At 54.1% G+C, this 70,620-nt stretch overlaps 1 protein-coding gene across 1 annotated transcript; it reads left to right on the plus strand.

Moving 5' to 3' along the window:
- The first annotated feature begins 9,053 nt into the window (after nucleotides 1-9,053).
- EFNA2 (ephrin A2) lies at nucleotides 9,054-58,363 on the plus strand. The gene is made up of 4 exons (XM_038740339.1): nucleotides 9,054-9,198; nucleotides 51,479-51,771; nucleotides 56,010-56,075; nucleotides 57,534-58,363. Exons 1-4 carry the CDS (start codon nucleotides 9,077-9,079, stop codon nucleotides 57,656-57,658), a joined length of 606 nt encoding a protein of 201 aa, XP_038596267.1. The 5' UTR covers nucleotides 9,054-9,076; the 3' UTR covers nucleotides 57,659-58,363.
- Nucleotides 58,364-70,620: the final 12,257 nt, after the last annotated feature.

Genomic DNA, 70,620 nt, shown 5'->3' on the forward strand with positions numbered 1-70,620 from the left:
GAACACTGTACTTGGTGCTGTGTGTGGAGCTCAGGACTGGGCAGTCGGGGAATATACCGGAATAAAAGATATGATTCCTGCCCTCACAGAGTTGATCATTTAATGGGGGAGACGGTAGACATTAATGGGTGACATTATTCATTCATTCATTCAATCGTATTTATTGAGCACTTACTGTGCGCAGAGCACTGTACTAAGCGCTTGGAAAGTACAAATCGGCAACATATAGAGACGGTCCCTACCCAACAACGGGCTCACAGTCTAGAAGGAGAAAGACAACAAAAGGAAACAAGTAGACAGGTGTCAATACCATCAGAATAGATAAGGAGAATTATAGCTATGTACACATCATTAATAGAATAATAAATATGTACAAATATATACAAGTGCTGTGGGGAGGGGAAGGGGATAGGGCAGAGGGAGTGGGGGCGATGGGGAGGGGAGGAGGAGCAGAGGAAAAGGGGGGGCTCAGTCTGGGAAGGCCTCCTGGAGGAGGTGAGCTATTATAAGATTGATATACAAATGAATAGATGAATCAATAACAAACAGATATACACAGGAGTACTGAGGTGGCTGATTAGACGGTGTGATTGGGAAGGTGGGAGATCAGGCGGGGAAGAGCTACTGAAGGGAATGGCTTTGAGGGTGGAGACAGACTTGGTTTGGCAAAGCCGAGGTGGGGAGGGCAGGGGGAGAGGTGGAAATGGGAGAGAGGGTGAGGGAAGCTGAGGAGATTTGCTTGGGCTGGGGAGATAAGAGTGAGGGGTGGGATGGAGTGGGAGAAGAAAGGGGATAGGAATAGGAGAGAGGTAGACAGCGGGTGGGAAGCTGCGGGTCTGGAGTTTCTATTTGAAGCAAGAGGCAATGAAGAGAGCCCCTGGAGGTGTTTGAGGAGGGGAATGAAGGGTTCTAGAGAAATGATACCGGCAGCCAGAGATTCCTGCCTCTCCTTGTTTTCCTCTCTAATTCTGCCTGTGTTTGTTCTGCTTCAGCTATCACTCCCACTCCACCTCCAGAGCAAACAAAAACCCCATCCTTCCTCCCTCTCCTGTTTTTCTCCATCTAGGCCTCTATGTGGTTTGGTTAGGTCCCTATTCTATTTCTTTCCCTTTCTTTTCTCTATTTGTTTTCTGTCCTTTTGTCTCTTTCTCTCTCTTTCTGTGTCTCTTTCTCTGTGCTTCTCTCTGTCTCTCCCTGATTCCCCGTTTCCTTTTCTCTCTGTCTCGCTGTCTCTCTGGGTCTCTTTTGTTTCTCTCGGGCTCAACCTCTTTCTGTGTCTCTCAACCTCTTGGGATCTGGCTGCTATACAGTCAGTGAACCTTTTCTATCATCAAGGCCACCAGAGTCCCATTAGGACATGAATTTGTGTGTATGTGTGGTACGTGTGTGTGAGAGTGATACCCTCAAGCTGGCTCCTGAAATCTAATGGAAGGTCCAGAGGGAGCATCACCTTCCCTCGAGGTGAAGGTTCCCGCTGTATTTAGACCTGGTAACCAGGGACTCCCACCTTCCTTGCCCCTCAGACTATAAGGACTCTGGGATGTGATGTCAGTCTGTCTGAGAAGACGCAATGAAGACATGCCCTCCCCCGCTTCCAAGTGGCACCCAGGCCAGTAGATTTTTGTGGACAATGCTGGAGCTTGGAGATCACCCTCAGAGTCCCTGCTCATTCCTTTCACAGAGAGTCAAGTCCCAGCCAGGGGACAGATGGCCTCAAGCCCTGTGGGCACAGGTGCCAGCTACTCATTGCCGGGGGGGTGTGGATGGGCAGAAAGGAGGTGGGACTCTTAGAGAGAGCAGCAAGCAGGAAGGGCGGGCAGACTACACACAGCTAATTTATTATAATTTATGTTGTTAAGTGCTTACCATGTGTCAAGTACTGTCCTAAGCTCTGGGGATAGATCCGAGTCAATCAGGCCAGACAGAGTCCCTGTCTCCCTTTTACAGTTGAGGAAACTGAGGCACAAAGAAGTGAGTAATTTACCCAAGGTCACACAGCAGGCAACTAACCGGCAGAGCCGACATTAGAACCCAGGTCCTCGGACTCCCAGGCCCGGGCTCTTTCCATTAGGCAACACTGCTTCTCGATTTAGGATCTTTCCAGCCCTTAGTTCTTGTCGGATCTCTGGGGTGAGTGAGGCTGGGACTCCAGTCCAGACAGCCACCAATTCATCCACAACTGAGGAACGCCTTACTGTAGGGGTTCCTCAAGGGTCAGTTCTTGGTCCCCTTCTGTTGTCCATCTATACTCACTTCCTTGGTGAATTCATTCGCTCTCAAGGCTTCAACTGTCATCTCTACACTGGTGACACCCACATCTACATCTCCACCCCTGTTCTCTCTCCCCACCTCCAGGCTCCTATCTCCTCCTGCCTTCAGGACATCTCCATCTGAATGTCTGCCCACCAGAGAAGCAGCGTGGCTCAGTGGAAAGAGCATGGGCTTGGGAGTCAGAAGACGTGGGCTCTAATCCCAGCTCCCCCACGTCTGCTGTGTGACCTTGGGCAAGTCACTTAACTTCTCTGAGCCTCAGTTACCTCATCTGTCAAATGGGGATAAAGACTGTGAGCCCCACGTGGGACAACGTGATCACCTGGTACCCCCCAGTGCTTAGAACAGTGCTTTGCACATAGTAAGCGCTTAACAAATGCCATTTGTTATTATCTGAAATTCAACATGTCCAAGACTGAGCTCCTTATCTTCCCTTCCAAACCCTGTCCTCTCCCTGACTTTCCCATCACTGTGGATGGCACTACCATCCTTCCCGTCTCACAAGCCTGCAAACTTGGTGTCATCCTTGACTCCGCTCTCTCATTCACCCCACACATCCAATCTGTCACCAAAACCTGCCGGTTTTACCTCTGCAACATCACCAAGATCTGCCCTTTCCTTTCCATCCAAACCGCTACCTTGCTGGTTCAAACTCTCATCCTATCCCGACTGGATTACTGCATCAGCCTCCTTTCTGATCTCCCATCCTCCTGTCTCTCCCCACTTCAGTCTATACTTCACTCTGCTGCTCGGATTATCTTTGTACAGAAACGCTCTGGGCATGTCATTCCCCTCCTCAAAAATCTCCAGTGGTTGCCTATCAACCTTCAAATCAAGCAAAAACTCCTCACTCTCGGCTTCAAAGCCCTCCATCACCTCGCCCCCTCCTACCTCACCTCCCTTCTCTCTTTCTACAGCCCAGCCCGCACACTCTGCTCCTCTGCAGCTAACCTCACTGTGCCTCATTCTCGCCTGTCCCGCCGTTGATCCCCAGCCCACATCCTACCTCTGGCCTGGAATGCCCTCCTTCCACACATCCGCCAAACTAGCTCTCTTCCTCCCTTCAAAGCCCTACTGAGAGCTCACCTCCTTCCAGGAGGCCTTTCCAGACTGAGCCCCCCCATTTCCTCTCCTCCTCCTCCCCCCCCCATCGCCCCCCCCCCACCCCCTTCCTCTGCCCACAGCACTTGTGTATAGTTGTACATATTTATTACTATAATTTCATTAATGATGTGTATATAGCTATAATTCTATTTATTCTGATGGTATTGACACCAGTCTACTTGTTTTGTTTTGTTGTCTGTCTCCCCCTTCTAGATTGTGAGCCCGTTGTTGGGTAGGGACCATCTCTATATGTTGCCGATTTGTACTTCCCAAGCGCTTAGTACAGTGCTCTGCACACAGTAAGTGCTCAATAAATACGACTGAATGAGTGAATGAATGAACTGGAAACTGGGAGCATGGGTTGGGAAGACCTGGCCTCACGGCTGTCACGGAGCCTGTGCTCTCTTTAGGAACAGCCCGTGCGTGGGCACTAGCAACTTTCCAACGATTCCCCATCCCCATCTCTGGGCTTCAGTTTCTCTGACCTGTCCCTAGCCTGGGAATGAGAGGGTCATGGGTTCTGATCCCAGCTCTGCCACTTGTCTGCTGTGTGACCTTGGGCAAGTCAGTTAACTTCTCTGTGCCTCAGTTCCCTCATCCGTAAAATGGGGATTAAGACTGTGAGCCTTATGTGGGACAGGGACTGTGTCCAACCCGATTATCTTGTATCTACCCCAGCGCTTAGAACAGTGAGTGATTGATTGATCGATGAGCGGAGGAGACCTCTTTCTGGGGCAGAGGAGAGGCCGTCCCAGGCGACACCGAACGTGACCCCTGTTGGCCACAAGGGGGCGATGTTGTCACATCTATCACTGGGCCCTGCCGCTCTCCGCCCCACAGTGTTTTTTTCCCAGCCTTGGGAGCAACCTCCTGGGCTCATCAGGCCTGCGAGGCAGGCGAAGGGTATCAATCAATCAATCAGTCGTATTTATTGAGCGCTTACTATGTGCAGAGCACTGTACTAAGCGCTTGGGAAGTACAAATTGGCAACACATAGAGACAGTCCCTACCCAACAGTGGGCTCACAGTCTAAAACGGGGAGACAGAGAACAGAACCAAACATACCAACAAAATAAAATAAATAGGATAGAAATGTACAAGTAAAATAAATAAATAAATAAATAGAGTAGGGCCCGTCTCTATATATTGTCAATTTGTACTTCCCAAGCGCCGATGGGGGTCCTGTGCAGGGGTCCCGGTGAAGGGCACGAGCCAGGCCGTCCCCTGGGGGAGTCTGAGGGAGGAAGAAGCTCCTTCTTAACTTTCGTTGAGCCCTTAGCCAGGAGACTCTCTTCGGGTGTGGGAGATGGGGACTGTCTAAACCATGACCCGGAGGGTAGGTCGGGGGTCGCTGCAATTTCGGTGTCTTGGTTCCTGCCTCCTCCTCTGCAGTGCTGGACTGCTTTGGGCAAGTGACTGCCCCCTCGCTGGATCAGAGTTCCTTCCCCGGCTCCCCTTAGTTCATTCTTGGGCATCGCCCCGAGTCTGTAGTCGGGAAAGGAATTTCTCAGGGCTGAGTCGGAATTGGGAGGGAAGAAGTTCCTGGGGTTGGTTTCTGGGGGTGGGATGGGGGACCTGCAGGGAAGAAGTAGACAGACGGACAAGATGAGAGCTGCTTGGCTTCCTAAGGCCCCGGTTCCGAAAGGGTCAAGTCTATGCGGATTAATATATTTTTTTTTTTTGGGGGGGGGGGAGTAGATGGGAGACTCAGTGGATGACCATTAGTACCTTGGGGTGAGAAGGGGAATGAGGCCGAGATGAGGCCCTCGGGATTGTCCATTACTCTCCGTTTCCCGACTTTTCTCAGTCCCTGAGTGGGTTTATCTTTCCCGGCTTTCTGTATCATTTTCCCGTGGCCCCACCCGGGGGTCTGCCCATCCAGGAGTTGTAAATTAGCCCTTAATGTCCCACATGTGTCTTCACTTAACGAGCAAAGTCCTCGCTTTGATTCCTGCCTGCGTGGGGGGTGAGAGGCAGAGCGTGGGGGTTGAGTGGTTGGGGAATTGATGGGGGGGGGGGCGGTCTGTGAGCTCGGGAAATGAGTGTCTAATCGGATTGTCTCGGAGCTTGGGATTCTACTGCCTCTGGTTTGGTTACTGTGCCCGAGCCAAGTTGTGGCAGGGCCATGCATGCTCAGATGGACTGGGGAACACCCTTCCTCTACTTTCCTGCTGGATTTGGGGTTCACCAATTGAGGGAGGTTTGTGTCCCTTCCCTCGCCCCCCCCCCCCCCCGACGTCTTTCCTTAGATCCCCTGGGGAGATCTGTGCCTAGCCTTTACTCTAGCTCTGGGTGTTGGGAACTTCTTCCTGATGCCCACCCCTAAAATGGGAAGGACTGGGAGGAGTTGGAGTGGGGGTGGATGGCATCAGAGCAGGGTCCCAGATCCTGGAGTTGGGCAGAACCTAAAGAGGTATTGGGTCCAGCCCCCTGCCTTCACATCAGTAGCCCCTAAACCATCCAGAACACTCACTATAGGCAGGGAATGAGTCTGTTTATTGTTATACTGTACTCCCCCAAGTGCTGAGTAGAGTGGTCTGCACACAGTAAGTGCTCAAAAAATACAATTGAGTGAATGAATGAAGAACAGTGGGGCTGGGGGGGGCGGAGGGTGTGTTTTCCTAGGGTTAACAATCTCCAGGATAGGCGAAGCCACCCCATCTCTGGGCACCTGCTCCAATATCGGATGCTCCTGGAACATCAGTAAGTTCTTAAGTCTGACCTAACTCTCCTGTTGCAATTTAAGCCAAATTTCTCCTGGCTTGGGGGCTCCTGGAGCTGGCCAGTTTGTGCATGTCGGTATATGCTCACATGTATGTGCAGGTATCTGTGCATGTGTGTGTGTATGCATGTGTATCTTTGCATATGAGAACACTTGTTCAGATGTGTGTGTATGAGAGGCTCTGTGTGTGCTTGGGTGTCAGTCTTCAGATCAATGGGCTTGGCCTGAGCCCAGAGTGAGTCTTGAGTGGAGTGGCCCCAGGCTGTGGTTTTGGGAAGGGGATGAAATGGGGGTGGAGGTTGTTTTGGGAGCTGAGCTCCCTCTCCTCCCCAGGTCAAGCCTAAGTTCTTTAACCTTTTCAAGGCTAGGGAAATCATTTGCCTCAGGGTGGAGGGAGGGGGAGTTTGGGCTAGGGAAGGCTGGGCTGAACTAATGGGTTAGAGAGACCCAATTTGGGCTTTTCCAGCCCTGCTTCGAAGCTCTGGGGTCTCCGGGGGGCTGGGGGAGCTCCTGGGGGAGCGAGGCTGGGGGTCTGGTCCAGAAGGCCAGGAGGGTGGGAATAGTGGCTTCACCCCCAACTGAGAACTACTGGGGGAGGGTGCTGGCCCCCATTGTCCCCTCAAAACTAGCACCCACGGATGGACTGACCCCAAGACCCAGAACTGGGTGGACGCCCCCTCCTAGTCCCCTACAGCTTCGACCTTTAGGTGTGGCGGTGTGTGGGAGCAGGAAACGAATCAAGGGGCCAATGGGACGGGCTTCCTGATTGCTTCTTTCCCTAAGGCAGGGAGCTCACTTGTCTCAGGTTTAAGGGAACAACGTCTGGGTGGGGAGAAGCCAGGTATTAGTAGTAACAGTATTTCTTTAGCTTTTTCTGTGTGCAGAGCACTGTACTACTAAGCGCTGGGAGAGAAAACAGGTGGAAACACGGTCCCTGTCCCTTGTGGGGGTACTCATTCTAAACAGGGAAGCAGGCTGTGGGGAAAGGAGTGGAAGGGAACGGAGGGAGCAGTAGAAGGCAGGTTTATTGGGGCTCTGGGTTGTCTCCCCCCCCGCCCCTCACTTTCCTGCCCAACCCCACAACCCTCATCTGCTCTCCTCTGCTCAAGGTGACTCACCTCCCGACTACCCAGTCGATTCTCTCCCCGTTACTACCCCCCCCCCCCCCGCAACACGCGGGGCAGTTTTCTCCTCTTTGTCCTCGATGGTCCTCAGTGAGGAATCAAGCAATCAACGGATGGTATTTGAGGGCTTCCTGTGTGCAGAGCACTAGGCCAAGCGTTTGGGAAAGCACAATACAACGGAGGTGGTAGATACAGCCTCTGCCTCCAAGGAGTTTGCCATCTGCAGTCGGCGGAGAGGGACCCCTGGCTTCACTACCCCTTCCACTCCTGGTGTTAACAAGGCTTCTCGCACACCAATTTGACCTTCCAGAATTTGGTGGGGTTTTTTGTTTCCCCAAAAGAAACCGATAGGGACACAGAGATAAGGGAGAGATGGAAAGACAGGGAAGCAGAGAGACATAGGGCGAGACAGCGATAGAGCAGCCGCAGGAAGCTGGGGTTGGGGGAGGGAAACACGGCACGTGGATGGGGGGGCGTGGTGAAAGGTGCCGGGGGTTTGGGGTACCAGACAACCCAGCCTTGCTCTGGGCCCCGCCCCTGCCGGCTCAGCCGTCCGCAACCCAGACCCGGCGGGTCTCGGGGTAGGCGGGGGGCGGGAAACCCCTCAGTTTTCCTGCAACTTTGCGGATCGCCCCCCCTCCCCATCCCCAGGGGTAAGGGCCGGGGGGGGGCTTTCTCCGGTTGGAGGGGGGGAACAAGGGGATTGCGGCTGCTCCAATCAGAAGTGAAAACAGGAGATTGGGGGAAGGGGCGGAGCGAGGGGGAGGGGGTGTCCTGCCTCTCCCCCTGCCCCCCCTTCCCCAAGCGCAGGGAGCTAACCTGTTGGGGGAGTGGGGCTATCGGATCTGTGCTCACCGCATCCCCCTCGGAGCGAGCCGGCCCCGGACCTGGCCCAGCACTGGACCAGCACGCGGAACTGGAGCCGCTGGAGGAGCCAGTGGCGGGGGGAGCGGCTGCCGAAGGGCCTGGGGAAGGGGAGGCGGGGGGCGGAGAGCAGTGGCGGCGGCGGCGGCGGCAGGAGGAGCGGCAGTAGGAGGAGCAGCGGCGGCGGCGGCGGCGGCGGCAGGAGGGGACCAGAGGCGCGGCGCGCCGGCTCATGGGGTCGATAGGGGCGACGGGGGCGAGTCCCCCAGCGGGGACGTAGATGTGACATTTCTGGGGGTGACAGACTCTTTCCCCTAGGCTTGGATTTCTCAATCCCGCCTACCCCCGCCCCACCTTCCGGCCAGTCCGCAAGACCATGGGAAACGGGAGAAGCCGAGACCCCCTAAACTTTGCAGCTGTCTGACCCAGCCCCTCCCCTCGGGGCCCTCGGGCCCTCTGCTGTCTGGCGCCGCCCGGGCGCTCATCGCCCGGGTCCCCTCGGCCCCAGTAGTGATCGGGGACAAAGTTGCGTGTCTCCCCCCCCCCCCCCCGGCCTACACACACACTTTCCCCTCCCTCTCGGACTTTCACCCTGACCCGGGCGGGCGAAAACGCGGTAGGCCCCTAGCCCCGGCTCCAGCCCCCCAGCCCTGCCCCAATCCCAGCCCCTCCTCCCTAAATCACCGCCCCCTCCCCACCTCACTCAGCCCCGGATCTCCAAGCGCCCGACAACCTCATTCAGGCGGAGAGGGGGAGGAGGAAGAAGAGGAGGAGGCGACGACCTTCTTCCCGGGGAAAAACCGGCTGCGCGCCCGGGCGGAGACCTCCCCCTCTCCCCCCTCACCCCCTTCTCCCCTCCCCCACCCCCACCCGGCAGGCAGCGACCGGCGAGGCGAACCCGGAGCGGGGAGGGGGCGGGGGGGGGGGGGGGGGGGGGGGGGGGGCAGAGCCGGAGGAGGAGGAGGAGGAGAAGCGGCCGCAGCGCTGGACCATGGTGCAGGCGGAGCTGCCGGGGCTCCTTCTCGCCCTGGTTTGGGTTTCCGTCTGGACCGACGACGCAAGCAAAGTTATCTCGGATCGCTACGCCGTGTACTGGAACAAGAGCAACCCCAGGTGAGAGCCGCCGCGACCCCGCCCCCTACTCCCTGGGCCCCCACCTCTCCCCCGGGCACCCCCCTCATCCGGCCCCCAAGCAGCCTCACCCCTTCCTCCTATATCCTCCCCTCGGCACCCCCTTCTCCTGTGCACCCCTGCCCCGTTCCCCCCGTACGACTCCCCGGGCACTCCCTCCCTGCATCTTCTCTTCCTCTTCCTCCTCCTTCTCCTCTCCGCGCACCCCACCCACTCCTTCCCTCGTGCACCCCTCCTCCTGGCGCGCGCTCCCCCACCTTCTCCCCTTCTGCACCTCCACCTCTGCAGCCCTGAGTTTCCCCCTCCCTCAATCCGTTGCACCGGGGACTGTAGAGCAGGGGTGGCGGGCGATGGGGTACAGGAGACCCCCCCCCCACACACACACACCTTGTCCTCTCTCCCCTCCCCCCCAGGGAGTAGGAGCTGCATGCACAGTCAGGGGAGGAGGCGAAGTTGCAGAGTTTGCTGCCGCTGCAACTTTCCCCCTTGCGCAGCCCTGGAACCCTCGCTCCCCACCCCAGCCTCCAACCGCGTGGGACTGTGCCCTGGACTCCTGGGGCGGGAATGAGGGGCTCCGACTGTTCAGAGAGGGGTCTGTTCCGTCTGCAAACCGGGAAAGCCCTTAGATAAACAGTCGTTTACGCTCCCCCTCTCCGCCCCCCATAGGGTTTTCTCTGCCCTTGTCTGGTGTGGTTTCAGGGGTATATTTGTATACGGGGGTAGGGGGGTGGACAGGGGAGAAAGAGGACCCTTGGACAATGTCCCACTGCGGCAGCCCGGTGGGTCCTGGGGGAGGGATCCCCTTGAAACGGAAAAGTTAGAGGCAGTCGGGGCAAGGGCGTTGTCCTGGGGATATTTGGCCTCCCAAGGACCTGCTCGGGTGGGTGGGGGTGAGAGGGAAGCATGACACGCACCCTTTCCCCGAGTAGCCACTTTGCACACACCACATGCATGCCTCCCTGGGGTTGGTCTCTCCCCAAAGGGTGTGTGAGCTTTCCCACCCTCAGGTGGGTGGGTCCTAGGTGATGGACGGTGGGGTATTACAGGTGAAAAGTACATGCATGTACACTCGTACATATACATATACATGAATGTATACAAGCGTTTGCATACAGGCATGCACTCACTTGCACAAAGCCATGCACTTAGCCGTACACACAGGCCCCTCCACACATGCACATGGATACACATATTTGTGTGCACACATGCACTGTCTGAGCCAGAGATGTCCACTCTCTTCCTACAAGGGTGGGGAAGACAGGGTAGGCATTAGGAAGGCCAGTTCGGGTCCAAGCCAGGCCCTTCTTCTCCTTGAATAAACTTTGGGTGGTGGAATTAATCGCTCTCCCCCCCCCCCCCCCCCATTGTCAGTCACTTTCTGCATTGGGTATCCGCCGAGTCTGGCGCTCTTGGGTACAAGGGAAGCTGTTCACTTCATACCAACTAGCACTGGGCATTTTGCAGGTGCCCAGTTAGTGCCACACAATGACTTCATATGGGCTCCTTTGGTGGAAAATGCAGGATTTGGGTCTAGAGACCTCTTAACCCGGCCCACCCCTCTCTCACCCATCCTGGATTTAAAGCCAGAAGGCTCCCCTGCAGGCCTGAGGCAGATTTGGTATGAAATGACCCCCACCCTTTTCCTCCAAGTTGCCCCCGCCCTTTTTTTAGCTTGCTCCCCTGCAGTTTTCTCTGGGTATCTCTCTCTCTCTCCCAGGCCTCCCCCTACTCCTCTTGTCCTTTCTCCAGCACCCGAATCTTCCCAAAACACATCTGGGCTCGAATCGGATTCATCTCTTTGGTTTTTAAAAGAAAGTTAATTTTTTCTTTTAAAGACAAAATTTGCAATCCGTTGGATGTGGGCACTGGGAATGTGCCAGGCGGGTATTGAGGAAGTCTGTGGGCCAATAGGGTGGGGGAGTATCAAGGAGAAGGAGGCCCCACTGGATATTTAGTTTGGTAACTGGACCCCCTCCTCCTCTCCTCTTCTGCCACCCCCACCCCTGAAATTTCTTACACCTTTGTCTGCTCACCAAAAAGAAATGTTTCTCCCAAAGGTTTCCGGTGTGTATGTTAGAAACGGTCCCCCGGTGGCTTCAAGGTTTCACCTGAAGTGTGTGTTGACTGCCCACGCCCCTATCCCCCCCCCCCCGCCCCCCTGCTCTACCCTTCACCTCACCACCCAACTGTGGCTTGTCCCATCGCTGCTTCCTTTGGAGAGATGGAAAGGAGTTTCCTGGAGCTGATGGCTCTGGAAAAACTAGCCCACATGGTGGGGGTGGGGGGGCGGGAGATATTCAGTGTCTTCCTTTGACTTGTGGATGCCCCTGCCCTCGCCTCTTCCTGGGGAAGGGGGGAGGAGGCGAGAGCTCGGAGGCAGGGGCAAGGGTTAGGAAGGGGTGGGGGCGCCTGACAGAGAAGTTTCTATTTTCCAGTCGGCTTCCTGCGAACGTGAATACCCCCTTCATTCTGGAGTTCATTTCCAGTCGGAAAGTTTCATAAGTGGGTTTTGAGGAGGGATTTCTGGGCAGCAGACCAGGGTAGGGTTGTGTTGCAACGCTGGTCACCCCCACATGTGACCTTGTGCATAATTGTAGACATGGGGTGCCAGCCCTGTGGGGGACGATGGGGGCCAGTGCTATTCGTTCCCCCACCCCCACCCCTATTAGTTTCTTGCCGGGGATGAAGCCGCCGTGGCCGTCTGGGCTGGACTCCCAGCCTCGTTCCTTCCAGGGCTCCGACGAGACCCCAGAGTTTCTGATCGGGACTGGACCGAGAGACCCCAGATCGGGGCTCTCCCACCCTTTCCCTCTGTGCAGCACCCCTCCCCCCCAATCCCCCTGATTCCCCGACCCCTTTCTGCCTCCACCCTCACAGTGAAAAGCTGGCACCTACGACCGGGGAGCGTGAGGCCCAAACAGAGGAGGACGGAAGAAACACATCGTATTTCTCCATCACCTCTTGGCTCTGTCTTCCTTCCCGTCTGGAGGCCTGGCGGTGGGGGGCTGGGGGTGGGAGATCTGTCCGAGTTGAATGCTCTCTCCTTCAGGAGCAGATTATGTTCCATATGGATTTTATTATCTCTCGTCCTTTTTAGTGGTGGGGGGGAGGGAATTTAAAATTCTCTCTCTCTCCGCCTCTCTCTCTCTGTATGTCTCTTCCTAAGTTTTTGGTTACTGCTTCGATCCCTTCCCAGCTTGTGGCGGGGCTGGTCCTTTTGTTCTGCTAAATACCAAACATATGCTCAGGCTCTTGAAGAGGGAATGAGGACCCAGCTGGGGTGAGGGCCTGCCGGCCCTGGGGTCTTTCGGATCTTGGGATGGGGTCGTTTTGTGTGTCGGGGGTGGTGGGGGAGGACTTCCCAGTCCTTCCCAGCCCTCTGTGAAAGCAACAGCTCCTGAAATGGCTTCTCCTGCCCGTCCCGGCCTCTCTGGCTCCTTCCTCTGAGGGGTCTGCTCTCTGGCGCACTCTCCATTTCCCAGGTGGCCTGCGGGGTCGGTCCCCTCCATCTGGGTGACAGCAGATAGAGCAGGAGAAATTGAGTGCATAGGGTGGGGTCTCCCCGGATCGCCCCCTTGTAGCCAAAGGTGCCCAGACCCTCCTGTGGGCATCTCCCTGGGAGCAATTAGGTGTGAGACCTGGCAGGGTCAGATTTCCAGAGAGAAAAAGTTTCTGTACTTTTCTCTACCCCCATTGTTTCAAACTCCCCTTCCCTCAGCCTCTGCCCCTGTCCCTAACCTAGTCTCACAGCCACGGCACCACAAAAGCTGTCATATTTCGACCGGAGGGAGGGGCAGCTGGTCTGTCCCCACTCTAGCTCTGTTTTAAGGGAAAAAGACTCCTCTTTTGGAGTCTGTCCTTCTCTATTGCCTCCCATGGGTTTGCCAGCTGTAATAAATTAGGAATAAAAAGATATAATCCCGAAAACATGTGTGCTTGGCTGGCGGCAGAAAAGCCAAGATGAAATTGTTCGGGTAAGCAATATGCCTTACCAGGGATCCTGGAATCCACCCCAACGAAAAGTCAATCGGCGAAGGGAGGACGTCTTTCTGTCCGTCTGTCCGCCCGAGGTGTTGGGTGGATTTGAGACTTGTCAGGATATCTGATGCTGCTCCTCAGCCCCCACCCTCTCCGCCGCCTTTCTGAGCTGGGAATGCCTCCCTCCCCCACCCCCGGGCCCCTTGGACCGGCAAAGGCCGAGGAAAGGGCAAAGCCGTCACGGGGAGCAGGGGCAGTGGAGCTGGGGCAGCAGGCTGGCTTGGCTTCGTCCAGGGTCCTTCATCCCTTGGACCTAAGGCCAAACTAGCCTGTCCCGAAAGAACTTTGCATTTTGGTGCTGGGGAATCCATCTCTGGGTGGACAAGCTATGACCCCTCCGAGTCCACTGCTTGGATCGGCTCTTCTGGGAGGCCCTGAATGGGGCCACAAAGATGGGTGTGTTGGGGAGAGGGGAGGGACTGGTTACCTCGTGTCCAGGGACTGGTGTGGACTGGGGCCCTGGCACAACACAGGCAGGGAAGTGGGTAAGTGGCAGAGCAGGCTAGGTGGGGAAAAGTGTAGGGGGAAGACAGTATAGGCGGCTGGAGCCTTGTCTTGTGGAGTGCTGCAGATGGATATCTCCCTCCTCTGCCCCCCAGGGCCCGTCTCTGCTTGAGAGGCTCCAGATTGGGGCGGGGGCACCCTGTGGATCTGAGGGAGCTCAGTTTTGCCTTTTTGGGGACTCTTTTAACACCCCACCCCTTCCTCACTCAGAATCTCCCCCCAGGTTGGGTCTGCATTGCTGTGCACATACACGCATACATGCTCACCCAGACTTAGGATAGACCCACATAGATGCAGACACACAGAGCTATTTACACAACACACATGCTCATACATCCACAGAAAAACACAGATACATTTACATGCACGCAGACATGCACCCACATATGCAACCAGACACATTGATAGATGCACGCACGTGCATACAGATACACACACACACACACACACTTCGAGACACACACACATATACATATGCACTCAGCCCCCCCCCCCCCCCCCCCCGGTGTGCATGCTACCCCTATATTATACCATGTGTAATTGTGTGTGCAGAAAGCTGCTGCTTCGCTGTAGCAGAGAATACACGACCTGCCACCTCCCTACTTCGCTGAGATGTGGGCAGAATTAATGATCCGTCTCCCGCGGGCCTGGCACTGGGGGTTCCCACGCATGCAGTGGAGCCCGGGGGCTGTTCCTTCTGCCAATCCGGCCCTGCTCCCCCCAAACCTGGGAGAAAGTTTGCCAATAGTATCAGCTGGGGCAGAGCGGGAAGGAGTCTGGGAGGAGAAATGCAGGGCGACCCATTTAAAACCAGCCCTATTTCTCACCGAATGCCTTTCCCCGCCTCACTGCCTCCCCAGGACAGCATTTGAGGGCCAGGCAGAACAGTGGCTGGAACCCCCAATCCCTGCTGAGGTTGGGAATTGGTGTTGGGGAAGAGTCAGGCGGGAAAAGTTCCCTATGACCGATCCCTGTGGGACGGTTCTTCCCCCTTTGCCCCTGACCCCTTTAGTGAAGGAGGCGCGACAGTGCAGACTGCCACAGATTTCTTGTTGGATCGAAAGGGGGTTTAGAGGTGATGGCAGGCAGAAGAGAGGAAATCTCATTTTCTCTTTCCCCTGGGGTGGGATATAAGGGCAGGTTTAAGGGCCTGCTCTCTTTTTGCTCCCTCCTGCTCCTTTCTCTTCCTCTTTTTCCTTGTCTTCTTGCTTTCCAATTTTGGGGAGAGCAGGGAAGCGGGATGTTTGCGGGCTGTTTGCATTTCCACACCAGGAGTCACCTGGCATTCTGCTGACTTTTAAGAAACGCCCGTCTGGCAGGAGCTGGGAGGATTCTTGAGATGAAACGGAAGACCGATTTTGCATCTCTCGAACAGGTCAGAGAGCCCCAATTTGGGGCTTTTCCCGGCCCTGCCTGGAAGCTCTGGGGGGCTGGTGTCTGCTCCCTGTTCCCAGCCAGGGGAGAACGCGCTGGCCCTGCCCCTGCGGCTGTCTGGGCCGGACTCCCAGCTTCACTTCCCGCCCCACCTCTCCGAACCCTGGGGCTACGATGAGACCCAAACTGCTCTGTGCAGCTTGCCCACCCCACCCTTCCTCCCAGCAGCCCCGTCCTGCTGACAGCTGAAAAGCTGGAACCCCTGGAGTTAGTCTCTAAACCTATTGTGTGTTGCACTACCACCCCCCCTCCACCGCCCCCATGCCCTTAGGCTACCTGATGGTGACCTCCATCCCACTTCCACATTCCAAGCCTTCCGAAGTTGTCCCGACACCACCCGCCTCCTCTGTAGAACCCAGCCCAGTGGCGGTACACCTGGAATGGGTTTTTGTCTTGGGCTTTCTCCGCCACTAGAGATCGAGCAGGCGCAGTTCGCTGGGTGGAGGGACGGAGAGTGGTTTTACTTGGGTGGGGTGACTCCTGGTGGGGAGGGGCTGCGGGTCTAGCAGGCTAGCGTGGGTCAGGAGTGCCGACTCCGTTGGGGCAGGACACACTGGCGGTGGGAACTGGCGGCATAAGCACACAAAAGTCAGGCCAGACCCGACAGATGTAAGACATTGCGAGTGGGGCTTGGCCAGACGTGTCAGGAGCTGCTCGCTGACCTCGTGGGACACTCCAGGGTGGGTTGGCCCTGGACGCGCCTGGATTTGCCTGGCTTTGCCTCTGGCTGATGGCCCATCAGGGTGGATGTGCACTTAGAGCCCAATGCCTGCCTGCGGGGTGACCCCCGAGCCACACATGCCCCCTTTGACCACTGGACATCCTGGAAGGATGGGTGGTCCTGGGTGGGGATGCGGGGGGCAAGGGGAGTGCCCGTTGCACTACCGGCATGGCGGAGGGAGGTTGACCTAAGGGTGGGGAGGGCTGGGCAAGGTGAGGCAGGGCGGATGTCTGTCTGTCTCTGCAGTGTTGGGAGGGCGTGGATGTGTGATTCCTCAAGCTGGCTCCTCATCCCTGGTTTTGTGCCGCAGCCTCCCTTCCAATTACCCCGGCTGCTTTCCTCAGCCTCCTGCGATCTTTCATTCGTTTGTTCATTCATTCATTCATTCGTATTTATTGAACGCTTACTGTGTGTAGAGCACTGTACGAAGCACTTGGAAAGTACAACACAGCAATAGAGACAGTCGCTGCCCACATCTTTCCTGCCTCACCTAGGATCTCCCCCCCCCCTTCTCCCAGTAACACCATCAGCCTCCGCTGGCCAAATGGGTTCCTTCCCTGCAGCTCTGCTCCCTCCTGTACCCACCACCTTGTTCCATCCTCCACTCAGGCTCATGCGCATCGAACTCCCTCCCCGTGGCCGATGGAGTTGGGGAGCAATTAATCCACAGTAGGCTCGAGGGGCGGTCCTGGCTTCTCTCTTAGGTGGTCTGGGGCAAGAGAAGGGATGGTTTCGCTTCTTGGTATTTCCATTTCTGTGCCTCATTCAATCCATCGGAGGCATTTATTGAGCGCTTACTGCGTACAGAGAGAACACTACTAAATCAGCGTGGCTCAGTGGAAAGAGCCCGGACTTTGGAGTCAGAGGTCGTGGGTTCAAATCCCAGCTCCGCCAATTGTCAGCTGTGTGACTTTGGGCAAGTCACTTCACTTCTCTGTGCCTCAGTTACCTCATCTGTAAAATGGGGTTGAAGACTGTGAGCCCCCCATGGGACAACCTGATCACCTTGTAATCTCCCCAGTGCTTAGAACAGTGCTTTGCACATAGTAAGCGCTTAATAAATGCCATTATTATTATTATTATTATTATTTATTATTAAATGTTTGGGAGAGAACAGTAGAGTTGGTAGACACAACCCCTGCCCTCAATTCTTCCCTGTCGGCTTCTTGTTCTTTAGTCCTTGTGCTGCTTTTCTGTTCAAACTAGGGTGCTGGGGACAGGGGCTGAAACCTTGGAGCTAATCGAGAAGGAGGATTCGTTTCTATTTCTTGGGCGAACCTGCGCTTGACCCACTCTAACCCTCTGGCTGTTCATTGAACATGTTGCAGTCCAACCTGGCTGAGGCAGACTGAAGGAAAAATGGTCCAGCATTTGTAGGTTAGGTCTCCTGCCCCAGCTCCCTCACAGAGTGGGCCTCCGACTGACACTGCCTCCTTCCCTAGCCCCCCAGAGGATTGCTGCCTTTACCCTTTCTCTCTCTCCAACCACACAGACCCCTGTGAAGCCCTAGGGGTTTCGTTAGCTACCGGACTGGACCGGCAGTCTCAATGAACTCCTCCGGGGAACTTGAACTCGTCCTTTTGGTCTATCCTATCAAGTCTTGAGCTGTTACCCAGTGCAGGCCCTGCAGAGGGTGGGTGATGACTAGTCTTTTTGCCCCCCCCTCCTGTATCCCAGTCCCCTGGCCTGCTCCTGAGGTGGGGTGTTTCCGCATCAGTCTACAGAGCCTACGTTTCAGTGTCTGAACTCTTAGTGGAGGCTCCGTCTCTACCGCTGTCCAAGCCTAGTTTCTTTATCTTCCGTCCCTGCTGAGTGGTTGCCCCCAACCTGTTGGTATTTCGGTTCCCCAACGTAGAGCCTTTCTCCAAAGTGGTTTCTTTTAAAGTTATTTCCTTTTTTTTGTCCAGAGAAAGAAAGAAAAAGCCCAAATTCGACCAGGATTTTTTCGGCACTAAAAGCAACATGATTTTGATTTCTCTCTTGGGGCGGTTGGAGGGGAGAGGAGGTGTGGTGGTGGGGGGCAGCTCCAGAACTTTCCCATCCTGATTTCCAGGCAAAGTTGAACTTTTCATTGCAGATAAATGGCCCCAGAGAGAGAACACTCAGAGAGTGAAACCAGGGTTTTTTTTTTTAAAAAAATATATATTTTAACCTCAGTAGGAATGGAGACTTCTGAACTCAGCTAGATCATGCCACCTGGGGGCGGGGGTGGCTGTGGGGGCGGGTGGGCTGAGGGTGTCAGGGGCGGTGGGGGGGAGGGAGGGAAGGAAGATGGGAAGGGGAACTGACCGAATGCCTGGGTTCAGTTCCCAAAGTCAAGATGGAGGAGTCGGGGGTTCTTGATGGCCTTTCCCCATAACCTGCAAAGCCCAAGCAATCGCCACCCTGTCCTCCCACCACTTTCTATTGCTGTCTGACTCAGAATGAGGAATTTTAGTCTCTCTCCCACTCTGGATCTCATGCCCCTGAACTCTGTGATTTTGGGGAGGAGGGGAGAAGGGGCACACCCATCAGGCCAGGCAGGTTGGCATCAGGGCCAGCAGAGATGGGGGGGGCGGCAAAGCTGAAGGTTGCTCCACTGGGAGTTGAGGCAACAGCATCCACCCCACCCCCACTGCTGGGCGTGTGCCACCCTCTTCCTCTGTCTCATCTTCCTCACCCACACCCACAAAGATCTCTTTCCCTTGGAGGGAAGGTCCTGCAGCCCTCCTCCCAATGCCCATGGTGAGTCTTGGGAAAGCGCAAGGGGAAGAGGAGCGGGTGATGGGGAACCTTAAACTTCCTGAGCTGGGGAGGAGGGGACCACTACGATTCAGGCTCACCCTGAAAACCGGAAACAGGGTGTAGCTCATGGTGGTGGTGAAGAAAGGGTGGGATGGAGGCGGGGAAGTTGCTTAGGGCTGTGCCAAGGGTGCCTTCCTCATAAGCAAGGGGGGGGTGGCAGTCATGCTCATAGAAACCAGTTGTTCTTTGTAAAGGTGGGGAGAGGAGGGAGGGGGTGTAAAAAAGGAGGTGCTTTGAGGGAGGCAGGCAGGCTGCAAAGAGCAAGTTGAGACAGAGAAAACCCCATCTGGGGTCTCTCTCTGGCCTAACCCAGAAGCCCTGGGGTCTCGTTGGAGCCCCAGGGGGAGCGAGACTGGGAGTCCTGGTCCAGCCGTGGGGGTGGGAACGGGTGGCTTCACCCTCGGCTGGGAACTGGGTTTGGGAGGGGCGGGGGATCGGCTGCTATTGCCCTACAGAGCTGGTGTCACTAGGTCATGGCTCTGATGCCGGTCATGGCAGTTTTCTGCTTCTGATTATACTTTGGCTTCCCCCACAAGGGTGGGTTTACATGGAGGCGGGGGTAGAGGTCTGTTCAGGCTCCTATGATTCTGATTGCCTAGGGCACAGGCAGGGCAGGGCATTTACCCAAATCTTGTAAGCCCACAACCAAGAAACCTTGGTCTCCTCCCACAGCACCTCCCCAGCCCCCCAGGTCTTTGGCTGGGGGTAAAATATTGCCTTCTAGGAATCAAGTATTTGCCCCAACTGAGCACCTGGCTCCCACTGGGCAGGCTGGCAGAGAGGTGGAACGTGATTCGGGGCGGGCTGAGAGTGACTTCAATTCTCCCTGTCCGAGGAGGTATAAATAACCCCATGTAAAATTAACTCAGTTCCCAATGAGGTAACTGAGGCACAGAGAAGTTAAGTGACTTGCCCAAAGTCACACAGCTGACAAGTGGTGGAGCTGGGATTTGAACCCATGACCTCTGACTCCAAAGCCCGGGCTCTTCCCACTGAGCCACGCTGCTTCTCTGTTTTGTTGTCTGTCTCCCCCTTCTAGACTGTGAGCCCACTGTTGGGTAGGGACCGTCTCTATATGTTGCCAACTTGTACTTCCCAAGCGCTTAGTACAGTGCGCTGCACATAGTAAGCGCTCAATAAATACGATTGAATGAATGAATGAATCCCTCTCAAAGTCACTGCGGAAAGCTAGCTTCTTTTCATGCATTGCTTCTCTCCCAGGGAGGTCGTGGGGGACAAAGGGACTGGAGCGGGGTTTGGGGGGGCATGGAGGGCCTGGCCCCAGGAGCCGAGAGACAAGTGGCAGGTAGACAGTGGGGCTGAAGTCCTCATCCTGCAGAGGTGTCAACTGAGTGAAGGCAATAGGGAACGGTATCTTCCAACTCCCTGGTTTCTATCTGGAGGTGAAGCCGCCATTCCTACCCCCCTGCGGCCATCTGGGCCAGACCCCTGGCCTTGCTCCCTTCCGGGGCTCCAACCAAATCCCAGAGCTTCAGAGCGGGGGCCAGAAGGATCCCAGACTGGGTTTCTCTGACCTGTTGTATTGGCACAGTCCTGTCCCATTCCCTGCCACCCCACCCCACCCCCCAACCCCTCCGTCGAGATTCTGATGCCAGAGATTCATTCAATCGTATTTATTGAGCACTTATTGTGTGCAGAGCACTGTACTAAGCACTTGGGAAGTACAAGTTGGCAACATATAGAGACGGTCCCTACCCAGCAACGGGCTCACAGTCTAGAAGGGGGAAATGCTGCCAGGGATATGTTTCCTTCTAGCAGAGTATGAGCTACTTTATGATTTCATGCCCATTCAAAGGGAAACTGGGAGCACTAAAGATCCCATTTTCCAGGACTGGGAATTGTGATGGAATCTAGCTGAGATTGGAGTTTAGCTTCTCTGACTGGACTCTCCTGCTTATTTTGAAATGTTAATGGGAACCTCCTCAAACACCTCCAGGGGCTCCTCACTGCCTCCCTCACCAATGGCTTCACCATCTGGTTCCCTCTCACCTACTGGGGCTCTTGTCTCCCATTCCACCCCGGATCAAACTTGCTCATTGTTCCTCAGGCCTTTCCTTCCAGCTGGAACTCTCTCCCCCATCAGCTTGGCCAAACCAAGTCCCTCCCCTCCTTCAAAGCCTCCTACAAAGCCACCTCCCCTGGGAGGTCTTCCCTAATTAATTCCCCCTGCACCTCCCCCCCCACTTCCCGGCCAGGCCATCCACCACCCCACCACCCGTGACCTCAGCACTCCTGAGTTGATCTATGTATTTATTGGTTATTGAGGTACTCGTTTCCTTGTGTTTATTATTCATTTCTGTACTATGGCTCAACTTCGCCTACTTGACAGTTTAGATCTTCGGTCTCCCCTGTTAGGCGGTCAGCTTCAGAAGGGCAGGAATTGTGTCTTTGACTTCTTCTGTGTCCTCCAAGTTCCCGGTTCAGTGCTCTGCCCACAGTAGGTGCCCCGATCCAGTCAGTTGCTACTGCCCCGACTTCTGCCACTCCTTAGAGCAGCTGATCAAGGCCAACTGATCCAGGCCCCCCCCCCCCCCCCCCCCAACCCCGGGAGGGGTAAAAGGCATTTCTCACCAGTGCTCATCCCATCTGTGGAAGTACAGAGTGGCCCGGGCCGCCCCCTCTTCCACCCTTAGCTGGGCTTGCTCCCCTTTCCGCTCCTCCCTTTCTGCCCTCACTTCTATCCTCCGATTCCCTCTGTGTAGGCCTCTGCAGGGATCTCTTTCCCCTGGAGGGGAAGACAGGGTAGGGGGTGAGCAGCAGGTTCCCAGGGATCCAGTTTGGATCTTGCCCTCCACCCCCATCCCTCGTAACTGTGTCCGGTAGGGTCTCAGTGCAGGATGGGGTCCTAGAAGGAGGGAGTGTCTTGGGAGCAGAGCTGCAGGGCTGCTTGTCGTCTGACCCCTGCCAGGGGCTGGGGGAAGCTGGTGGCTATGAAGCTGTCTTCTGGGGGTGGGGTGGGGGGGCGGACAGGCTGCTAGGAGCTAGCTAACAGGTCAGATTTGGGGACTTAGCAGTCCCGTCGGAGCCCTCCCGTCGGAGCCCTGGGAGGGTGGACCAAGCCTGGCAGTCCAGCTTCACCACCCCTCACCCCCCAATCCCCCGACAGCTGGGAACTGTGCTCACACACACCAGCACAGACGGCCTGTCCGTATGGCACTGGGTTCCTAGAGGTGGGGGTCGGGGGCTGGATAGGAACTCCCCAGTTCCCTTTTGTGTCCCCCACAGCTGGCTGGCTCCTTGACCGTCTTCCCAGCCAGCCTGGACGGGCTGGGCCTGTATGGGGCCAGGGAGGGGACAAAGCTCAGCTGTGGGCAGGAGAACAAAGCGATTCAGACTTCCAGACAGGCAGGCCGCCCCTTCCCTGCCCCCAACTCCCAGAGGCTGGGCCAGGTAGGTGGATGCTCTCCTCCTCTTCCTCTCCCTCCCCAGCTTCCTCTCTCCCCACCATCAGCTCAGTTCTATGTGTCTGGGACTCCTAGAACCAGGACCCGGCTCTTTCCCTTCCCCCCGGTCCTGGATGGCCCAGGGCAGGAGAGTGTGGGGCTGAGCAGAAAGGGTGGCACAGGGGAGAGGGAGGAGATCCTACTCCTGCTCAGAGATAAGCAGCAAGACCAGGAGCCTGGTTTCGGATTTGGGTGGATCTGTGTTGCGGGGAGGGGCAGAGAGAGTGAGGAGTAGGAGGAAGGGAAGCAGTGTGGGCTAGTGGATAGAACACGGGCCTGGGAGTCAGAAGGATCTGGGTTCTAATCCTACCTCTGCCATAAGTCTGCTGTGTCACCTTGAGCAAGTTACTCCACTTCTTTGTGCCTCAGTTACCTCATTCGTAAAATGGAGCTTAAAACTGTGAGCCCCACATGTGGGACATGGACTGGGTCCAACCCGATTAACTTGTATCTACTGCAGAGCTAAGTACAGTGCCTGGCACATAGTAAATGTTTAACAAATACTGTAAAAAAAAAAAGGCAATCTGAAGATTTGGGGAGGTTCTAACCAGGGGAGCGGAATCCTTTCCTGACTCATTTCCTTCCACCCAACCCCAGATATATCCAAAGGAAGGCCTTGACCCTGGGGTGCAGTGGGAGGGGAAAAGGAGGAGGAAGCAGGACTCCATTCTTGGGGCAAAGAGGGAGGACACTGCCCAGGTCCTCGGGTAGATGGGTAGGCTAAACTGGGGTGAGGTCTAGGGAAGACCCGATTCCTCCTTGCCCCCCCCCCCCCCCCCCCCCGGCCTCCCACCCCAGGGGGGCAGGAGTGGGTGGATCCATCCTGCAATGATCCAGGGACCCAGACTTTGAGATGGGACTCCCCTCCTGTTTCTTATTGGACCTGCTGGCAAAGCCAGGTTTCATCTGAATCTGGGTTGGTGGGGGTGGGGGGGCGGTGAGGGGAAGGGAAGTGGGGAGAGCTGTCTCTGTAAGTTTCTTTGAGGGTTTGTGTCCCGCTCCACTGGGGACCCCCATTTTAATTCTCAGAGTTGTCCCCCCACCCAGCCAACCATCCTCACCCCATTAAAGATGCCTCCCCCCCAGCCCCCACAGTCTGCTTTCCATCTGGCTCTCATTGCAGACAGGGTCTGGTTCCAATCAGGGACAGCAAGGGGCTGTGTGGGGGAGGGGGAAGGGGGACACAGACTGAATGCTGTTAACATGCTTGGGGCTCTGGAGCAGGGGAGAGGAGAGAGGGGGGAGGGGAAGGCCGTTTCCGGAACAGGGAGGAAGGCATGTGGGGGGCGAGGGCGTTCCTCTGGCATCTCTACTGCCTGTTCTTTCCTTCTGACAGCTCAGGGCCTCAGTTTCCCCTTTGGTGTCGGGGGGGGGGGAATGGGATTGGGATTGGATCGGCAGTTGTCAGCCACAGAGAAGGGCCCCAGGAGCTGTAGTGTGTGAGGGGTGGAGCGGCGGGGAGGCAGTGGAGGCAGGGATTGGGGGGCAAAGAGAGATTTGGGAGCAAAGACAGGAGTTGCTCGAGTTTTCCGTTTTAAGTTTCTGACCCCTTGGGTCCTGAGAGGCTGAGAGCCTTGTGTGGCCCCAGATTCTCCCCATTTGCCTCCCTCCAGCTCCCCCAGAGGTGATGACAGTGAACCCCGGACCTGGTGGCATGCTCCCCCCCCCCCCCCCCCCCGCCAACCCCCCTCAAAATTTTGGGCTCGATTTTTCCCTGAGAGCAGGGATGGGGAGCCGGGTTCCTCACCTTGTGCTTGGAGCCAATTAAGCGGGGTCTTTCCACAGAGACCAAAGTGTGGCGCGCTGGGCGCCGTAGAAGAAAGCCACCCACCCCGGCCACCTTTGATGAGGGAGAAAAGGTCTCTCCGGCGAGGCCTCTGCTGCCTTTCAAAAGCCCGTTTTATTTTTATTTTTAAATGGCCAAATGAAAGGGAACGCACTGCTCAACTTCTCTTCCCCTTCCCTCCCACCACGTTCCCATTCTCGGGGGTCTCGGTGGGAGACGGAAAGGGAATTGGGGTCTCTAAGGAACTGGGGACTTCCCTGGGCCCTCAGGTCCTCAGTCCGTTGCCTCAGGTGGGGACCGAACACCCTGGAGTAGAGAGGTCTTCAGGTGGGCCATTGGGTGGGAACAGTCTGGAATCTGGGGGATGCCCTTTGTGGGGTCATTGAGGGATTTCGCCACACCACACTCTTTTGAGAAAAGGCTGATGTTACAGTGCAGCTTTCCACCTCAGATCAATGTCTGGATGTCCTCCGGGGTTGTCCGACCCTTTCCTGGGTCAGCTGGAGGACTAGCTGTCAGGTCAAAGACCCAGGCTCAGGACAGACATGGCTTTTTGACTCTGGGCTCTCCTCACCTTGTCGTCCATCCCCCTCTCCACATCTGCCTAAGAGAAGAGCTAGGATTTCAAGATGGGGGGAGGGGCGTGGGGCTTGAACCCCAGAATGGAGGAGAGGAGCGGGAGCAGTGCAAAGTTAACCGTCCCCCCTACAAGTGCTGGGGAGATCTTAAGGTGATTCTCAGCATTAAGAAAGGAAAGATGCCAGGCTGGGGGGTGTTGGGGGGATGTGTGTGTGTGTTTGTGTTTTGCCGGACGGAATTGGAGGGAACAGGCTCCTGCTCTCCCCCCTCCCCACCCCTCAGTCCTGTCCCCTGAGCCCCTTGAACTCAACTACCCAAACGGATGACTGGGTTTTATCAAAGCGGCCCCAGAGGCAGGCCCCTGGCTCCCACCTCTCTAAGACCCCAGTGAAAGGTGCCAGGAAGCGGGGAGGTCAGGGGGTAAGGATGGGACAGCCACAAAGCACAGGGTCTTCCATGCCCCCCTTTCTAGCCCCAGATTCCGGACTTTACTCCCAATGCTCCCCCGTTTTTTTTTTTATAGTTTCCCCGATTTATTTTTCCACAGTATAATTTTGAAAGACAGCAGCACATGAATTATTCATCAGTGCCCCGGCTGCCTTTGCATATACTTTCAGCCTGGGGAGCAGGCCCGTGTCTAATGCATTTGTGAACCCGGTTGAAGGCCAATTGAATTTCAATCAATTTTTTAAAAGTTGGTTTTTTTTTAATATTAAGCGGGGACCCCCGGGGGAGGGGGCTGATTCGTTTGGGAATTGATGGTGGAGGGACAGTGTGCTGGGTCTCCTATTTCCCCACAATTCCCCTGCCCCTTTACCCCACCCTCTCTTCTCCTTTGAGGACTGACCGGTTTTGGGTCGATTTTTCGTTTTTTTTCCCCCCCTCCATTAGTCACTCAACCTGGAGTCAGGATCCGAGGAGGAAATTCGTGGTCATCAGGTCATCATCGTTGTCTCGGGCGGCCCTAATTAGCTCTTAGCTCTTTGGGATGGAGCAACTGGGCAATTAGTGCTTATTATAACCTAATTAAACGTCGGGAAGCCGGGGCCTCACAAGGCAGCCGTGGGGAAACTGAGTCTCGAAGAGAGCCAGCAGGTAACCCCCCCCCCCCCCAGCACCCCCGGCCCTGCCTCCAGTTGGGAATGGGAACCCAGGACTCCTGGCTTCCCAGTCCAGTGGCTTCCCCCCTTCCGTTGCCCCTGGACTTTCTGGATGGACACAGATCCCAGACACGGCTCGGCTTGGCGTGGAGTCTCTGGCAGCTTCTCTTGAGCGGGAAAGCGGAATTCTTCGGTCCGAGGGTCTTTTTGTTCTGTGATCCTTCTGCCCCTGCTGGCCACCACGGGAAATGTCGCCTCCTGTGGAGGGAGTGGGTAGCCTCTAGGGGGCAGCACCCGGGGGGAGGGACATGGTGGGGGGGCTGTCAGTGGCCCGGAGGGGCCGGGGATCTGCTCCTCTGAGTTTCCGAGTCTCTCATTGCACATCGCTCTCCGTATCTCCTCTGTTATTTCTTCCCCACCTCGATGTCTTTCTGTGTATTTGTTTCCTCCCCGAGCCTCTGTCTCTGCTGCATCTCTGTCTCTCCATCTGTTTTCCCTGCGTCTCTCTGTCTCTGTCTCTCTCTCTCTCTCTCCATCACTGCCTTTGGGTCTTTTGGCATCTCGTCATTCCTCCTGTTCCTCCTGTTTTTATTCTTCCTCCCGTTCTATTTGTCTTCCTCCTGTCTAGTGTGTTCGTATCTCTGCAGCTGTGCCCCTCTGCCGTCTCTCTGCACCTTTGTCGTCTCTGCCTCTGTCCCTGGGTCTCTCCCTCGCGCTGCGTCGGTTTGAATCACCATTTTGGGCCCTTTCGCTAGGCTGACCGCTCTGCCCGGGTGGGTGAGCAGTGTGCGGCCAGGCCCAGGATGGGATGGGATGGGACGGGACAGGACTGGATGGATAGATGGATGGACAGAAGGAAAGAAGGACACCCCCAATGAGATTATGTGGCTACTTCCTCTCCAGCCCTGCCTCTTCCCTTCCCTGCTGCTCAGACCCCTCCTTCCTTAGGGAAGGGGGAGGTCAGAAAGGGGGATTTGTGGGTAATAGCAGGGGGCAATGGGCATCGTGAACTAAGGGAACTGGCTGAGAGAAGAAGGGAAAGAAGCGGGACCCTTCCGAGGAGCATCATCTGTTTGGCCGTCGAGGGAAAGGGGAGGGGGAAAAGTCACCACATTGCTCTCTCTGAGTGACCATTTTGGCTCTATCAGTGCCCAGTTCTCGAAGCCCATTCGGGTTGCTCACCAAGCCTGGTGGGGGAGAGGGAAGAGGACAGTAAAAGGTCCAGGTTTCACTGATGACATGGCCCTGGTGAAGTGTCTTGTATAACATGGTCTCTGGGTGTCAAAGAGCTTTGTCTGGTGGGTACAGAACAAGCACTCAGCTTTTAGTCCAAGATGGCAATTACTATTAGTATTTTGCATTATAGTACTGCATTCCATATTTATTTCTGCTCCTGGCTCCCTCTGAACCATCAAACCATCCCTTCCCCGGCCCCCAACCCTCCCCCAAAAATCTCTTCCAGGGGGGGCTTCCCTGATTACCCCCACTCCCAACTTCTTGGTCACGTCCCCTCCTCAGTCAGCTCAACGCTTATGGATGGATTTGTGTGCTTATGTATTTAGTGTCGAATTATTTGTTCACTTGTGCTTATTATTACTATCTATTCTCTTATTCTTAACTTGTGTGTATTCAGCAATTCGGACCTACTATCTCTCCCTTTAAACTATAAGATCCTTAGGGGTAGGGATCACTCCTATTTCTTCTGACCGTCCCCTCCAAGTGCCAGGCTCAGGAAAGGGCTCTACTCACAAAAGTTAAAGATGAAGCGTGATGTGTGTACCGTGTTCTGTACACACCTTGTATGTATACAGTGTTCTATACTCACCTCGCACGCCATTTTTAACGCTATCCAGCAGCACAAATCCCAGGTGGGCTCAAGTGGTTGGTGGTGGAGGGGGGTGTCTCACAATACCAACTCCTCCCAGGAGCTGTAGTCAAGGGAAGAGGCCCCCGCCCAACCATCCTTTTCCCTGGAGAGTCCGACTTTGGCTGCTTCCTGTTCCCGCTGTGTTGAAACCTCAGCCTGTTTGCCACCTTTGGGCTTCTCTCGTTTTCTATTTGTATCGATTCGTCCTTGATCAATGAGTCTTTCTCATTGCTGTGGGGTGGGTGGAGTGGGGTGGGGGCAGTGGGTGGGTGGGTGGTGAACAAGGGGTGTGGGGGAAGGGGAGGGAGTGAAAATGGCTTTTCCGAAAGCCTTGAAATAGTTCCAGCATCGATTTCCTGGGAAGGGGTGGGAGGTGGGGGGAGTGAAGGGGGAAGGAGGGAGGATCAATTAGACCGGTCATTAGCAAGCTTCAGATGGAGCAAATGAAGTCTTGTTTGTGTTTTGCGAGGGGAAGAGACCAGAGGCCAGGCAGATGGTGAGAGACAGAGACAGAGAGAAAGAGAGCCGGAGAGCCCTCGGGGCTAGCATCTCAGTCCCCCTCTCCCAGGGAACTTCTCCTCTCTCCGCAGATGTTTGAGGGGGGTGGGAGAATGAAGGGGGCGGGGTCAGTAGTGCATCCCACGTGGGACAACTTCCACTTGATGGGTGCTGTTTTAGGATGGGGGTGGGGTGAGAAGGGGATATATACTTTCCTGCTTAAAATTCAGAGACGCTAAAATCTTCTGCTCCCTGTCCATCTCTCCTCCCTCAGTTCACGTTCCATGAAGCCCGAGCACCCAGGTGCCTTAAGAGGGGGCAGGGGTGCAGGGGTCCTGGTCGTCACCCCTTCCTCTGAGTCCTCTCCCCGTCCCTCCAGACAGTGTCCAGATTCTCCCCCGGTGACCCTCGGTAGCCCCGGGTGATTATTATAGGGCCAGACAAGTATACAATACAGATGTTGATCAGATTAAAAAGATCCCACACTCTCCCCTCATCCCTTCCCCTTTCACAGAGGCATCTGATTGAAGGGAGATGCTGCTGGAGGCAGAATTGGAGTCAGTGAGCTAGGGCAAGTTGCCTTGTGGTGGGGGTTGGGGGATGGGAGAAGCAGGGACAGAGCTGCTCATTAAACCTGTTGACTGTCCCTTGCTCATGACTCTCCTGGTTGTGATCCAAAGTGCACCCCCTTCCTCTTGCCTTGAACATCCTCTCCTCAGCTTCCCCAAATTACACAATAAATGTTAAGCACTTATTACGTGCCAAGCGCCGGGGTAGGTACAAGATCGTCGAGTCAGCCCCAGTCCCTGTCCCACATGGGGCTCATGGTCTAAGAGGGAGGGAGAACAAAGATTTCATTCCCATTTTACAGATGAGGAAACTGAAGCACAGAGAAGTGAGATGACTTGCCCAAGATCACACGGTGGGCAGGTGGCCGAGCCAGGATTAGAATGCCAGACCTCTGCCCCCCAGACCCGTGCTTTTTCCACCAGTCCACACTGCTTCTCGGTCAAAGCCTCCGAAAAAGTCTCCTCCTCCAGGAGATCTTCCCTGGTTAATCTCCCCACCTTCCTGCTCAAACACGCCCTCTCACTCACACATCTATCTGCCTGCCTATCTATTTATTTTTGTTTATATGTCTTTCTGACTCTTTCTTACTATTTGGCAATTTTTGTCCTCTGATCTCTCCCCCCATTAGATTGTAAGCTCCTCTAGGGTAGGGACTGTGTCTTTGACCTTGTTTTTGTGATGCCCTCCTAACCTAATAGGTGCCCAAGAAAGTGCTCTTCACCCCATAGGCGCCCAGTAAATGCTCTTGATGATGATGCCTTTTCTCTCCTTCCCGCCTGGCCCCCTCCTGCTCCACCTGCCCCCAAGGGGATTTCAACCCAATGGTATTTTGGGCTAAACAACTTCCTGTGGCAATAAATTCCATCTCCCCACCTCAACAGTGGGAGAGGATGTGCTCCTTTTTTTTTCTTTTTTTAGGTTTGTTGGAAACCCATCACCCTCCAGCTCCAACAGATGCCCCCTTGTCCTGGTGTAGTAGGATTTGGGGAGACAGTTTCTTGTTTTTCACTCTGTCTGCCCCACCTCTGTAACTCTGAGAAGCAGCGTGGCCTCGTGGAAAAAGTGCGGGCCTGGGAGTTAAAAGGACTTGAGTTCTAATCCCAGCTCTGCCACTTGCCTGCTGAGTGACCTTCGGCAGATGATTTCATTTTTCTGTGCCTCAGTGTTCTCATCTGTGAAAATGGGGATTTAATACCAATTCTCCCTCCCTCTGAGCCCCATGTGGAACTATATCTGATCACCTTTTCTTGTATCTACCTCAGCTCTTAGTACAGTGTGTGTGCGGAGTAAGCAATTAAAAATGCCATTATCCTCCTCATCATCATCGTCACTTTTATTATTCTGTAAACCTTAATTCTGTCCCCCACCTGCCAGCCTGTAACTCTCCAGATTGAAGAATCTTAACCCCGAGAAGCAGCATGGCCTAGTGGAAGGAACATGGGTCCAGGCATCAGAGGACCTGAGTTCTAATCCTGACTCTGCCACTTGCTTGCTGTGTGACCTTGGGCAATTCACTTCACTTCTTTGTGCTTCAGTTCCCTCATTTGTCAAATGGGGATGAAGACTGTGAGCCCCAAATGGAATAGGAACTGTGTCCAGCCTGCTTAGCTTGTATCTACCCCAGCTAATAGTACAGTGCCCAGCACAGAGTGAACGCTTAACAAATACCATAAGAAACCCCAACAAGACCCTTTCAGCCCATACTTGTACAGCAACTGCTCCATCCCCCTGACTGTTCTAGTTGCTCTTCTTTGTTCCATTTCTAGCCTCTTTAGGTGTGAAATTTTTGACCCAAGCTGGGAGAGGTCCATGGGAGGCACAGACAGGCCGGAAGTGGTGCTTGCTGTTAGTGATTGGGTTTCAGGAGGGAAACAAAGAGTTCAGTGTCAAAGCCAGTGTCTGAGGCCATGGTTGGGGCCAGATTTCTGGACGGGGACTGGAGAGAGGGGGCGGGGAGGGTGTCGGGGCTGGGGGTCCCGTCCCTGGAGTGTCATGGGCGGCCCCTGTGCAGCTCTTTGCCCACTGCAGGGACAGCCCAACCACCTCTCTCACGCTGCTCATACCCAGGGATGCTCAGGGGCCCTGGCTGTCCACACTCACACTCCCCACAGCACTTATAATAATAATGAATAATAATTGGGGTATTCGTTAAGAGCTTACTACGTGCCAGGTACTGTACTAAGTGCCAGAGTGGATACAAGCAAATCGGGCTGGACACAGCCCCTGTCTCACATAGGGCTCACAGTCTTAATTCCCATTTTATGGATGAAGGAACTGAGGCCCAGAGAAGTGAAGTGACTTGCCCGAGGCCACACAGCAGACAAGTGGCTGAGCCTATATTAGAATCCATGACTTTCTGATTCCCAGGCCTGTGCTCTATAATAATGATGGCATTTATTAAGCGCTTACTATGTGCAAAGCACTGTTCTAAGCGCTGGACCTATCCACTATGCCATGCTGCTTCATATCTGTAATTTATTTATTGATATTAATGTCTGTCTCCCCTTCTAGACTGTAAGCTAGCTGTGAGCAGGGAATGTTTGTTATATTGTTGTGTTGTAGTCTCCCAGGTGTACTCTGCACACAGTAAGTGCTCAATAAATACAGTTGACTGACTGACCCAAACCTACATATCAAGGTTTATACTCACACAGCAGCTATTTCAAATGAAAGTTGGGTTTGTTGCTCTCAAAATGAATGTCGTCAACAACAGAAACCAGTACAAACCCCCCCCCCACACTCACGCTCTTTCTCTCTCAAGAAGACACCAATGACTAGACACCTTCCCCATTTGGAGCGAACAGTTTCCTCAGTTATTCAGGGCACTGCTGGCTCTTCAGCAACTCAGGGATCGGTATCCTGGACCGCCTACTCATCTGCCTTTTTTGAGAGTGAGGTATGAGGTTGGACATGCGGTTGAGTTGGATTTGGGTAGTGGCGATGGTTTGTACACTACTAAGAGCCTGGGGACAGACAGAAGGAATAATAATAATTTAAGTACTTACTATGTGCCAGGCACTGTGCTAAACATTGGGATAGATTAGATACAAGCTAATCGGGTCAGGCACAGTCCCTGTCCCACATAGGGCTGACAGTCTTAATCCCCATTTTACAGATGAGGTAACTGAGGCCCAGAGAAGTGACTTGCCCAAGGCCACACAGCAGACATGTGGCGGAGCCAGGATTAGAACCTAGGTCCTTCTGACTCCCAGGCCTGTGATCTAGGCATTAAATGGTCCAGTGATTCATTCATTCAATCGTATTTATTGAGCGCTTACTGTGTGCAGAGCACTGTACTAAGCGCTTGGGAAGTACAAGTTGGCAACATATAAAGATGGTGATATCCCTTGAGCACCTGCTAAGTGCAAAGCACTGTGCTAAATGCCATGATATTTGCCCTCGGAGAGCTTACGGCTGCAGGAGGAGGCAGGAGACATAGATGGACGGATAGACCACGATCAAGGGGAAGCCGAGAGCTACGGATACCACGTCCAGACGTGTGGATTGAGGGCCTTCCATGGGAAATCACTGAGCCAGAAGTGTATTTTGGAGCTGGAATCTATTTGCCGAGGAAATGCCGTTCAGTCCATGTCTCCCCACTCCTCAAAACCTCCAGTGGTTGCCCATCCACCTCCACCTCAGTTTTCTCATTTGTAAAAATGGAGATTTAACACTTGTTCTCCCTCCCTCTGAGCTCCATATGGGACAGGGACTACATCTGATCAGCTTATCTTGTATCTACTCCAGCGCTTAGTACAATGTGTGCACAGAGTAAGCAATTAACAAATGCTATTATTATTATTATCACCATTATTTTTATTATTCTGTAAACCTTAATTCTCTTCCCATGTGTCAGTGCTCAGCCTGCATCTCTCCAGGTTGAAGAATTTTAACGCTGAGAAGCAGCGTGGCCTAGTGGAAAGAGCCTGGGCCTGGGAGTCAGAGACCCTGCATTCTAATCCTGGCTCTGCCACTTGTCTGCTGTGTGACCTTGGGCAAGTCACTTCACTTCTCCATGCTTCAGTTCCCTCATCTGCAAAATGGGGATTCAGTACCTGCTCTTCCTCCTACTTGGACTGTGAACCTCTTGTGGAACCTGATTATCTTGCATCTACCCCAGCTTGGCACAGAGTAAGTGCTTAACAAATACCATGATTATTATTATTATTATTATTATTGATCTTCACCCCACTCTCAGCCCCACAGCACTGCTGCCACAGTGCTGCTAAAATTGGAGAGGCAGCATGGTATAGTGGATAGACCCCAGGCCTGGGAGTCAGAAGGTCATGGGTTCTAATCTTGGCTCCGTCACTTGTCTGCTGTGTGACCTTGAAGCAAGTCACTTCACTTCTCTGGGCCTCAGTTACTTCATCTGGAAAATCGGGATTGAAACTGTGAGCCCCACGTGGGACAGGGACTGTGTCCAACCCAATTTGCTTGTATCCACCCCAGCGCTTAGTACAGTGCCTGGCACACAGTAAGCACTTAACAAATACCACAATTATTATATCTGTCGTTTATTTTCCTGTCTTCCTCTCTAGACTGCGTAAGCCCCTTGTGGGTGGGAAATGTCTACCAATTCCGTCGTATTCTCTCAAGTACTTAGTCGAGTGCTCTGTGCATAGTGAGTTTTCAACAGATGCAACTGATCGAGGAACATCTGACCCAAGATGTACACAGATGCACCCCAACCTTCCCAGTCCCATCTCCCCACTTGCTGGGGGGCTGTGAAGGGACGGAGAGGGAGAAACAGAGGTTGCTGGGAGCTGAGGGGGGAGGGAAGGGGAGGAGCTGGAAGTTCAGGGACTCAGTTGTCTTCCAGCCACCCCTTTCCTCCTTCCCAGCCTCAGTTTCCGTCTCCCTGTGATGGGTTGAATGATGGTGTCTGGCAGGGGAGAGAGCGGGGTTGAAGGGAGGGAGGATCAGCGCGTTAGTGTGTTTGGGGCTTTGAGATCCCCAGAAGCACTCACCCATCCAGCTTGTTCTTCGAGAGATACATATACACACTCAGAGATGAAGAGGGAAGGAGGAAGAGAGAGAGAGAGGGAGACCCAGATTTGATTTCTACCTTCTGTGCCCGCTGCTGTAGGAAGACAGTTTTCTGGCTGGGCTTGGGGAATCTGCTGACGGAAACTATGCATTCATATTTGCATATGGTTTCGTGGACGTTCCCATGTGTGTCCCCCCGCCCCCGGCCCAGTGCGGGTGTCCCGGCTTAGTCGTGACTGGGCTTGCGGGTTCCTCAGCTATCCCTCCCTCCCTCCTCCCCTGCCTTTTGATGGGGCTGGCATGTGAGCCAGGTGGGCCTGCTGCCAACGTGGGCGACCACCCACTGACGGCCCAGCCGGTACCCAGCTTCCTCCCTCCTCAGAGTCCCCAGATCATCTGACGCGGGCAGGTGTCCCTGAACCCTGCTGGGCACAGCTGGCTCCCAACTCGGCTTTGACTGCCCGTGTCATCCTCCCGCCACCCGCCCCCCCACCCAATGCCCATTCCTCCCAACCCCGGTCCCCGCCTCAGCCACCTGTGTATGTATGGTTCCAGCTGAGTGACCGCACCTGAGCAGTGGCTGATGACAGGCCCCCAAGTGGGCACTGGGCCTCCCCCCACCTTTCTCATCCCTCACCTCTATTATCCTTCAGCGGTGGGACACCGGAGAGGGCTGCGGGAAGGGACTTTCCCATTGCTGCCACCAGATGAACTGGGCCGATTGGTGTGCCTGGCAAGAGACCCTTCACGTGCCTTGCGAAAGAACCAAGGCTGCCAGCCCTGGGTGTGGCAAGATGTAGCCATGGGGTCCTGCCACGTTTGCCTGCATATCCATCCTAGAATCTGCCTCAGGCCAGGCATTGGGGGAAGGTGAGAGCAGCAGAAATGGAAATGGGAGATGGGTCTTCTGTGTTCATCGCCCCATGGGTTGTATGGTGGTTGGGCGGAGCTTTGGTGTGGGGAACTGGGGGAAGGGAAAGGGGTGGGGTTGGGGTAGGGGTTGTCTGGCCAAAGCTGGTCACCGGATCAGGAAGGGAGCCAGAGTGCCCGAGTTTGACTCCCATCCTGACCTTCCTAGGTCTTGGTTTTGCTGCCAGGAAAGAGGGTGCACTTAGGGATTTTGGCCACCCGTCACCCCTGAGCAGGGTGGGGAAGGGATAGGAATGAGTGAACATGCTTTGAGATCGCCTCCCACAAAGAGGTTGGATGGAAGTGCAGTGTGTGTGTGTGTGTGTGTGTGTGTGTGTGTTGGGGAGGAGGGCTTCTGAGAATGGGAGTGTGTGTGTCTGTGCATGGTAATGGTATATAGATGTGCAGGGACAGGAAAGAAAACTAGCATCATCGGGAGAGGAGGGGTCCTGGTAAGAAGGTGGCTGGTGAATTTGAAGGGTGGGGGAAGCCTTGGACTCCCCCCCCCCACAAAACACACACACACACACACACACAGACACAGACACACACACACACACACACACATATATATATCTTGGAGCCTCCGCTGATAGGCTTTTCCTGCTGAAAGATGGAGGTGAGAAGCGGGTGGGGGCTCTTAGAGTCCGGGTTGATATGGGGCCAGTTTTTCATCTGGCGGATCTGGGGTTGAAGAAGGAGGCAGGGGCCTCAAGGAGAGCTGGGGAAGGTGGGAGGGGCCCGTTCTGGGGCGGGTGGGGGTCTCTCCAACCTCGCTCGGGAGGTCTGGGGTCAAGTTGGAGGCCCGGGGAGTGGAGCGAGGCAGGGGTGGGAACCGTGGCCTCACCCGCTCCCCATGACTAGAAACCCAGGGGTTCACAGGGGTAGGTGGCTCCCCTGTTCTGCCACCCTCCGCCCTTCAGTTTCATCATCAGAAAGGCAAATGCTTTTGAGACGGGAGTGGCAGAGAGAAAGGGGCAGAGATGTCTTCTCCCGCTGCCGGGCATCCAGGCAGTGGCTGCGATGCCGGCCGAATGAACCCTGCGGCCTTCCCTCCCCACCCACCGCCAAGCCCCAACCCGGACAGAAGCGGCTTTTGTGTGGAAATGAGTCTCTCTCTCTCTGTCTGTCTCTCTCTCCCGCTTTCCTTCCCTCTCTCTCTCTTTTTTAATCTTTGACAGAGAGTGTGCTGTGTGTACATAACAGAGGGCGCAGGGGGACTCTGGAGAGGCCTCTGACAGCCTTGGCAGGAGATGTTAAGAAAGATCTAACATTTCTGATCTCTGTTTAGCCAGAGGCGGCGAGAGCAGCAGGGAAAAGGAGAGAGGGGGACTGGGGAGAGGGGGTTAAGAGGTGTGTGTGTGTTGGGGGGGGATTGGGGGAAGCAGGGTGGATCCCCCTGGGGCAGACGGAGGAGAATCAGGGAGGGGGAAGCCCAGCTGATGCCCTTACTCCAGCTGGGCATACTCAAGGGCAGGCCCTGGAGGCAGGTGGGGGGTGCGGGGAACGGTGGCGTGAAAGTCCCTCTGGACATTCTCACTCACTAGCACCTGGCACCTACCGAACTCCACCCAACTTACCCTTCAGCCCCCTGCCAGGTGAAGCAGGCGCCCAGTCCTGGCCTTTCGCCCCTGGGCACTGCGGGGGATGAGGCGAGGGGTAATGCCCGGTGCTCTGTGGATGGAAGGGGCAGTGCCAGCCCCAGCCCCACAGTAGGGGGGCAGCAGCATCCCCTCTGAACATCTGCAGTCGCCAATCTCCATTCCCTCAACCCCCTATCAATGGGTGGAGCTCACTGGGGAGGGGGTCCCGGACCCTACTTTCCCAGCTGCACCTGCGTGTTGGACTGGGCATCCCCCCCCACCAACCTTGGCTAATGCAAACAGCTCGGAGCTGCCAATACCCCGGCTAATGGACTCTGGCAATAGGAAGGATCAATAATTAATCGAGGATACGGCCTTCTGCCCAGCCCGATCTGGCTCTGATTGTGTGAGTGCTTGTGCTGGGTCTCTGGGAGACTGGGCAAGTGTGAGGCTGAGACCCTGTGTGTGAGTTGGCGAGGCTGGGTGTGACTGTGTGACTGTGTGTGTGTGTGTGTGTGTGTGTGTGTGCGTGCGCACATGCATGTGATGTGCCCCCGCCCAGGGTCACATCACCACCTCTGCCCCCCACCCGACGCTCAGCTAGCAAGGAGACCCTGTGCTAACGAGGGCCAAGCGGAGTGGCGGGAATCCCCAGCTGTGGGGGCGGGCGATGCCAACATCTGTCCCACACTGCCCAATGGGAAATTTCCGCTGCATTCATGAGACAGCGAGTGCCACGTATAAGGCGAGCCCCTCCACTCCCATCCTCGACCTCTCCAATGTGCCACAGTGCCCATCCCCGGTGCCCGTCCCCGGTGTGGCGATAGAGCCCTAGCCCCTGCAGGCAGCCTAGTGTGCTGATGGCAACCCCCGGCAATTAGATAGTTTGTGGCCTAAGTGGATAGAGCCCGGGCTTGGGAGGCAGAGGGTGTGGGTTCTAATCCTGGCTCTGCCACTTGCCCGCTGGGTGACCTTGGGCAAGTCACTTTACTTCTCTGGGCCTCAGTTCCCTCATCTGGAAAATGGGGATGCTGAACCTGTTCTCCTTCCTATTTTGAGATTGTGAGGCCTGTGTCTGACATCATCCTGTATCTTCCACAGCACTTCAAACAGTGCCTGACACATAGTAAGTGCTTAAGAAATACCGCAGTTTACTATTATTATTATTATTGAGCAAAACTTTCATTTGATCTTCCCGGGGTCAGGGATGGTTATGCCCATTTCCCAGATGGGGACACTGAGGCCCAGAGAGGTGAAGGGTGCCAGTCCCCGCTTCTTCTTTCACCAAGGTTTGGTTCCTACAGATCCTGCCCCGACTCCCCAATCCCCTTCCCCCGTCCCTCCTCCCAACCTCCATTGGACCGCAGCACCCAGCTTGCCCGCCACCCCCTGCTCTCCCGGAGGCTGTTCCAGCTCCTTAAGACTTCAATGTCAGGACCTTGCAGGTTTGCAGGAATGTTGGGGTGGGGTGAGGGCTGCCCAGCCCAGATTTCTGAAAGGCTTTTGTTTTCATGGGGGCAGGGGGTGTGATGTGGGTGTGTGTGTGTGTGTGTTGTCAGGGAGACCATGTGCTCTGATGAAGATACATTCGTGTACATGCTTAGGCTTGAAGGCTCATGAATGTATGTATACCTGAACAGACATGTTCGTGTGAATATGTGTGTGTTTGTGTGTGTATATGTGGTGGTGATCATGGGCACCCTTATCCGTATGGTCCCTGTGCTTGAGGGCCTGCATGAGGGTGCATGTTTGCCTGCATGGATCTGGGCATTTGCGGTCACACATCCATTCGTGTCTAGATGGTATTTGCTCACAGAGGTTCCCATGTGTGTATGTGTTTCTGTGCATGACAGGTACGGGTGACCACATTTGTATGCGGGTGATTGTCGAGGGTGGGGAAGCAGGCCGGGGGGGTTGTGGGGGGACACGACTGTGTCTACATATAAGCGTGATTGTGCCCGCCTCCATGACTGCTGGACTATCGCAGGGAATGTGTGACTAGGCAGGTGCGACTGTATTGTGTGGATGCGTGAGCAGACTCTGCGTGATGATGTATGTGATTGCATTGGTGAGCATAGACAACTATGTGTGCACAACTGCCTTGGCCTGGATGCCTGTGTGCCTAGGTGGCGGCATTTGTGTGCATGTGAAACCGCGTACGGAGGATTGCGTTGGGGAGTGGGATCATACGCACCATGGCGTATGTGCACGTGTGTGTGTATGTGTGTGTATGTGTTTTTACGATCCCGCCGGTGGGGTTTTCTATCCGGCTCTTTGGCTTCCTTCTCTAGAAGTTCCCGGCTTCTCCGGGCACCCTGCCCCGCCCCGCCCCACCCCGCATGGCTGAAACCGGGGGGGGGGGGGGGGGGTTCTGCACAACAATCTGCATAGACTGTTACCCACGATGCCTGGCCCTCGGCTCCGAAAGAAACTGTGTGCGTGTGCTGTTTTCCCCCAGTGCCGAGCTCGCCATATAACCCCATTGTGTCAGTGCTGGAGAGCTGGCAGCCCGGAAAGTTAGCCGAGCCGGTGGGAAGGGAGGGGAGGGGTGGGGGTGGGGGCAGCTAGCCAGGTAAGTAGGTATGTGTGTGTCTGTGGGTGTCCGGGTGTGTATCTGTGCCTGGGTGTTTCTTCTAAAGTGATTTTAGGAAGGGGCGTTTGCTGCTGCCAAGGGGAGGGAAAGGTTAGGGCTGTGGAAAGAGGGGCAGGGAGGGGTGCGCTTGGGCATTTAAGTTGACTGCAGCAGCAGTTGCAAGAATCGCAGCAGCAGCATTTCTGGAGAGTGCTCTACTGACCACCTGCTTTGTGCAGAGCCATGGATGAACCAATCAATGGTATTTCTTGGTGCAGACCAGATGTAGGAGACACCATCCCTCCCCACAAGGAGCTTACAGTCCAACCGGGCAAGACAGCGTCCAGAGAGGAGGAAGATGGGCTTTAAGTAGCAGAGTAGGTAAACCCAGAGGGACACCAGTGCAACAGAGAGAAGTTCATTCATTCATTCATTCAATCGAATTGATTGAGCGCTTACTGTGTGCAGAGCACTGAACTAAGCGCTTGGGAAGTACAATTCAGCAACAAAAAGTTCTAAGCACAGGAGGGCTGAGGTGAGAGCGGGGGGAAAGAGAAATGAGTCAGGGAAAGCTTCAGGACGGAGGGAATGTGGCTAATGACTCTGTTGGATTGTCCTCTCCGAAGCGCTTAGTACAGTGCTCTGCACCCGGCAAGCGCTCAGTCAATACCCTTGATTGATTGAGGAAGTGGGATTTGGGAGCCGAGTCAGTTGGGCAGTGGTATTCATTGAGCGCTTACCATGTACTAAGCGCTTGGTAGATCACACTAGAGCAATACAACAGACACATTCCCTCTCCACGACAAGCTGGTCTGGCCAGTTTGAAGGGGGAGGGAGTGAAAGAACCCAGTCCCTGCCACCAAAGAGCTTCCAATCGAATGGAGCTTGGTGTTCATAATGATTTCACATTTCATAATGTCACAGGGGTGGCCAACCCCGGAGAGCAGATCTTTAACCCTTCTGTCTGTGGATCAGGGCTCAATAAAATGCTCTACGCAGACGTGCCACTCGATACAGTCAGTCAGTTGTATTTATTGAGCGCTTACCGTGTGCAGAGCACTGTATTAAGCGCTTGGAAGAGTACAGTATAATGATAGAGCAGGCACATTCCCTGCCCACGACGAGCTTACAGTCTAGAGGGGGAGCCAGGCGTTAATAGAAATAAGTAAATGACAGATACGGACACAAGCGCCGTGGGGCTGGGAGGGGAGGTGACTGAAGGGAGTGAGTCAGGGCGATGCAGAAGGGAGAGGAAGAAGAGGAAAGGAGGGCTTAGGGAAGGCGGGAAGGCCTCTTGGAGGAGATGGGCCTTCGAAAAGCCTTTGAAGGGGGGGGAGGAGAGAGTCATCGTCTGCCAGATTTGAAGAGGAAGGGCATTCCAGGGCAGAGGCAGGATGTGGGTGAGGAGTCGGCGGCGAGATGGAGGTTCACTGAGACGTACGGTGCTCCGCTCACCAAAGGTCCAATGCAGGGACCCACCAAAGGGTTTCTGCATGTAATGTAATGCAGGGATCGGGTCTGCCAATTTGGCCGCATCGCCCTCTCTCAAGCGCTTAGTCTAGTGCCCCGCACATAGTAAACGCTCCATAAATACCATTGATCGACCGATCTATCAATCTGTTCTCCCTACAGTGCTCTGCGGGCAGTAGGCAACCAGTACAGCATTCTGCACCAAGTAGGCACCTAGGTCAGTGCCTTGACCCGATTCAGTGCTCTCCGCAGAGTAGGCACGCAGCATTCAGTGCTCTTCACAAAGTAGGCACCCAGTACAGCGTTCTGCACGAAGGACCCAGCCCGTAGAGTGTTCTGCACACAGTCGGTGCCTGATTCAGGCTCTGCACACAATAGCCAGGCGTAGTTAGGTGCTCAGTACAGATCACAGTAGCCGCCCATTGCTGTGTTCTTCCCAGTCAGTGCCCAGTTCAGTGCTCTGCACAAAATACATGCCCCATATTGGCACGTGGTACATACTCTGCCCGCAACATGCAGGTGGTACATTGCTCTGGAAAAGTGGATGCCCAGAACATTGCCCTTTACCCAGTCAGCGTCTAATGTAGTGCCCTGCACTCCATAGGCACCCAACACAGTGCTGTGCACACAGTTAGTGCCCAGTACAGTGCTCGGCATAAAGTTGGCCCCCAGGGCAACATTCTGCCTATACAGTGCAGCCGGTGCAATGCTCTGCCCTCAGTCTGTGCCCAGTGCAGCACGCTGCAAAGAGTAGGCACCTAGTACAGTGCTCTGCACAGTCGGTGCCGAATACAGTGCTCTTCCCACCAGTACCGTGCTCCGCTCACATTTGGCAGCCGGTTCGGTGCTCTGCAAAAGCTAGGCATCTAATACAGTGCTGTGCATATGGTCAGCCCCTAGTTTGATGCCCTGCACAGTCGGTGGCCAGGACAGTGCTTTGCGCACAGCTGGTGCCTAAATCAGTGCACTGCAAAAAGCAGGCACCGTGTACAGTGCTCTGCACACTTAGTGCCCAGTTCAATGATCTGTACACCATAGACACCTAAGGCAGTGCTCGGCACACATTGTGTGGTGGTTGGCACAGTCATTACCCAATTCAGTGCTCTGCACCCAGTTGGTGCCCCCATTCCAGTGCATTGCAAAGAGTAGGTACCTAGTACAGTGCTCTGCAAGTGCCTAAATCAGTGCACTGCAAAAAGCAGGCACCATGTACAGTGCTCTGCACACTTAGTGCCCAGTTCAATGATCTGTACACCATTGACACCTAAGGCAGTGCTTGGCACACATTGTGTGGTGGTTGGCACGGTCATTACCCAATTCAGTGCTCTGCACCCAGTTGGTGCCCCCATTCCAGTGCACTGCAAAAAGTAGGCACCTAGTACAGTGCTCAGCACAGTCAGTGCCTACGCTTTGCACAACATAGACATCTAGGACAGTGCTCTGCACATGTTTTGCAGCTAGTGCAGTGCTCTGCACAGTCAGTGCCTGATTCAGTGCACTGCACTCCTTAGGCATCCAGTACCATGCTCTCATTATGTATCCAGTTCGGTGCTCTGAATACAGTCAGTGCCTAATTCAGTGCGCTGCACACAGTCGGTGCACAACAGGTGCCCAGTACAGTGTTCTGCACACAGTTGGTGAACAGTAGATAGACAGTGTTCTGCAAGTCAGTGCCCAACTCAGTGCTCTGCACACAGTTGGTGCCCAATTCAGTGCTCTGCACGCAGTTGGTGCCCAGTGGGTGCCCAGGACAGTGCTCTGCACACAGTTGGTGTCCAATCGAATGTTTTGCACACATTCGGGGCCCCGCACAGTGCTCTGCACACAGGCAGTGCCCGATTCAGTGTTCTGCATACAGTCGGTGCCCAGTTCAGTGCTCTGCACGGAGTTGGCATCCAATTCATCCTTCTGCACACTAAGCACAGTATGTGCCAGGCAGTGCCCAATTTAACGGGCTGGGCCAAGTAGTTGATCAGAACAGTGCTCAACATCCAGTGGGCATCCAGTACAGAACTCTTTACACAGTAGGTGCCAGTACAGTGCTCCTCACACACTAGATACCCGGTATAGATCTCTGCACACCCATAGCTATTAATGCATTTGTATGTATGCTTGTGTGTGTGTGTGTGTGTGTGTTTGTGTGTTTTCATGTGTGTATCTTTCGGACTCGAAGAAGCCACCCATGGGTGCAAGTGAGGCTGAAAAAGCCAAAGAGGGACCTTCTGACCTGACCACACCGTGCACACACAAAGGGGGTCTTTTGTGGTGGTGTTGTGGTTGTTCTTGGCAGCGCCCGGCGCTGCCTTTGCTTTTGTCTCTCTGTCTCACCAGCCTCTTGCAGCTTCAGCTCAGAAAGAGGAGGCTCTCCTTTCTGGATTGCAGCGGGCCAGGCCGGTCCCCCTGCTGCAGGGGTCTCCCAGTTTTCAGCTGGGCTGCAGTATCATCCGAGGCTTCCCTTGGCCACATCCTTAAAACCGCTTCTTCTGCCCTTCTGGCTCTCAGCAGCCCAATTTCAGCTTGCCATAGAGCAGCTGTTGAGGTCGCCTCCTGTCATCCCTTCTCCTCATTACCCACCGCCCCCCCAAGTCCCCCAGCACAGCTGGGTGGTGGAGAGGCTTGCTTCAACGCTTGGAGGCCAACTTGGTTCTAAGACTTCCTTGTCCATGATCCCGTCTTGCCCCTTGATGTTGAGAATGGCCTGTAAGTGCCGCCGTTGGAACCATTGGAGTCGGTTGGCTGTGGCATCTAAGGGGGGTCGAGGAGGGGGGAATCCTGGTCTCACACGCCCAGGACAGGTCGGACATCACTTCCGCTCTATGGGGCTTCAGCTCGGCCTGAAGCCTCATGCCACCGCCCCACCTCAATCCCGGCTTCCCTGCCTGTATGCTGGGTGACCTTGGGTAAGTCACTTCACTTCTCTGGACTTCAGTTCCCTCATCTGGAAAATGGGTCGGACCGTGTCCAACCTGATGATCTTGTATCTTCCCAAGCGCTTGGTCCAGTGCCTGGCACATAGGAAGCTCTTAACAGATACCGTAAGAAAAAAAATCCAGAAAAACCAAACAGATTTCAGTCTCCTAGAGGTGGAGCGGCCTTCCTTGATTTGAGTTTCTGCTTCCTCCTCCATCAGCGTTGCATCTTCAGCCAGCGGGCCGCCTAGGCGATGGAATCCTGCGATGACGCTCAGCTCTTTGTGGCCCACGATGGGCCTCTGGTTGCAGGCAGGGCTTCCCCGGAGTCCCCGGGACCCGACCTTGGGTTTCTTCAGATTCACAGTTGTTTGGTCCCCAGAGCCGGGTTTTCCTGGTGGTCACTGGGACCCGGCCTCGGGTTTCTTCAGATCCACGGTCGGTCGGTCCCCAGCTCCGGGCCGACTCTACAAAGCAGTTTACAGTCCTCCTCATGTCTTCTTGGCTGCGGGCCTCCAGGGTGCAATCACCCGCTCCCAGCAACTCTTGAACGACCACCTCTAGGACTCTCAACGATGCTCGAAGCCCGTCGAGTCGGAAGTATTTCTTCGAGCGCTGAGAGCGTATTCCCACTCCAGCTTCCAGTTTCCCTGCGGCATCCTCCGGCGTAGCTGCAGAGACTAAATCAAATGGGACCAAGCCTTGCACCCCCCCCATCACCCCCCACTTCTCCCCATCAGTGACAGGGCTCCGAGGAACGGTCCAGCTGGCTGTCGTCGGACGGCCATCCCGGAACCTCGGGGAACGTCTTGGGACGGTTGCATCAGGGGAATAGTTCGCGGAGCCCCCCCGCCCCCCCACCAACCTCTCAGATGCTTCTGTCGGGTCTGTGGAAGCTGGACAGAGGTCTTGGGGCTACTCCCCGTTCTTCCCCGGGATCTATCTGACCATGCTGCTACAGAGATCCGGTCTCGGGGAGTCATGCTCTATTACGTCGGTGATGTCGAGATTCCAGGAGCACGCGGTCAACCCTGTCTTTTGGGACCCAGTCGGTCCCGAAGGGATCTGGCCTGCCACAGTGACCCTCGTGTGGAGGAAAAGCTGGCTGTTAGCCCATCGCGGTGTTCATCCCCCGGAAGCTGCCCGCTGCCATGTCGTGCAGACGGCAGGGGCCTGGAATGGTGCCCTGCCCATTCTAAGTGCCCAACTCAGTGTTGTGCTCTGAGGACATGGCCTATAACAGGCGCTGCTCACAATAGGTGCTCTTTTTAAGGGCCCGGGACATTGGTGTGCTCATAGCAGGCACTCAGTACAGCGCTCTGAATCCGGTTGGGGTCCAGCACAGCAGCTAAAGTGCTCTACACTGCCTAAACATCAAAGCACTGGGGGCTTTGTCCCCAAGAGGCACTCAGTATGGTGCTCTTCATGTAGCAGGAGGCCGGGAAAATGCTCTTCGCAGAGAAGGTGCCCAGATCAGTGCTCAGATTCTACTGGACCCTTAATCCAGTGTTTGGCATTTGGTCGGCACCCTATCTACCACTCTGCCCGCAAAAGGTGCCCAGTATGGTGTTGTGCAGGCAGGAGGTGCCCAGTTCAGTGCTCGGCACTTGATAGGTGTGCAGAACAGTGCCCTGCACACAGTGTGTACCCCACACGGTGTCCTGCACACAGTGCGGGCCCAATATAGTGCTTCGCTCCTTGCACCCAACACCAGTAGTCAGCCTGCAGTGCCAGGCATACAGAAGATGGTGCCCATTTCAGCCCGGCCAAGAAGATGAAAGTTTCACAATGTGCCCACAGCAGACAGCAGGCACCCCATACAGTGCCAGTTACTTAGTAGGCACCCAGTTCACTGCCCTGTGCCCAAAAGTGCCAAGTGCAGTGCTCTTCAGAGAGGGAATTCCTGGTCCGATTCTGTGCCCCCATCAGGGGTAAGCCAGTGAAATGCTCTTCACTGAGCAGTTGCTGCTCAGGATCCGGCGGGCACCCAGCAGAGTGTACTGCACAGTGTCGAGACATCACCCCTGCGAGGCGGGGGACTGAGCTCTTCCCGCCCTCAGAGATGGCCCTGGTGCGTTGCCATGGACTAAGTAAGTACGGTGTAGTGCTCTGGCACCCAGTACAGAGCCGTGCACACGGTGGGCTCCAGGTAGAGTGTTTTGCACATAGTGGGAACACAATACATTACCATGCCCACAGAAAGTGCCCAGCTCAGGGCTGTGCATGCAGTCAGTTTGCAGCGGGTGCCCAGTACAGTACCCCAGGTAAAATGTTGTTGGGGCCCAGATTTGTGCTGTGAACACGAAGTAAAAGCCCAGTATAGTCTGTGCACAATGCAGGTGCCTAGTCTGGGGCTCTGCACCCAGGAGATATCCAGTACAGAACTGCATACCTACTGGGCACCAAGGAGAGTGCGTTCGTGCACATTGGCATCCACTCGGGAATGAGTAGTCCAGTACAGGACGCTGAATGCCTGCCATGTACACTCTGAATGCCTGGGTCCAGTCTAGCATTGAGGGCATCAAGTATGGGACTGAGCATACCGGAGGTGCCAACCAAGCACAGTGCTTTGCCTACATTGGCATCCGGTAAGGGGCCTAAATGGATGCTACATCCCCAGCAGGCGCCAAGTAGGGTAACCAGTACAGTGAGTGCCATGTGCCCAATAGGTGCCCGAGTTGGGGCTCCAAACCCAGTTGGCACCCACCCGGTCCGCCCGGGTAGGGCTCTGCACTCAGAAGATCCCCAGTGCAGTGCTGTGCATGCTGTAAGTACCCCATTAGTACAGTGGGTGCCCAGTACATGTTTGATACCCAGTAAAGCGCCAAGCACAGAATGGGCATTGAGTACAGGGTTCTGCACTGGGGCCCAGTAGAGTCTTATGCACCACAATAGGTGCCCAGGAAAGTGCTTTGTGCACAATGGACACCAAACAGGGCTGGGCTTACAGGAGAGGCTCGCTTCAATTTTGGCCCCCAGTATAGCCCCGGGCACCCAACTGGGGCCCAGTTCAGCGCCTAGAACACCCTAGGGGCAAGGTAGGATCTGACACAGGGCCCCCCCAGAGCAGTCATCCAGGAAAGGGTGGTGCATGCAGTCATGGCCAGATCCACTGCTCTCGACATAATAGCTACACATCTGGTGCCCGATATGGTGTTCTGCACGCATCCGATGCCCAGTATGGTGCTCTGTGCACATCTGGTGCCCAGTACGATGCTCTGCGCACATGAAGAGACCAATGTGGCACTCTGCCTGTAGAAGGCACCCAGCATAGCTCTAGGCACATGGCAAGTACCGGGCCAGGCCTGCAGGAAGGACTTGGCACACATTGCTGCCCACCCAATAGAGTTCGGTAGGCCGCTCTACCATCGGGACATGTGGGTGCTAGTCCCAGTTCCGCCTGTCTCCGGTAGGGACGAGAAATCCCCCGGGCAGGAGAGGACACCACCATCATCATTGTCACAGAGAGGGTGCCTGTACTTCAGGCTGCACACGGCAGTGGTGGTCCAGTTCAGTGCTCTGCAGAAAGTAGATGCCTAGTAGGCACCCGGTAGCGAGGGCACCGGATACCCTATGTGGGTACCATAGGAGCAACCCCCAGTGGGGGCAGAGTAGGGGCGTACTGCACTGCATGCAGTGATTGCAAAATCCAGTGCTCTGTACTCAATAGCACAAGTCCTAGTCATCCGGTTGAAGCCCTGTTAGTGCCCACTTGGCACCGAAGACAGTGCCCTGCAAGAAGCCAGGAAAAAATGCAGTATCCAGCATAGAGGTTTGGATAAGGCTTTTGCTTCTGTTGTACTTCCCAAGCACTTAGTACAGGGCAGCGCACTGAGTAGGTGCTCAGTCTATGCTGGAAGTAGTAATAATAATAAGAAGAAGAATTGTGCTATTTATTAAGTGCTTACTATGTGTGCTAGGCACTGTACTAAGCATGGGGAAGATACAAGGTAATTGGATTGGACACAGTCCATGTCCCACATTGGTCTCACAGTCTTAATCCCCATTTTACAGATGAAGGAACTGAGGCACAGAGAAGTAAAGTGACTTGCCCAAAGGCACACAGCAGACAAGTGGCAGAGCCAGGATTAGAACCCAGGTCCATCTTACTCCTAGGCCCGTGCTCTCTCCGCTAGGCCATGCTGCTTTTCTTCTACCACCGCCACGTAGTTACGAAGTTCAGTGCTGGGCACACGGTGGGGATACAGTGCATTTCTGTAGACCCAGTAGGCATCCAGTTCTGAGTTCTGCACACAGTAGGTGTGTACGCGGGAAGAACCCAGTCCAGCGCTCTGTACCTCAAGCCCCAGGACAACACTCTGCACGTGCGTATTTGCTGTATAATGTGTCACGCACCCGATACCATCCTGGGAATCCACCAGGCCCCCAGTAGAGTGCTCTGGACACAGTAGGCGTCCAGTACAGTGCTCTGCCTACGGTAGGCATTCAGTATAGTGCTCTGTACACATTTGGCGACCGGGTTAATGCTCTGCGCATGATCCTGCATGTAGTACAGGGCTCTGCACACAAGAGGAGGTGAGTTCAGTGCTCCGCACATAGTGGGGGTCCAGCGTAGTGCTCTGCACACAATATGCATCTAATACAGGGCTCTGCCCGCTAAAGGTGGCGAGTCTAGTGCTCTGCCCACAGTAGGTGTCCAGTGTAGTGCTCTGCACCCAGCAGGGGGCCAGGCCCGCCCCCATCTCTGGCTCAACTTCCTCCGGCCTGAGACTGCAGTTCCCCAGTCACAGATGCCCCAGGTAGTGGGTGGTTGTTATTGTGGCTGTTGCTGTTGTTCTCCCCCCACCCACCCGCCGCCCACTCCTGTTTCTCTTCCTACTCTTCCTCTCCCACCTCCCCCTTCTCCTCCTGTTTCTCTTCCTCCTCCTCCTCTTCTTCCTTCTTTTCCTTCAACTCCTCCTCCACACCCTCACACATAGATGTGTGCACGCACACACGCACACACACACACACAAGTCGGGGCTGGGTACGGGATGGAGTCGCCGTGACGCTGCACGTATCATGGACCCGAAGCTCTGGTGGGGAGGGTGATGTGGAGAGAGATCCGGGACACGATCCGACCCCCCCCGTACGCCCCGCCACTCCTTGTGCCGCCGACCCCATCCTCCGTTTAATGAGCCGTTGCCGCCCCACCCCTTCTTCGCCGTCCTTGTCATCTTCGCCATGCTTGCCGTCCTCATTAGTGCCGGTTGCCCAGGATCACCGAAGCAGCCATGAGCCTGGCGGATCTCTGCCTTCTCCCTCTTCTCTTCCTCCTCCTCCTCCCCCACCCCAGTGTAGGGGTTAGGAGGGCACAAAGAGAAGGTCCCGGGATATCTGGCTTTTTCGATCCTAAACCTGGGGAGGGAGAGCACATAGTCTTCCTCAGTCCTTGTGTGTATCTGCGTAATCTATGGCACCGTCGATTTACTTGGATGACTCTAGTGGTGAATAGCTTTATGTCGCCTTCCCCCATTAGACTGTAAGCCCCTTTCGATGGGCACAGTTTGGGTCCCATGCTGCTAGTGACCTCTCCCAAGCGCTCAGTACAGTGCATCACACTTACACACAGAGACAGAGTGAAACAGAAATTAAGGGACAGGCAAAAAAAAGAAGAGAGACCGTGCCAGAGGCCAAACGGGGACTGAGGCAGACAGTCATAGAGATTGAACCAGAGAGGGGGGGTTGTGTGTGTGTGTGTGTTTGTGTTTTGGTGTGGGCTATTGGGCCCTGAAGCAGTAGAACAGTTCAGGCCATAGTGAGCGTTTTGGATTCAGTTGCCTACCGAGTCGCTCTGTGTGTCCGTTCCAGTGGGCACAGGGACAGACCGAAGGACAGTCAGGTGACCCTCGAGGCTTTGCCCTCCCCCTCCCCTTAAAGTCCCACGAGGGAAATAGTCCTCTCAAAAGGGCCACCCAGACCAGGTGGAGAAAAAGAGATGCGGAGGAAACAAGATGGAAGCAGAGAAAGACTCAGAGCTACAGAGGCAGAGAGACCTCCGAGATAGGAGAAGACTCCTCTCTGCCCAGCGGCTGACAACGGGGTGTTGGTCTGTTGCCCAGCTGGTCAGTGCTGTCGGGCATCCAGAGGACACAGGAACCCAATCCCCGGCTGGCACGGGGCTGGGCGTGCACACAGGAATGCCGGTAGGTAGGGTGGGGGGTTTGGGAATTCCAGTGGGTGGGTCTGGGTAGGCTTGAGGACACCGGCTGCTCCCCTCCCTTCCCAGGTGAAATGGGGGGGGGAACGAGCTCGTTAAGGGGTTCAGTAACACCCCCCCACCCCTCAAGGAGAGCCACCCAGGTATTTGATGAGTCAGCAAGTCCAAGGAGAATCTAGGACACTGAGCAGCCCGTGGGAGGCAAAGAGAGGGAGAGAGGGAAAGTGGAAGAGAGTGAGACAGAGAGAGAGAGAGAGAGAGCCGGCCCCTGGGGCTCTGAGGGTGGATGTGCCTTCCTGCAATGAGGTGGCATGAGAGAGACCCCAGGTGATTGGGGTGAGACGGGAACTCCAGAAGAATCCACATTTCCTGGCCTTGGTGGGCATGGGTGAGCAGATGCATTGGGAATCGAGTGTATGGGTGCGCGTGTGGGTGAGCATGTGTGTGGATTGCCCAGCTCACCTTGCTTTTGCGGGCATTCTCCATTGGGAAAATGGCATTGCCAGGGCCAGTAGGGGGAGAGCCAGATTGAGGAAGGAGAAACCCATTCCCTCCTCTTCCGCTGGAGTTCACGGGCATCTGCCCTCTCCGTCTCACAGGTGATCAGAGTGAGTCAGGAGAGGAGGAACCCACCCACACATACTTGTGCCTCCTCCCTCTCCCTGCTTTTAGTCATCCATTTTGCTGGTGTGGTGTCTCCTGGGGGTGATGGCAAAGTTGGGGGGAGGGATCCTACATGGTACCCGTTGCCTATCGTAGTAATGATAATTGCGGTATTTGATAAGCACTTACTATGTTGCTAGCACTGGGGTAGATGCAAGGTACTCGGATCGGAAACGGTATCTGTCCAACGAGGTGCTCTCAGGCTAAGTAGGAGGGAGAAGAGTTATCGAACCCCCATTTTACAGATGAAGAAACTGTGGCCCGGAGAAGTGAAGCGACTTACCCGAGGTCCCACAACAGGCAACCAGCTGAGCCAGGACTAGAACCCAGGTCTTCTGATTCCCAGGTCTGTGCTCTTTCCACTAGTCCATGCTGCTTCTCTACCATGGGCCTACCAGATGCTTGCTGTGTGCTCAGCACGTGCTGGGTATATATTATATACAAGGCAGTGTACTTGGTGCTCAAAAACATGCACTTAGAAATAGAAGATATGGCCCCCGCACTTGAGAAACGGGCCTGGGTGCTACCTACCTCCATGTGACCTTAGGTAGCTCCCATATCTGCTTTTTGCCTTGGTTTCCTCATCTGTAAAATGGGGATAAAGTACCAGTTCTTCCTTCCTCCGGCTTTGGGGGTGGGGGGGCGGGGAGAGTGTTGACAGGGGCCCTGGCTGGTAGAGGGAAGAAAAGGACTGGGATCTGGAGTCTCCTGGGATTCCAGCTCAACAGTCTGCCCCCTGGGGAACTATCTCGGTTTCAGTTTCTCCAGGTGTAAAATGAGTCAGGTGTGACACCTGCCCCCCAGGCTCCATCAGGTGTGACCACCCCCTTCCCTGCCAGGTGTGGTGTGAAGAGCTGCGATGCCTATCAGGTGTGGGCAGCAAGGAGGTGTGAGGTGCTGGATTATTAATGACAGGACTGCTTCTTCTCCATTCCTGGCCAGGAAGCAGACAGGGACAGAGAACAGTGCGTGTGGGCAGGGGACTGCGTTAGTGGGTGTCCCGGTGCCAGCGTCGGAGGGCAGTCTGGGGAGGGCGGCACCGACCGTTCGTGTCACGGTGTTACACTGGGCGGGTGTCGCAGTATAATGCTCAGTGTATGGGGACACCACAATGTCGGTGTGTGACATCACTGAGTGTGTGTATGAGAGAGAGAGGTGTCATTGTGTGTGCGCGTGAGTCAGTATGAGCCCCAGCGGCAGGTGCGTATATGACGGAGTGAGTGTCCCACTCATTCCACTCCCACCCCTCACCCACCTGTCTCCTGAGGGCCCGGTGGGCCTGGAGGTGGCTGGAGGTGACGGGGGTACTGGGGAGCGTTCAGGTTTCTCCTGGTCTGGCTGGGGGTTGGCCCACCCCGGACATGGGCTCCCGGCAGTACTCCCCAGCCCGACTCTAGTTTCGACCCAGAGTCCGTCAGCAGCATCTCCCCCCGCTCCCACCTCCCCATCGCCGGCCTCCAGGGAGGCTGGAGGAGCCCCAGATTCCCCCCCACGACTCTCGGCCTGGGCTCTGGGTGGGGTGGAGACACAGGACGGAGGGAGGGAGGGAGGGAGTCCCGGAACAGGCCAAGTCAGCAGGATCCCAGGCAGGGCTGACCCCAAGTCCTGTCCTCCCCCCTCCCCGGTGTCGTCCGTCCGTGTCTCCCCCCGCACCCCTCACAGGTTCCACCGCGGAGACTACACAGTGGAGGTGAGCATCAACGACTACCTGGACATCTACTGCCCCCACTACGAGGAGCCGGGGCCGAGGGAGCGCCTGGAGCACTATATCCTGTACATGGTCAACGCGGACGGCCACGCCTCTTGTGACCACCGGCAGAGGGGCTTCAAGCGCTGGGAGTGCAATCGGCCCGTCTCCCCCAACGGACCCCTCAAGTTCTCCGAGAAGTTTCAGCTCTTCACCCCCTTCTCGCTGGGCTTCGAGTTCCGGCCGGGTCATGAGTATTACTACATCTGTGAGTGCCGGGGTTCCTTTCGGTGGGGAGACCGGATGCCCACGCACATACGTACATATGCACGGACACACACACACACACACACACATACACATACATTCACACACACACACGCAGTGCTGGGAGCCGAGGGGAGAGTCATGCAAGGGAAGCGCTCGATAAATATGACTGACTGACGGAGGAGGAAGAGGGGAAGGAGATGAGATGCCTGCCTTTGAGGAGCTGACAGTCTGAAGAAGCAGCATGGCCTAGTGGAAAGAGCAGGGGTTTGGGAGTCAGATGATGTGGGATCTAATCCCAGCTCTGCCACTTGTCTGCTGTGTGACCTTGGGCAAGCCACATAGCTTCTCTGTGTCTCAGATACCTCATCTGTAAAATGGGGATTAAGACTTTGAGCCCCACGTGGGACAACCTGATTACGCTGCGTTTACCCCAGTGCTTAGAACAGTGCTTGGCACATAGTGAGCGCTTAACAAGTACTATTATTTTTAAGGGGGAGACAATAATAATAACAATAATTGTGGTAGTTAGTAAGTGCTTACTATGTGCCAAGCACTGTTTTACGTACTTAGATACTAGATAATCAGGTCAGACAATCAAGACAGAACCAAAACGCATGCAGACTGGTACACACGCAGATGCAAAGCTGCTGCATAGCGGCAGAGATCCCTAGCAGCTCCATGCCCCTCAAGAGCACGGACAGAAACAGACGGGTTAGGGTGTATGTATGTGTGTCAATCTGTCACGGAGAAGGGGTGGAGGTGGGGATTGTTTATAAAACCTGGAAAGATGACATGGCTGGGAGTTTGTTGGAGAGGAGGAGGGGAGTTGGGGGTGGGGAGGTGGGTAGAGGGGGAATGGCCAAGATCCTTGTCCCCCCTCCCAGAGATAACCTTGAATGATTGCAAGCGAGTCCTGATCCCCTTGATTTCCTCATCATGGCAGAAGGGATCAGGCTGAGAAAGATGGGCCGCCCATCCACCTCTCTCTTCCCCTCCCTCCGTCCACCCCTTCCCATCTCAGCGGCCCCTGGACCATCTAGGGAGGAGCTAATGGGGGGGTAGAGTCTCCCGATCTGGGATGGCGGGGAGGGGGCATGTCTCTGGTCCCATCCGGAACCTCTAGAATGTCATGGGGGCCCTAGGGGGAGCGTGGCCTGGAGTCCAACCCAGATGGCTGCTGGGCGGCAATAGTGGCTTTGGCCCCACAGGGGGGAATGGGGGAGTGGAGCACACTCCAGCTCCCATTTCCCCCTCCCCACCATGGAATTGGCGCGCTGATCCACCCAGTTTGTACCATCCAGTCGCTCGGTTTCGCCCTTTTCTGGGCTTTTTTGACACCCCCTGCCTTTCCACTGCACCCCCCCACAACCTCCCTCTTCCCGTCTCCCTTTCCTCCACTTCCTCCTCTCCCCTCCCCTCTTTCCTCCTCCCCCTCCTCCTCTTCCCCAAAGCCTCTATTTTCAGCCACTTAATTTGTTCCTTTATCTCCATTAAATTACCGTTTCTGGGGCGGGGGGTGGGGGGAATGTCACACGTAAAATAACTTGCATCTACAACCGTCCTTTTATTTTTTTATTATTTTTTAATGTCGTTCGGGGAGATTACACAGGAATAAATGGTGAAACGGATCGGGGCTAAACCAGTTAGAATTCACGTCATGCGGAACATTAGAAATTATGCCTCTTGGAGGCCCTGCGTTCAGTGGACAGGAAGAAAAGAAAAGAAATTATCTCCCGTCCCTCCCCTTCCTGAACTCGGAAATTGGAATCCTATCAGCCGCCGGGGCTCCGAGGGGTGTGGGGGTGGTACGTGGAATGGGAGTGAGTAGTGGGGTGGGGGTGTTTGAGTTCCAGGCTAAAGTTAAGGGGGTTTCTCGGTCTGGCCAAGGGGATTTCTGGGTTCTAGCTCAAACGTATGGTTGAGAATCGGGGGAGGCGGTCGGTAGGCTGCCGTCTGGATCAAGGTTACCGGAGTTCTAGGTCAAGGCCGAGCGGCGATGGCCACGTTCTAGGCTGGGGTTAGGGGATCCGCTGACTGAGGGTGGGATGTTCACAGTTAAAGTCAGGGAGGTTAGGTGGGGGCAGGGTGTCAGGGACTTTGGGGGTCAGCGCGGAGGAGGAAGGCAAGTAAAGGGGTCTGGGAGGTGTCCCCTGTGAAGTGGGGGAAGCGCCAAGTTGGGCTGGAAGCTCTGGATCTGCTGCCCTTTGGAGGAATCGGTGGGGGAGTTGGGAATAGAGGGTGGTGCTTGGGGGTGTGGGAAGTGGGAGGGGGAGGAGGAATTGAAGGGCTGGGTGAACACAACTACCCTCCCTTCTTTCCTCTGCTGCATCTCCCCAGGGCCAGGGACTGCTTGGTAGGGGTGGGGCAGTCCAAGATCAACCCCTGGTTTGGGGGTGGGGGTGGGGGAAGGGAACAACACCCCTGAGCTGCTCTCCTGGTCCCCAGCCCCACCCCCACCTCTTTCTTTATATGTGAATCCAGGGGACAAAAGTGTTCAATGAGGTTCCATTAATAGAAGAAGAAATTACATTTTTCACTCTGAGACAGGAGTTTCACAAAGATAATTATTGTAATTATTCGTTTTTATCTCCCGGGATGAGTTGTATTTTTGTTACGGGACTTTTATCGGTGTTTCCCTGAGTGTGTGTGTGTGTGTGTATGGGGCGGGGGGGGGGTGGAATCTGCTGGGGAAGCTGTGGGGGGATGGGAGGAGAGGGCGCTTCTGTGGGAGTGTGCTTGTGTGCATGCAGTTACCTGTGGATATGGGCAAGTGTGTGTATGTGCGTGCATGGGTATGTCTGTGCATGGACTTGGGTATATGGGTGCATGGGCGTGTGCATTTATGGGTGTGTACAAATATGTAAGTAGGTGGCAGTATACGTGTGTACATACTTGTGGATAGGCGGAGAAACCTGAGTGTGTATATTGGGGTGTGTCTCTTGGGTGTGCACATATACATACACGTGTGTGCCTCCCGTCCTTGTATGTATCAACCCGTTTCCAGCTCGACCCACGCTAGTTCAGCTTCTTGGTTGCTGGAATCTACCTTCCCTCCCGCCTCTTCCAGTCTTACTGATTCTCTTTCCCCGTTCTCCGCAATGTCTAGGCAGCCCCAAGCCTGCTCTCTGAACCCACCCACATTTCAGTACCCACATGAGTTCCCGGGCCCATCCTCCCATGTCTTCTCCATCATCATCGCGGTCATCACCATCGTCAACAGCATTGACCGAGCACACACTGTGTGCGGAGCACTGTACCTAGCATCTATTGGGTGCAGACCACCTTTCTGGGGGCCTACTGTAGGCAGAGCAATGTACCGAATGCCTAGTGCGTGCGGAGCCACGTACTGGGTGCCTACTGTGTGCAGAGCGATAATCCTGGGTGCTTACTGTGTGCAGAGCACCGAGCTGGGCACCAACTGTGTGTAGGACCCCCAGACTAGGTGCCGATTGTGTGCAGAGCAGTGTCTCGGGTGCCTGCTTTGTGTAGAGCAGCACTACTGGGTACCTATTGGGTGCAAGTGTTGTACTGGGCTCATACTGGGTCTATTGGGAGTTCGCTGGGCACCTATTCTCTATGGAGCTCCATCCTGGGCATCTACTGTGTGCAGAATGCTGTACTGAATGCCCACAGCGTGTGCAGAGCACCTTTCCCAGCAGCTACTGTCCATAGAGCACTGTACTGGATGCCCACTCTCTCCAGGGCACTCTACTCGGCGTTTGGGATCACATAAGAGAACTAAAGTACTTTTCCCTCGAGGAGCCTAGAAGCCAAATTCCCAAGAAGACAATAGGTTAAAGAGGGAGACGCAAATGATTCAAAAATGCGAGTAAGCAAGTGGATAATAGACCAATAGCGGCCAAACAGATCAATCCGTGAGCGTTGAGGTGGCCGAGGGCAGGACATGACCCGGAAGGTGAGGGGGAACTGATGAAGGCCTTCCTGAGAAGGCAGCTTTTCCAAAGGGGCCGTGAGGTGGGGAGACGACGATGGAGGATTTGAAGATGGGCGGGATGGTGCGAGTCTGATGCTGGCAAAAATGGGAGGTAACGGCGGGGCGGGGTGCCACCCCTGTGGGGGCAGGATAGGGTTACTGGGAGCCGCGGGGAGGGAGAGCATGAAGGTGGAGATCTTCATGCTAAAGTGAGGAAGGGTCGGGGCTGACCCAGCTACCTCGGTCCCCAAGGTCCCTCTCCTCTCCCCCCCTACGGGCTAATCCTGCGCTCTCTCTTCCAGCCGCCACTCCCCCCAACACGGTGGACAGACCCTGCCTAAAGCTGAAGGTGTATGTCCGGCCTACAAGTAAGTAAAACCTCTGCATGACAGCTTGGGATGAGCGGGAGAGGGGAGATAGATGAGGACACACACACGCACACACACACACACACACGCGCGCGCACACACACACACACACACACACACACACACACACCCTGTAAACAGGATAAACTTGCCATTTACCGGTCTTGCATGAAGCAGCTGAGAAGGAGGGAAGGAAGAGAAGCCATGGGGCTGGATAGTCAAGGAGAGTGTGTGGCGGGGTAGGGGGTGGGAGCAGGGAGGGATGTTTTAATGGTACTTGCTAAGCACTTACTCCTTGTCAAGCACTGTATTAAGTGCCGGGATAGATACAAGATTGTCAGGTTGTCAGTCCCTGTCCCAGATGAGGCTCACAGATCTAAGTAGGAGTGAGGAGTATTTAACGTCCATTTTACAGATAAGGTAACTGAGGCACAGAGAAGTGAAGTGACTTGCCCAAGGTTGGTGCATGTTCTAGTGTAGGGGAGTGAGTTGGGAGTGGGAACAGGGAGCCTTCAGAAAACAAACGGCAGAAGACTATCACAGAGAATTTAAAAAATCTTTCCCCATGAAGAGACCACCCTCTTCCCCCTCCCCCCTCCCCCTGCCCCCTGCACTCCACCTCTCTCCAACACAGAGCCGTACACACATCTCTTGCATACTCACATACACAGCCTCACCAACAAACACTCACACTGCCACTAGCTTTACTCCCCTATCTCTGCAGAACACACACGCAAGCTTTTTCCACTCCTCCCTTCTCTCTGGCCATCTCCAAACCCAAGCTGTTTGCTGAACCCCAGTTGGCTGATTAAAAACAACGGTAATAATAATAATAATCACTGTGGTATATATTAAGCACTTACTATGTGCCAGGTACTGTATTAAGCCCTGGGATAGATATAGGATAATCAGGTTAGACACAGTCTATGTCCCACATAGGGCTCTCAATCAGAGGGGAGACCCAGGCAGGCAGGATCCTAAACTCCCCACCTCACCTTTCAGGGCATATTGAGGTCTGGTCTCCACTACAGGTGATCTGAATTGCTCACGGGGAGAGTGACCCACACAGAGACACAGGCAGAGAGAGACAGAGACAGCCGAAGAGAAAGGCAGAGAGACCGAGACAGACAGATCCATTCATTCTCTGTCTCCCCCTTTTAGACTGTGAGCCCACTGTTGGGTAGGGACTGTCTCTATATGTTGCCAATTTGTACTTCCCAAGCGCTTAGTACAGTGCTCTGCACATAGTAAGCGCTCAATAAATACGATTGATGATGATTGATGATTCATTGTCATATTTATTGAGTGCCTACTGTGTGCTGAGCACTGTACTAGGCGCTTGGGAGAGTACAATACGACAATAAACAGATACATTCCCTGTCAACAGATGTCAGGGGCGGAGGAGGCAAGAGGGAGACAGCGGGGCGGACAGACACTCATCCCTTTCTCTTTTCCCAGACGACTCTCTTTACGAGTCCCCGGAGCCCATCTTCACCAGCAACAACTCATGCAGTCGGCAGGCGGCCGTGTCCCAGCTCTTCCTCAGCGTGGTGCCCGTGGTCTGGACCGTGTTCACCTCCTAGTGGTCCACGGGGGGGACGGGTCGGCCCGGCCCAAGGGCTATGGATGGCCAGACCCTGGGTGGTGGTAGGGGCGAAGGGGTGCCGGCCATTGCCGGACCAACTGGGACCCAACAACCCCGCCGATCCATATGTGATAATAATCCCAAGAACACGGAGGGCGAGGGGGAGCCGGCCTTGGGGGACACGGGAGGATATGGGGAGACTCTCCAGCGTCTGACCCTAAGCCTCCCCGGCTCAGCCCCGTGATCCATCTGGCCCACGACCGCGTCTCTGCCAGCGGCTCCGGGGTGCTCGGAGGAACCGGGTGCCGGTGGCCCTCCTGGACGCCCGTCCTCGTGGCCAGGGATGGACGGACCATCCGCCACCCCTGACTTTCCCTTCTGCATCCCTGACTTCTCTTTCTGCTTGGGATGGACAGAGGACACGGTGATCCCAGGAGACACCCTCCCCCACCCCCCATGTCCCCCCAGCAGGGAGCAGACATGGAGTCTCCTGAAGAAGGGGACAAATTCGGTGGGCGAGGGGGTGGGGACACACACACAACGGATCTTGGGTTTCCTCCAGACCCTGTGCCCTGGACCGGCTGCCCCGCTGGACGGAGCCTCGGACCCTCTCCCTGCTCGAGGCCCTGTCTCTTCGGCTGGGGGCAACCCCCTCAAGCTTTGGAGATTGTGCACGGCAGGGTGTTGAAGGGGGTGGGGTCGGAGCGGGCAGGCGTGGGCTGGGCAGTGGGGGCGGGATCGGGGTTGGGGGGCTGTGAAGGGAGAAGGAAATGTCACCGTCGGTGGTTTGTTCAATGTGTCTTCTCAGCTTCTAATTTATTCTCTTTATTTTCCTCCCCCACGAACTGATTTTGGGGTGAGAGGGAAACTCAACAGCTCCCTGGATCCCCCCCTCAGCTTCTTGCCCCCCTCAAGTCTTTGCCCCCCCCCCACAGCTCTCTGTCCCACCCAGCTCCCTCCCCAACAACTCCTTGTCCCTCTTTGCTTCACTTCCCCAATTCTCTTCCCCGTCTTCCCTCATCCCCAGTTCCCTGCCCCTTCAACTTTCTGTCCCACCCAAGTCCCTGCCCCACTTCCCCTGGCTGTCTGCCTTCTTCCTCAGTTCCATGATTCTCCCCGCCACTTCCGCACCCCGACTTCATCTCCTTGGGGGGGTGGGGTGGTGGTGGTCCAGATGGAGCAGAGCTCACTGTCTCAAGAGATCTGGGGTCTAACGCAGCGAGGAGCAGTGGGGGAGCATGTGTGTTTCCTTATTAATATCTATTTCTAAGGGGCCTGGGGCCCCCAGGGTCAGGCCAAGAGGGCCAGCTGCCTCTGGTGAACCCCTCATTTTTGGACTCAGGCGCCTCCCCCCCACCCCCCCAGGGATGACCAATGAGGCAGAGAGTCAGGGGCGGTGGGGTGGGGGAGGGGGCAGGAGGGAGGGGAGCTGCCTTGAGCAGGGAGGAAGGCTCCTCCAGGGGTCATCAAGTCTAGCCCCCTGCCTTTCTGCAGTTTTCCCGTTGCCTCGCCTCTTCAGCTCCCCCTTTCTCCTAGTCCCCCCAATTTGTAAACATTCTGCCTGGTCCAGGGTGGGGCTGGAAGGTGCACACACACACACACACAACCCCCCCCCCCCCCCCATTCCCCTGTACATAAAACCAGCAGCTCTTGGCTGCGATTTCTTTTTAATGTTATTTGCCGAGAACGAACCAGATGGAGATTTCTTTCGTTTCCCTCCTTTTTTTTTCGGGGTGTGTTGGGTAGGGTTGGGAGGGGGCGGGTGCCGGGCGGGGATGGGGACATTTTTCTAGACTAGGAAGCTACAATTCGCAATAAACTCATTTTGTCCGTTGAGGCCTCGGCCCATGAACACCCCCCCTCCATTTCCTGTCTCCCCATCCCCCTTCCCAAGTAACATTTCTTAAGAAAAACAAACAGACAAAAAAAAAAAAGCAGGATGAAATCCCACACATGGATCCCAAACCCACTCCCAAGAACCTTTACCGGTGTAAACCCATTTATACAGATTTCATACTCCGCCCCATGTCCCCCGCCACTCGGTGTTTTATAAATATATTATATATATATATATCTATATATTGTGGACAGGGGCCTCCAGGAAACCCCACTGGCTAGGGAATTGTGGGGTGGGGGTTCCTCTGGATCTGACCCAAGGTCCCCCTGACCTCCCCTACCCCAGCCCTGCAGACCTGGTCTCAGACAAGCTCCTGGTTTCCCACCCCATTCTCAACGTTGTGGCCCCCCCTTCCCCTCCCGCTCCTGCTCCCCACATCTACTTTGAATTCTGTATTTTTTTATAATAAAATCAAAATAAACCTCCTGCGAGTTGAGTTCTTCCAAAGTCTCTGTTCTTTATTGGCCATTCACTTCCCAAAGTCTCTTAGAAATTTTGCCCAACTTGTTAACATAGAAAGGCTTCTCATTTTAGTCATTGCTGTTTTTCTGTGGCAAGAGGCTGCCGGGATGCATGGGTAAATGAAATCAACAGATAATCGAACTTGCCCATTTGAACTATTAGTTCCGTCCACCTTGCTTCCTCACCCAATCTTTTCAGTTAATCAATCAATCATATTTATTGAGCATTTACTGTGTGCAGAGCACTGTACTAAGTGCTTGGATGAGTACAATACGACAGAGTTACTACCTGCCCACCAGGAGCTTCTAATTTATTCTCTTTATTTTCCTCCCTGGGGGAGGCAGACGTAAGTGCTTCGGGGCTGAGAGTGCGGTGAATAAAACAATACAAGTGCAAGGGAGAGGGAGAAGAGGAAATAAGGGCTTAACCGGGGAAGGCCTCTTAGAGGAGATGTGTTTTCTAGGAGGGTTTTGGAGGAGTGGAGGGTGATGGTCTCTCAGATGTGAAGTGGGAGGGAGTTCCAAGCCAGAGGTAGGACGTGGGTGAGGGGTCAGCACCGAGATAGACGAGATTGAGATACAGTGAGTAGGTTGATGTTAGGAGAGTAAAGTGAGGGTGCTGGGTAGGAGATCAGCTAGGTAAGATAGGAAGGGGCAAGGTGATTGAGTGCTTTAAAGCCGATGGTACGGAGTTTCTGTTTGATGCAGAGGTAGATGGGCAACCACCGGAGGTTCTTGAGGAGTGGGGAGACATGGACTGAACGTTTCTGTAGAAAAATGATCTGGGCAGCAGAATGACGTATTGACTGGAGAGGGGAGAGGGGAGGCAGGGAGATCAACAAGGAGGCTGATGCAGTAATCAAGGAGAGATAGGATAAGTGCTTGGATTTACATGGTGGCTGTTTGGATGGTGAGAAAAGGGTGGATTTTAGTGAATTTGTGAAGGCTGAATCAATAGGATTTGTTGACAGATTGAATATGTGGGTTGAATGCATGAGACGAGTCAAAGATAATGCCATGGTTACAAGCTTGTGCGACAGGGAGGATGGTGGTGTTGTCTACAATGATTGAAAAGTCACGGGGAGGACAAGGTTTGAATGGAAAGATAAGGAACTCTGTTTTGGACATGTTAAGTTTGAGGTGTCAGTGGGACATCCGAGGAGAGAGGTCCCGAAGGCAGGAGGAAATATGAGACTGCAGAGAAGGAATGAGGTCAAGGCTGGAGAGGTAGAGTTGGGAATCAGTCGCATAGAGATAATAGCTGAAGCTGAGGGGGTGAATGAGTTCTCCAAGGGAGTGGATGTAGATGGAGAATACAAGGAGACCCAGAACTTAGCCTTAAGAGACCCCCACAGCTAGCGGGTGGAAGGCAGAGGAGGAACCTGTGAAAGAGACTGAGTGTGAACAGCTAGAGGGATAGGAAGAGAAGCAGGAGAGGACAGCATCAGCGAAGCCAAGGTTGGATAATGTTTCCAGGAGAAGGGGGTGGTCCACAGTGTCGAAGGCAGCTGAGAGGTCGAGGATGATTAAGATGGAGGCTTTTATGCACCAAATTCAGACAAAGATACATGTGTCACTCCAGTTCTGTAGGCTGACTGGGATGAGAGAATCCTTATGTTCAGGCTGAATTTTCTTCTCTTTCCCACTTTTTAAATCAAAAGCAATCCCTTCAGACTGTAAGCTCATTGTGGGCAGAAAACATGTTTACCAACTCCGCTGTATTGTTGTATTCTTCCAATCAATCAATCACATTTATTGAGCTCTTACTGTGTGCAGAGCACTGTACTAAGCACTTGTACTCTCCCAAGTGCTTAGTGCTTAGTACAGTGCTCTGCACACGGTAAGCACTCTATAAATGTGATGATGGAATAGAGGCCATTGGGTTTGGCAAGAAGGAGGTAATTGGTGACCTTTGAGATCATTGGTGATCTTTTCTGGATGTTTTCCCTCTTCTCCCTATCTTCTTCCTTTTGCTCTTTCTCACCATTCCCAGAGGCAGAGATGCCAACAAGCTGAAAGATGGGGGAAAAGGGGGTCGGGAAGGAGTTGGATAAGGAGTCGATAAGCCAGCCAAGAGATCCACGGTCTCCAAGATCTCTCCGGAGGAGGAAGTGGATGGGGAAGGGCCAAGATGAAACCAGATATTTGCACCCCATAATAATAATAGCAATGGTACTATTTGTTTTTATTTTATTCCAAGAATGGGTAGATACAAGATTATCAGGTTGGACACAGCTCTGTCCCACATGGAGGCAGAACAGGTATTTGATCCCCATTTTACTGATGAGGAAACTGAGCCACTGAGAATGACTTGCCCAAGGTCACCCAGCAGACAAGTGGCAGAGCCAGGATTAGAACCCAGGTTCTCTGACTCCCAGACCTGTATTCTTGCCACTAGGCCACCCTGTTCGCCCCTTCCCCCATAGGGTCATGTATGGAGCAGGGAGTTGGCGTGGAGGGGCTGGCACGTCCTCCTGGGGGAGGCTCCCTCTTTAAGCATTCTGGCCCGATGGCAGGCGTGTGTGTGGCCCGTGCTCATCTCCAGCGCCTAATGCATATTTCAGCCTAATTAGCAGGGAAGAAACAATCCGCTGTTAATTAATTCGGCCTAAGATGGCATTTCCGAGGGCCCGAGATTTCCACAGGAGGAGGGAAAGGTTTATTTTATATTTTAATGAGGGTAATGGTGGGGGGAGGCTGGGGAGGACTCGGGACTGGGGCACCAAGCTAAGTGTTGGGTCAGGTCTCCGCCCTGCCCAGCCTCTTCCTCTTCTGGTCACTGGCTCGTTCCGGCCGCCATCTGTAGCTCCGCCCCGGGAGGACTCGGGCTTCTACAACGAATGGACAGACGGACGGATGGAGGTTCAGTGGAGCGAGGGAAGGCCCGTGGTGTCGAGGTAGCAGGGGGAGGAGAGGGAGGTAAAAGGGGAACACCCGTCCGTGCTTTTCACTCCATCTGCTGTTTTCACTCACTGTCAACGTCCTCCAGAAATGATCCCGTCCGGATGTCGGCAATCCGGGGTTCTGCACGGGCCATTGCTGGTCACCTCCAGCCCGGGTAAGGAGGGAGCAGATTGGGCCTGGTTAAGAAGGGGCCACTGAGACTAACTCAGCATGGTGAGTTTGTGAAAGGTGGGGGTGTGTGACTTTATGACCTCCTACCCCCCTACACCTCCCCACCCCATTTCCTCTCACTCCCCCCTGCCAGGCTGTCCAGCATGACCATGCCTTTGCCTCAGCTAACCTACTAGGCTAATCCCCGGTGAGACCTAACTGTCTCCTAGTGGAAGTTGGGTAGGGAAGAATCTGAGGTGGGCTTTGAGAACTTTGAAGGAGTCGACGGGCAGAAAGGCGTGGCTGGGGAGGAGGAGTGGAGAGCGCATTCCAGCAGGGGGGAATATGGGCCTGGGATTCTTTGGAGGCAGGAGAGGCAGGGTCAGAGAATGATTCTTTAAGCCAGAGGTGGGGGAACAGAGGAAGAGGAAGGTGGGCCAGGGAAGGGGTAGGAAGAAGATCGAACATGTGATGTGGAAACAAAAGACATGGGTCTTGGACTGCAGCAGCTGCTGAGGGGTATTGGCATAGGAACAGGTTTTCAAGGGCCTGGGTGTGGGAGGGGGGGGATTGAGAGGGGTGAAATCTCTAACTTTGGTGGGAGATAGAGACAGGCCCAGAGACAGAGTTACTGAGATACAGTGAGGTACCAAGACTGAAACAGAGAGAGAGAGATGGAGGAGATGGATCTAGAAATGATCTAGAAATGATCTAGAAATAGAGAGAGAGTCAGTGAGGCAGAGCTAGAGAGACAAAGAGAGTGCAGGCTGACTGGGAGGACTTGCTCCCCTGCCTTGGGGCTCTCTTGCCCAGCTGATGTCTGATTTGGATCACCTGATTTCCAATGAGATGGGGGCTCAGGGAAGGGTAGGGGGAAAGTTGACCCGGAACAGAGGTCCCCTCCCCACTCCCTCATCAGCCTCACTTCCTTGGGGTAGGAGTTCTGGTAATGAGTGGGGCCCCAGCATGGTGTAGTGGATAGATCCCGGTCCTGGGAATCAGAAGGTCATGGGTTCTAATTCTGACTCCACCACTTGTCTGCTGTGTGACCTTGGGCAAGTGACTTAACTTTTCTGTGCCTCAGTGACCTCATCTGTAAAATGGGGATTGAAACTGTGAGCCCCACAAGGGACAGGGACTGTGTCCAACCCAATTTGCTTGTATCCACCCCAGCACTTAGTACAGTGCCTGGCACATAGTAAGTGCTTAACAAATATCAGAATGAATTAATTCATTAATCGCCGTTTTCAAGCCCCCCAAACCAGCCTCTAGCCCTCAGTGTCAAAATCATACAGAGACATAGATCCAGACCCAGAGAGACCCAAAGTGAGACAGAGAGGAGGTGAGACAGAAACCTATGTAGACCCAGACATATACAGAGCTATAGAGACACACACAGATATGTAGCTCCAGAGACATAGAATTAGAGACAGAGATCTAGGGACAGAGATACACCATGACAAAAAAAGTCATAACAAAGATGCAGAGACAGCCATGGAAATACAGAGCTACACAGAATCAAAGCCACAGAGCTAGAGAATTAGAGATATTCATTCATTCAGTTGTATTTATTGAGTGCTTACTGTGTGCACAGCACTGTACTAAGCGCTTGAAAAGTACAATTCAGCAACAGAGACAATCCCTGCCCACAACGGGCTCACAGTCTAGAAGGGGCGAGAGAGAAATCAAAACAAGTAAACAGGCATAAATAGCATCAATATAAATAAATAGCATTATAGATATATACACATCATTAATAAAATAAATAGAATTATAAATATGTACCTATATACACACAAGTGCTGTGAGGCAGGGAGGGGGGTAGGGCAGAGGGAGTGAGTGGGGATAGTCAAGAGACCCACACATAGACCCAAATACAGGCATGGATATATAGAGCGAGACGCAGAAACAAACACAGTGATATAGAGTGAGTTCATTCATCAATCAGTGGTATTTATTGAGCGCTTACTGTAGAGCACTGACCTAAGTGCTTGGGAAAGTACAGTATAACAGAGTTGGTAGACACATTCCCTGCCTGCAAGGGGCTTACAGTCTAGAGGGAGATAAAAGAAACAGCCATAACAGAGCCAGCGACAGGCAGAGATACAACAATACAGAGACAATGATAGACGCAGAAACAGAGGCAGAGACCCAAAGACCTAGAGACCCAGAAAGCAAGGGAGAGAAACAGATCCAGAGGATCAGAAATAGGCAGAGAGACACACAGAAACAGAAAAACACAAAGAAAGACTCAGGGACAATCAGAGATACAGAACTAGAGATGCAGACACCCCAAGACTCAGAGGCAGTCATTGAGATAGAGACTTAGATACCACAAGAAAACTGATGGTAATAGTAATAATAATAATGATGGCATTTGTTAAGCACTTACTATGTGCAAAGCACTGATCTTAGCACTGGATTCATGGAGCAATGCACTGTACTAGGCACTTGGGAACTACAAAACAAGGTGCACATTCCCTGTCCACGAGGAGCTTACCCACTAATGGGAGAGACAGACATAAAAATATTTACAAATAGAGTCATGAAAGGAAGTGATTGAACGTACAGTTGAATAGCAAATATGCGAAAGAGTTCAGGATAGGTATAAGTAAGTGTATAAGTGCTGTGCTGGGGATTACTGACAGAGATACACAGAGGTCCTAAGACAGAGAGAGGTGGCCACAGAAATATAGTCACCCAGAAGCTTAAAACCAGACACGCTCCCCCCCCCCACCCCGCTACCGCCAACCACACACACACACACACACACACACACACACACACACACACACACACACACACACACACACACACACACACACACACACTCTGCAGTAGCTGCAGTCCCTCAGGAAAGCCGGGCTCTATTATGGCTTCCAGACGGGGGGCTCCTGTCACTGCAGGATGTGCCAGGAACAAGCTCCCCCAACCCCCGGCCCCCAATGATTCCTCTCTGGCCCTGCCTGTTTCCTGTTGGGACAGATGAAAAGAGCAGTAGACTTTTTGAAGTCAGGAGTAAATGCTGAGGGGTGAACATGGGACTAAAAGCCCCCCTCTTTCATTTCTTTCTTTCCCTGAGTCTTCCCGGAGAACTAGGGACAGACAGAAAACAGTTTTGGGGTCACTTCTTCTGGAGGCGGATTCTCTGCGGTCACTGGCCAGTTCTCCTCATTTGGGAACTGGACTTTTAGGTTGGGTCTTCTCAGGTCATGCTAGCCCTGACAGCTCTGGTTCTATGAGGAGTAATGGCAGACTGGTGTCCCCCCCATCCCAGTTTCCAGCTGTGCCAAAGTCATTTTTCCCACTCTTAGTGCTGTCTGAGCTGGACTCAATCAATTAATCAACGGTATATACTGAGTGCTTACTGTGTGCAGAACACTATAGTAAGTGCTTGGGAGAGGACAATACGATAGACTAAATTAATCCAATCCCTGCCCACTTACAGCCTAGATGGGGACACAGACATATAAATAAGTTACGGATAGGGGAAATAGCAGAGTTTAAGTATATGTACATAAGTGCTGCAGGGGTGGGGATGAGTATCAAAGGGTTTAGGGGGTACAGACCCAAGTACATAGGTGATGCAGAAGGGAGGGAGAATAGGGTGGGGCGATGAGAGGTTAGTCAGGGAAGACTTTTTGGAGGAGACGTGATTTTAGTAGGACTTTGAAGATGGGGAGAGTGGTGGTCTGTCGGATACGAAGGGGGAGGGAGTTCCAGGCAAGAAGGAGGGCTTGAGTAATGGGTCTACAGCAAGAGGGATGAGAATGAAGCACAGTGAGTAGGTCGGTGTTAAAAGAGCGAAGCATGCAAACTGGGTTGTAGTGGGAGAAGCAAGGATAGAGAGGTGGGAGAGAGCTGAATGAGTTCTATAAAGCCGACGAGGAGGAGTTTCTGTTTGATGCGAAGATGGATGGACAGCCACCAGAGGTTTTTGAGGAGTGGGGAGATGCACACAGAACAATGTTTTAGAATAGTGATCCGGGCAGCCGAGTGAAGCAGGGACTGGAGAGAGGGGAGGCTGGAGGAAGGGAGGTCAGCAAGGAGGCTGGTGCAGTAGAAGCAACGTGGCCTAGTGGAAATAGCATGGGCCTGAGAGTCAGGAGGGCCTGGATTCTAATCCAGGCTCTGCCCCTTGTCTGCTGTGTGACCTTGGGCAAGTCACTTCACTTCTCTGTGCTTCAGTTACCTCATCTGTAAAATGGAGATTAAGACTGTGAGCCCCATGTGGGACATGGACTGTGTCCAACCTGATTAGCTTGTATCTACTCCAGCACTTAGAACAGTGCCTGGCACATAGTAAATGCTTAACAAATGCCATTAAATAAAAAAGATGGTGTCTGTCATACATACACATGCACTTTAATGCACCTATATGCACCTATTTTAATTAATGGTATTTTGTTAAGCATTTACTATGTGCCAGGCACTGTACTAAGCACTGGGGTAGATACCAGCTAATAAGAATGGATACGGTCCATGTCCCACACTGGGCTCACAATCTTAATCCCCATTTTACAGATGAGGGAACTGAGGCACAAAGAAGTGAAGTGATTTACCCAAAGTCACACAGCAGATGAGAGGCGAAGCTTGGATTAGAGCCCAGGCCCTCTGACTCCCAAGTCTGTGCTCTTTCACTAGGCCACACTGCTTCTTTAGACCAACATGCAACCCAGATATTCCCAAATCCAGTGTGGCCTTATGGAAAGAGCACGGGCCTGGCAGTTTAAGGACCTGGGTTCTAGTTCTGGTTCTACCACTTGCCTGCTATGTGACCTTGGGCACGTCACTCCTTATGGGCAGAGAGCATGTCTGCTAACTCTGTTGCACTGTACTCTCCCAAGTGCTTAGTTTAGTTCTCTGCACATACCAAGTGCTCAATAATACCATTTATTGAGCACTTGTTATTTGATTGATTGATTGATTGATTCTCTGTGCCTCAGTTTCCTCACTTGTACAGTGGTGATTCAACACCTTCTCTCTCCTTCTGTGAGAAGCAGCGTGGCTCCATGGAAAGAGCACAAGCTTTGGAGTCAGAGGTCATGGGTTCAAATCCAGGCTCCGCCAATTGTCAGCTGTGTGACTTTGGGCAAGTCACTTAACTTCTCTGTGCCTCAGTTACCTCATCTGTAAAATGGGGATTAAGACTGTGAACCCCCCCCGTGGGACAACCTGAACACCTTGTAACCTCCCCAGCGCTTAGAACAGTGCTTTGCACGCAGTAAGCGCTTAATGCCATTATTATTATTATTATTATTATTATTATCATCATTATTCTTAGACTGTGAGCCCCACGTGGGACAGGAACTGTCTAACTTGATTAATTTGTAACTACCCCAGCGCATAGAACAGTGCTTGACATAGTATACTCTGAACAAAATACCAGTATCATCAATCAATCGATCAATCGTATTTATTGAGTGCTTACTGTGTGCAGATCATCCTCATCACATGTATGTGCCCACAGAACACATACACAAATATCCCCAAGTGCCTACCTGCCTTTAGCCAGTCTCTTAGACAGGCATGCAGCCTTCCCTTTGTATGTCCATTCATACCCATTCACCCACCCTGAGCCCTCTAGACTTCAGTCCACCCTTCAGTTGGTTGCCTGGCCTGGCAGTTGTATGTTTGGGGACTAGGTGGAGGACTGAGCTGCCTCCTTTATATAACCGTTGCATGACAGACTCAAGATTTTACACTCAAGTCTAAAAATATCTCTTGTATCCAGGCTGCTCCAACCCCCCAGAGTTCCTGGAGCTGTGCATCCCGATTCTTAGCCTGGAATGTGGGGGACACCCGTGGGGCTGGGATTCCTGGGCAATGATTGGGAATAATGGGATCAACTCCAGAAAGAAGGATTAGAACAGGGGAGGTGGCTGTGCTGACTGGACTGCATCATGTTTGTTGTACTGGGTGGTGCTGGCTTGACTGGGTCTTGTTTGTTGGATTGGGCAGTGCTGGCTGGATTGGGTCACGTTTGTTGGACTGGGCGATGCTGGCTGGACTGCACCACCCAGGGAAGCAGCATGGCCTAGTGGATAGAGCATGGGCCTGGAAACCAGAAGGACCTAGGTTTTAATCCCAGCTCTGCCACTTGTCTGCTGTGTGACCTTGGGCAAGTCCCTTCACTTCTCTGGGCCTCAGTTTCCTCATCTGTAAAATGAGGATTAAGACTATGAGCCCCATGTGGGACAGGGACTGTGTCCAACCTGATTAGCTGGTATCTACCCCAGCACTTAGAATAGTGCTTGACATACAGTAAGCACTTAACAAATACCATCATCATTATCACTATTATTATTATTATTGGGCCGTGTTTGTTGAATTGGGTGGTGCTGGCTGGACTGGATGGCACTGGCTGAACTTGGAAGCAGCATGACATAATGGAAAGACCACAGGCCTGACAGTCAGAGGACCTGGATTCTAATCCCGGAACTATCACTTGCCTGCTGAGTAACCTTGGACAAGTTACTGAAGTTCTCTATTACAAAGTTCCCTCCTACTTAGACTATGAGCCCCATGTGGGACAGAGACTGTGTCCGACCTGATTATCCCCTATTTATCCCAGCGCTTGAAACAGTGCTTGACACATAGAAAGCACTTAAGAAGTATTATACTATTGTTATGTTGTGGCTGGATTGGGCCTTGCTGGCTGGACTGGGCTGTGCTTGCTGGACTGGATGGTACTGGCTGGACCAGGAAATCCTAGCTGGACTGGGCCATGCTGGCTGGACTGGGCTGCACAGGGGAGGCACCGTGCCAGCCTGCACTCTTAGCAGTGTTACCTCTGGCCTCCTCCTCCAGAAGTGCTTGCTCCCCACAGGTCTCTGACTTGGGGGGGGCCTGTCTGTACCCCATTCACTGCCCCCCCTGCCAGCCCCACCAGCTGGAAGCCGGGCTGGGGGTTGCAACCCCTCTCTGGCTTCTCCTCACAGGCCAAAAGGGCCACTGCTGTGGCCACAGCCACCCCAGAACAATTTTCATAACCAGAAAAGCAGCTCCAACCCTGTTCCTCATATTGGAGCCAAGTTTCAGCCCATCAATCAATCGATCAGTCAATCGTACTTATTGTGCACACTTGGGAGAGTACAATATAACTGAGCTGCTAAGACACATTCCACAATGAGCCCACAATGAGCTTACAGCCTAGAGGGGGAGGTAGACATGAGTATATAAAAAAAAATTACAGATATGGACCGTAAGTACTGTGTGGCTGAGGGAGGAGTGAATAAAGGGTGCAAATCCAAGGGCAAGGGTGATATAAAAGGGAGTAGGAGAAGAAGAAATGAGGGCTTAGTCGGGGAAGGCCTCTTTATTTCTATTCATTCTGATGACTTGACACTTGTCCACATGTTTTGTTTTGTTGTCCATCTCCCCCTTTTAGACCGTGAGCCCATTGTTGGGTAGGGACTGTTTCTGTATGTTGCCAACTTGTGCTTCCCAAACGCTTAGTACAGTGCTCTGCACACAGTAAGTGCTCAAGAAATATGATTGAATGAATGAGATGTGTTTTACCTGAGGTTTTGAAGGTGGGGAGGGTGA

This window comes from Tachyglossus aculeatus, chromosome X1 (assembly GCF_015852505.1).
Source record: "Tachyglossus aculeatus isolate mTacAcu1 chromosome X1, mTacAcu1.pri, whole genome shotgun sequence".
NCBI lineage: Eukaryota > Metazoa > Chordata > Mammalia > Monotremata > Tachyglossidae > Tachyglossus > Tachyglossus aculeatus.

Coding starts and splice junctions, on each gene's coding strand:
- EFNA2 (XM_038740339.1), top strand. CDS start 9,077: ATGGTGCAGGCGGAGCTGCCGGGGCTCCTTCTCGCCCTGGTTTGGGTT. Junction 9,199..51,478: donor TGGAACAAGAGCAACCCCAG/GTGAGAGCCGCC, acceptor CACCCCTCACAG/GTTCCACCGCGGAGACTACA. Junction 51,772..56,009: donor TCATGAGTATTACTACATCT/GTGAGTGCCGGG, acceptor TCTCTCTTCCAG/CCGCCACTCCCCCCAACACG.